The sequence below is a fragment of the Pristis pectinata genome, chromosome 4 (assembly GCF_009764475.1).
Source record: "Pristis pectinata isolate sPriPec2 chromosome 4, sPriPec2.1.pri, whole genome shotgun sequence".
Taxonomy (NCBI): Eukaryota; Metazoa; Chordata; class Chondrichthyes; order Rhinopristiformes; family Pristidae; genus Pristis; species Pristis pectinata.
This window is the reverse complement of record NC_067408.1, coordinates 70821028-70881975: the sequence shown is the minus strand read 5'-3', so window position 1 is coordinate 70881975 and position 60948 is coordinate 70821028. Positions and strand designations below refer to the sequence as shown.

Genomic DNA, 60948 nt, shown 5'->3' with positions numbered 1-60948 from the left:
AAAAAGAATATGGAAGTAAACTGGAGAGGAATGTAGAAATGGACGGTAAGAGCTTCTAATGATTTATAAAAAGGAAAAGACTGTTGAGATCAAATGTGGGTCCCCTACAGGCAGAGACAGAAGAATATATAACGGGGAAAAAAGAAATGGTAAGGAAATTAAGTAAGTACTTTATGTCCATCTTCAGGGAAGGAAGTGCAGTTACTAGAAAACCGAGTAAAAATAAGGAATTAAAGGATATTAGCATTAGTTAAAAGTAAAGTACTAGGGAAGTGGAGAACAAATAGATATTGTGGACCCAATGACCTACATCCCAGAGTTTTGTAAGTGTTGGCTATGGAGATAGTGGATGCTCTGGTGAGCTTCTTCCAAAGTTCTATAGATTCTGGAATCGTTCCCATGGGTTGGAGGGTAGCAAACATGATTCCCTCAAGCTTAAATTGGGCCTCATTATAACAATGCCAGAGGCCACAGCAGAAAGATTGCAGTGGGAATGGGATGGAGAATTAACATGGCAGCCAACAGGGAGCTCAGAGTCACCCTTACAGACCGAACACAGGTGCACCATAAAGTGATCACTCAATCTGTGTTTGGTTTCTCACCAGTGTGGAGAAGCCCATGTTATGAACACTGAATGCAGTATGCTAGACAGGAAGGAGTGCAAGTGACTTTTTGCTTCACCTGGAGAGACTGTTTAGATCCCGGGATGGAGGGAAGGGAAGAGGTGAAAGGACAGGTGTTGTGTTTCCTGTGGTGGCATAGGAAAGTTCCATTAGTTGGGGAGTGGGGTTGTTGGGGTCAGAAGAGAGGACCAGTTGTGAAAGGAGAGGGGAGGGGAATTTGTGCCAGGTGTTGGAATCTTCTTGACACTGACAGAAATGGCAGAGGGTGACCTGTTGAATGCAGAAGCTGGTGGGATGGAAGATGGCCGGGGAAATCTGTCCTCGCTTTGTCCAGGGAGGGAGGGGCTAAGAGCTGAGATGCAGGCAATAGATGAGATGAATCAAGAACTCTGTCAGCTAAGGTAGAGGATAAGCTACTGTCCAGGAAGAAGAAAAACATCTCAAAGGCACCTGTGTGGATTGTCTAAACATTGGAGTAAATGCGGCAGAGACAGAGGAACTGCAAACTTGGAACAGAGCCATACAGGAGGCAAGGTGGGCTGGAGTATAAGCTGAGATAGCTGAGAGCATCTGTGGACTTGTAATGGATGTTTAGATTTGCAAGGCACATCCTCAGAATAAAGGGATGTCCCTTTAAAACTGAGATGAGGAGGAATTTCTTCAGCCAGAGGGTGGTGAATCTGTGGAATTCATTGCCATGGAGGGCTGTGGAGGCTGAGCCATTGGGTGTATTTAAGGCAGAGATTGACAGGTTCTTGCTTGGTAAGGGGATTAAGGGTTGTGGCAAGAAAGCGAGAGAATGGGGGTGAAAAAAATCAGTCATGATTGAATGATGGAGCAGACTCAATGGGCCGAATGGCCTAATTCTACTCCTATGTCCCGTGGTCTTTGTCATCTATCTATCTATCTATCTATCTATCTATCTATCTATCTATCTATCTATCTGTCTGTCTGTCTGTCTGTCTGTCTGTCTGTCTGTCTGTCTGTCTGTCTGTCTGTCTGTCTGTCTGTCTGTCTATCTAAAATTTGCAGCAATTAGCACTAGAACACTGACACCATAGAAGAAACTGTACCAGGAGTAAAGCAACTAGAAAATTAGCTGCAAAAGTGATATTTCTTTTACTTCGGTAAAGTACGTGGAGAATACAGTCGTCGACGTCTAGAACGTCAAGTCCTCTCTCACTCTTCCAAATTCCAGCGGATGCACACCTACTCTGCTCAGACTTTGCCCATCGCAGATATCAGTCCAGTAAGACTTCTCTGAACTGTATCTAACGATTTAACTTCCTTCATTCAACCGGGAATCCAATACCGTAACACAGGCTTCCAGATGTGGTCTCACTAATGCCGCGTGTAACCGAAGCATCGCCTCCTTAGAGCAATAAACGGTGACGTTCTGTTAGTTTGCTCATCACTAGCGATGCTGACTTGCCAAATAGTGTTTTCATTTTAGAATTAAGTCAGAGATTGGAAGATGTGTAAAAAAAGAAACATTGAGGATACAGAAATTCAAAAACAAAAGCAAGAGACAAAAGAGATTGCAGATGTTGGAAATCTGGAGAAAGATATTGGAGGAACTCAGCTAGTCAGGCAGCATCTATGGAGAGGAATGGACAGTGGATGTTTTGGGCCGAGACCCTTAATCTGGACTGAAAGATGGAGGGGAGATATCCCTGTGCATTTCCCTCCATAAACGCTGTGCGTTGATTCAAAACAAAACTACAAGATGCTGGAAATGTGAAATAATGAATGAAGCTCCTTCTGATGACGGGCCCTCCACCTGAAACATGAGCTCTGCGTCTTCTTCCTCCCGGCACTGCCTGAGCCGCTGTGCGTTTCCAGCATTGCCGTGCCTTTGGGTTTCCTCGACTGTGCTCACTGTCCGGTTGCAGTGAGTGAGTGAGTGAGTGAGTGAGTGGGAGAGGGGGGGAGGATTTCTCCAGCAGGTGGCTGTGTTCCGTGTGTCAGCGGTAGCTGGTGCTGTAAGACCAGCCCACTCGTGGATCCACGGTGCAAGTGACGCCAAGTGCCGGACTCACGCTGAGAGCTCGCACTTTAAATCTTGCCGCGGCGGCGGCTGGTCGCTCAGCAGAAGGGGAGGCAGTGGGACAACGGGACTCGGAAAGGGTGGGGAAGGAGCAGGGAAGGGGGGTGGGGGAGGAGCCTGCTTTAAAGCACAGAGCCACCCCACAGAGGTAAGGAGTGGTGGTCAAACGCTCAAGCCCAGGCCACAATGAGTGCGGGGGACTTTTCCCAATTGGACTGGGCGTTGTTGGAGTTGAACCAGTCCCTGAACGAGAGCGGGCAGGCGGCCGATCCCGGTGCCCAAGGCTTCCCGTTCCTGTACGCCATCCCGGCCATCTACGGGCTCATCATCCTGGTGGGACTGGTCGGCAATGTGACCCTCATCAAGATCTTCTGCACTGTGAAGTCCATGAGGAACGTGCCCAATATCTTCATCACCAGCTTGGCGCTGGGCGACCTGCTGCTGCTATTGACCTGCGCTCCGGTCGACGCCAGCAAGTACATCACCACCGAGTGGCTTTTCGGCCGGGTCGGCTGCAAGCTCATCGCCTTCATCCAGCTGACCTCGGTCGGGGTGTCGGTCTTCACGCTGACGGCGCTCAGTGCGGACAGGTGAGTGTCGGCGGGATATCCGCCTGCTCCTTCCCAATGTAGAATGCCGCCCTTGGAAGGGACAAGCCAGCCCCGAGAGGGTCATCTGCTAATGCACTACAGATCTGTGTGGACGGTGTTTGATCTGTATGGACAGTATTTGATCTGTATGGACAGCATGCGAGACCAGTTTTTCACTGTACCTTGGTACATGTGACAATAATAAACCAAGTTACCAGGCGAGGTAGAATAACGTAGCATAGGAACAGGCCCTTCAAATTAAACGAAATCTCTTCTGCCTCTACATGATCCATATCCTTCCATTCCCTGCATACTCATGTGCCTGTTTAACAGCCTTGTAAACGCCACTGTTGTATCTGCTTCCACCACTACCCTGGCAGGCCGTTCCAGGCACCCCCTACTCTGTGTAACTTGCCCTGCACATCTCCTTTAAACTCCCGCCCCCCCCACCCTAAATGCACGCTCTCAAGTATTTATCATTTCTACCCTGGGGGGGGGGGGGGGAGATTCTACCCTAAGTACTCCTCTCATAATTTTATAAACTTCTGTCAGGTTTCCCTTCAGCTTCGGACGCTCCTGAGAAAACAACCCAAGTTTGTCCAACCGCTCCTTGTCACCTATCCCCTGCCTGCGTGTGCTCCCCCCTCTCCCCCCCCCCCTTCTTATTCTGGCTTCTGCCCTCTTCCTTTCCAGTCCTGATGAAGGGTCTCGGCCCGAAATGTCGGCTGTTTATTTCCCTCCATGGATGCTGCCTGACCTGCTGAGTTCCTCCAGCACTTATTGTGTTTTGCTCCAGATTTCCAGCATCTGCAGAATTTCTTGTGGCTCCTTATAGTTCATACCCTCTTATCCAGGCAGCATCCTGGTAAACCTCGTCTCTCTCCAAAACCTGCACATCCTTCTGCCGGAGTAGCCGGTTCCTTGCGCGGCTCAGACCCGCGTTCAGTTCCTACAGCAGATCAGCCCCTCTGCTTTGTACGTTTCATAAGCTCCAATATGTGTGTAGTGTTTTAAATATATATGTTGCTAAACTACTCCTCCCATTCTGGTGTAAGGGAGAAGTGGCTGAGAAATTTTCCGGGAAAATCAAAGTCGATCAAATCTTCTAGGGAGCCTCGGCGGAGCCGTGGTAGCGTGTGTGATGAAAGGAGGGGTAGCTTTTGAAGGGGAGATGTGCTCCAAAGATCGCAGCGAGACCACTGACAGCCCTCAGTGACAGAGCCCACAGGAGAGGGAGGGAGCGGACAACAGCCATTCGAATCGTACATTCACCTCGCTTTTTATTACAGCCCAGTGTCACGGCGCAGTGGGTGCTCAGATATCAGAAGCGGATCGGAGACGCCGTTAAGAATTTAATTGAGTTTTAGCGTTACTCCGATGGCACAGTCTCTCCCGTGGTGGCTTCAGGCTGCTTTAGCCCAGAGCCATTTCTTTGCCCACTCCCATAATGAATGTCTTTTTAAGGAATCGTGCACTCCCCGCCTGCAGCCCAGAATAGGCACCGAGCGAAGTGCAATAGATGAAGCACGTAGCAATTTGTTGCATTGATGTGGGGGGGGGGGGGGTGCTGAGGGGGGGGGGGGGGGGGGAACAACACCGGCCGGTCCTCCTGTCTGCTTTATTTAACATTAGCTCGTTCTCAGGACCCTCTGCCGCTAACAAAAAGCACCCACGGTCTGCCGGACTCCTCGAATTCACAGTCTTAATTCGATCAATCCGGATCTGACCGTTTGAAATGTCAAGCACATCCTAACCCCGGAATGCGGATTATGTTTTAGAGTGAGATTTGTGAAAATGTTTGTGTGATTACTTTGTGACCGCACGGAACAGAATCCTGCAGCTCCAAATAATGTTTTGATTCTGTCACTGAACCTTGCAGTGCAAGGGTTACCAGAGAATCCCATCTGTTACCCATCTGCCAACATGGAGAAAGGGCCCTTCGTCAGTATGGTAAGGTGTAGGCTTCTGCAAGGGTTCCTGTTGTGACACTGGTGGCGCGGGAAATAGGTGTAGGAATTTGTTGGTGGGAAACACTGTGGTGCTGGAGGAACTCAGCAGGCCAGGCAGCATCCGTGGAGAAAAACAGGTGGTCAACGTGTCGGGTCAGGACCCTTCTTCAGGACTGAAGATAGGAAAAGGGGAAGCCCAATATATAGGAGGGGAAAGCAGAGCAGTGATAGGTGGACAAAAGAAGGCAGGACACACAAGGTGGTGATAGGTAGATGCAGGGAAGAGATAGTGATAGGCAGGTGTGGGGGAGGTGGGGAGAGCAGACCCACCGGGGGATGGGTCAAAGGTGAGGAGAGAAAAAAAGAGCTGGAGAAAAGAGAGATAGGCTAAGAAAGGGAAGAAAAGAAGAGGCGGGGTTGGAGGTGGGTGTGGGGGAAGGGGTGTGGGGATTACTTAAAGTGGGAGAACTCAATGTTCATGTCCTTAGGCTGCAAGGTTACAAGACGGGAAATGAGGTGCAGTTCCTCCAGTTTGCGCTTGGAGTTCTCCTGGCAGTGGAAGCCGAGGACCGTCATATCTGTGATTGTGTGTGTGTGTGTGTGTGTGGGGGGGGGGGGGGGGGACTTGAAGTGACTGGCAACGGGGAGATGCAACTAGGAAGTCAGTTTCCCCAGGAATGTGTTGGTGTTGGGCTGTCTGTGAGACCCAGTTAAGATATAGTAGGGGTACATGAATTCTGATGTTGGACATTCTGTACAATAGAAGATGCCAGTGGAAGCTGTGCAGCGGGCCTTCACTGTGATCTTCTCCAGCTATTAAGCGCCCTGAAAACGATGAGGGGAAACCTGCTAAAAGTGGCGGTTAATGAATATGGTGCGATTGGCCGGAGGGATGTTGGAAGAACTCACAAATTTCAAACACAGCAGCAAGACCTTTTTGAACTGCGGGAAGAGTTCTCTGTCATCAAATGTTGTTGATGTCGATCTCAATAGAAATTAAAGTGGGGCAGGTGTGAAACTGATCACAGTCTGTTTTACACCATTGCTCAAAGGCAAGATTTACACCTGGTGTCTTGTGTGGAAAAGAAAGCACGCACTGGGCATCCTGTTCCCGTGCTATAACGCGCCGTGTTGGTTTTTATTTACACATTTGTTAGTTTGTTCGTTTTCATGCCCTAACAATCCGAAGCTATCCATGTTGACGTGCGAGAGCTTACAGAGGACAGGCAAGGTTCTTCTCTAGCTGGCTGCATTTAGGAAGGTGGGTGGGTTTGACAGAATACCTGCGAAATTTGTCCTACACAGTTGCCAAATCCGCAACTTCAAATTAAATTTTGCAAAAACAAAACACAGAATCTTTGCTCAAAGAAATAAAAGACAGCAACAGTAAAGCATCACTCATCTTCACTCTCCGTCATGATTATTATTCCCGCTTTGATGCGGTGATTAAAGCTTAAACCATGCACTTCTAATGTCACATCACATAATAAAGTCATTATCTAAATACATGTCCCCGCGCTGGCTCAAACATCAGGCAGAGACACGGCCACACACCAATGAAAAGGGGTTTCAGATGTGTGTGAAGTGCTAATGCAACTCAGGCTGATTCCCCTAAGAGAGGGGCACACACCTCACTTTAAGCCACTTGTTAACAGGCATGAAAGTAATAAATTTACTTTCAATGTTCTTGCTACTGGAAAAGGGGTCACTGCCATCTGTGGTCTTATGTTAACGCTGAAAGAAACCCGCTATGTGTCTCGACACTGACTTGCAATAGGCTCCCTGTCATACGCTCAGTCCGAGATGCAGTGAGTTGAAAACTGTGTTCTGAGACCAACATCACCTTTTTCCGAAATACAAACAGAAAAGGCTGGAAGGGTTCAGCGGATTAGGATCCATCAGAAAGCCCGAACTACAATTTCAGATGTCCAATATTTAAAGTACTTTGAAGTTAAAGTTGTTTTAACTTGCTTTAGTTGAGCTTATGATTTCACTTCATTGGTTGTTTGGACCAAATGGCAGAATTGTGCGACAATGGAATTATTATGCTGAGCATGTTTATTGATCGGGAATGCAGGATGTTTAAAACAGAATCACGTTGAAACTGCATCGCATGCAAGACGCTGATCTTTGTGCTCGCTCAGACGCTCAGCAGACGTAAGCAACAGATGTGCAATTACCCTGTGCTGGCTGATCTGATACTACTCGGAGTATGAACTGACAGCAATATAACCCCAGTACACTGGACATCTCGCAAACTAGTTTTTTAGTGCTTAAACCAATCTTACGTAAGAAAAAGAATCAGTTCCTCGAGAGGCATTATGCAACTCAGCAGGACAATTTGGTTTAGCTGACTGAGCAACACCCTTTTCAGAGTAGCATATTCCTCATGGTTTAGGAGATTCTAACCTGGCCCTTTTGTGTTCTTTTTTCTGAAAGTGAAATACAATTGATAGCTAGATCAGGGCAAATTTTTAGATTCATATGCCCTTCACGTCAGACAGCAGCCCTTTTAAACACATTGCACAATCCTGGGATATTTTCCATATGTCAGTTATCTTATTTATTAAGCTTATTGTGGAGATACTCAGGGCCAAAGTTTATCGTCCATTATAAAGACTAATGTTAGCTCATGTCTTGAATAACCCGCACCGCTCGCTCCTGCATAATAATCTGAGCAAACCAATTCCAAACAAACATGTACAGAGGAAGTTAACTCCTGCTGCGCATCATACATACATTTGAGAGGCATCTATACAAAGAGACATCCTTGTGGAGCTAAACCTCTGATAAAGATATTGTGATTTTCCTTTGTTTGGAATCCCAGAGCACTTTTAATAGAGAGGGAGTTCAGTGTCATAAAGTTACATCCTTAATCCCATCTGTTGTTCTGGATTCGAGACTGTGGTGGAATGGAGATTGTTAGTTGTAGCTCTTCAGCTTCATTGTAATGTCTTTTAGAGGTTAGATTATATTAAATTCACATCTCTGTTAAATGTAGAAGCTCCCTTGGCAACTTGCACTGACGCTTCCTGTTTTGAAGAAGAGCAGAGAGTCATAGAGCCATAGAACATTGAAACAGGCTGTTTGGCCCACCGAGTCCATGCCCATCATCAAACACCGATTTTACTAAACCACATTAATCCCATATTTTCTTTTTCCCATATTTTCATCAACTCCCCCTCTACATCCTACCACTTACCTACACTAGAGACAGCTTACAATGGCCAATTAACCTACCAACCTGCACATTTCTGCGATGTAAGAGGAAACTGGAACCCATGAGGAAACCCACACAGTCATAGAAATAATGTGCAAACTCCACACCAACAGCACAGACGTCAAGATTGAACCTGGACCCCTGGCACTGTGACGGAGCGGCTCTACCAGCTTTTATCCCAGTCCTGACTGAGATTTATCCCTGAACTAAAATTGAAAACAAAGTACCTGATCATTTAGCAGGAACTGTTGGGGGGACCTTGCTGTGTAAAGTTGGCTACTGAATTTACCACATTACCACCGTGAAAAGACATTAAAGATTTACCATTCACCATTGAATGCTTTGGGACATCCTGAAGTTATGAAAGGCAGTACTACGTAAATGCGGAATATAGAACATGGCCAATCGCCTCCTACTAGCTTAAGAACTATTCGGTAGAACTTAATCCTGTAAACTTTCAGACTATTTAACTTCTGAACTTACTCTGCTTCCTGGGGATATGCATAGGCCCCTCTTCAAGCTGAGTCACTTTGTTTTAATAAAATATTCAAATCACTAAGATGCTGCCATAATGGGTAGGCATATTGGAAGTCCATTCTCATTCCCACTAAGAATTCCCAGATAAATCTGATAGTTAGCAACATGCCTCCCAAAAGATTTCCCCTACCAGAGGACCTGAATTATCTGAGGCACGTGGCAGATTTTACATAGTAACTATGTCAGGCATCTCTTCTTCAAAAAAAACACCTGTTGCAAAGCATCCCATGTGATGTACAGCTCCAGAACCCCATGTCCTGTGACTTATCCATTAAAGACTGCAGTTACACTGCATCCACTAATTTCAGACCACTGTGGGTGTGCAGCCAGCTTACAGTTACACAGCTGACTGTATCTTCTTCACAGGTACCTACAGCAAACAATGCCTTCCGCTTCTGGGACGGATGGGGGCTTTAATGTCCAAAGCTGTTTCCCAGGAGTGAAATCAACCTACAACTGAGATCAAGCCAAAATGATATAATGGGATGGGTGAATATGACTTGTTCAAAATATGGGTTTAAAGGAGGGCTCTAATGGACAAGAATGAGGTGAGAAAATTTAGGAACGGAATTCCAGAGTTTATGACCTGGTAGATTGAGAGCATCACTGACAGTGTGGATGGACAGGTGGCTCTTTGAAGTCTGCAGGGCTGCAGAAGGTTGCAGAGACAGGGAGGTCTAGGCCATGAAGTAAACTGGAGGCTGAGAACCTTAAACTGGAAATATCAGGTAATGGGGGAACCAACGTACATCAGCAGGTGAATGATGGCTGATTATGGCTGAGCGCATGCCAGATTAGGGGCTGCAGCCGTGGACTAAGCATGAATATTGGAATGAATTCCAGAGGGAAGGTGGGAGCGACAGCCCTTGGCATCAATTTAGCTTGACATCAATTGTAGAAGCACTTATAACATTGAAGACAATGGGAGTCAGCAGGAAATGTCTTCAGTGATTGAAAGTTGATTATGGTTGTTGGGCAGCACGATGGCCCAGCTTATAGAGCTGCTGCCTCACAGCTTCAGTGACCTGGGTTCAATCCTGACCTCCAGTGCTGGGTGTGTGGGGTTTGCACATTTTACCTGTGACCCTTTTCCCTGGGTCGAAATGTCTGATACTACAGGGCATGCATTTAAGGTGAGGTGGGTAAGTTCAAAGGAGATCTGCAGGACAAGTTTGTTACACAGAAAGTGGTAGGTGCCTGGAATGTGTTGCCAGGGGTGGTAGTGGAGGCAGACACAACAGAAGCGTTTAAGAGGTTCCTGGATAGGCACATGAATGTGCAGAGAATGGATGGATATGGACATTGTGTGGACAGAAGGGATTAGTTTAGTTAGACATTTAGTTACTAGTCTAGTTTAGTTCGGCACAACATCATGGGCCGAAGGGCATGTTCCTGTGCTGTACTGCTCTATGACCTTGTGGTGTCCTTCCGGCTATCTGGTCTCCTGCCACATCCCAAAAATATCTTGGTTAAATTGCCCCGAGCATGAGTGGTAGAATATGGGGGGAGTTAGTGGGAGTATGGGCAGAATAAAAATGGGATTAGTGTAAATGGGTGCTTGATGGTCAGCATGGACTCAGTGGGCTGAAGGGCCTGTTTCCCTATATAACCTCTATCTCAACGGCAGGGCGCAGCTACAGGAGTTCCTCAGGGGAGTGGCCCCTTCCCAGCTTTCTTCAGCTATTTTATTACTGAACTTCCTTCCTTCTGTCAGAAAAACACAACTAGTAACTTAATCATAGTGTTATCTCGCCCTTCTTTATATAGTTGGGCCATGGAATAGTCAATCAACATATGCCTTGCCAACAACCCTTATATCCCGAGAATGGATAAAGAGTGACAAATGGCATTAGTTGACATTTTGCACCATACCATTAGAATGTTAAGTATACTTTCCATCAAATGGAGCTTTTATCATGACTAATCCTTGATCAAAGAGTAAGCATGACAATAAATTAGATAAATTGTCTCCTCCAAGTACTTTGAGGAAATTCAGTTGAACACACTTCAGAGAGCAGATCTCACTGACTCAGTCTATAATGCTGGCACAATTTGCTTCTGGCATAATTGCAACATGACAACATTTATAACCTACAAAAATAGGTGTGAGTTGAAGGTAACAATTTATTCACTTGTTTTAGATAATATTGATATATTGTCCGGGTTTTTTATTCTCCATGACATGAGCCTTTGACTGAAAAATAATGTGCTTTCTCATTCCCAGCAGTTGATAGGTCCGCAGGGATCACTTATATTTATGAAAAGATAAAGTTGCCAAATGATAATTCAAAGGTTGTACATCATTACACTCACTCTGAAGTTTGTAAAATGATGGCTGTGACCATCAACTGTCTTAACTTCCTCAGTACTGTGCAAAAGACCTATTTGCTCTCAATATTTGTCATCTACCTGTTTTGAATGGAATTATAACATTACACAGCATATAGTGGGAGGAAAATTGATTATGTCAAAACAACCACCGTTGGAATGATGCATGCAGCTCCTGCTTACATTGATGCTTACTTTATTTATTGTGTTAATAGGGAAAGAAATGTAATATAGTTGTGTGCTAATATTGCACAGTGTGATCCCAAGACTCGAAGTATTTGCTGAGGAAAAACACCCATCACCATGAGGGAAAGGAAGCACGGATGAGAATAAATGTTAATTTTACTTTCCAGTGTTTCCAGTATTTTCTATTTTTATTTCAGATTTCTATCATCTACATTTTTTTGATTTTCACTATAAAGATCTTGCTTGGTAAATCTAAAAGTTCACAATGGAGATACCTAAGATGTGAAAGGGAAAAATCTACTGATGTACATGGACCTTTAGAAATCTGTTTATGCTGTGGGGCCTTAACAGGGTGGATACAAAAATGATATTTCCTCACGTGGGAGAATCTAGAACCAGGGGTTACTGTTTAAGAATAAGGTATTGTCCATTTAAGTACTGGGGGCAGTTTTGGGCTCCTTATTTAAGAAAGGATGTGCTGACGTTGGAGAGGTTTCAACGAAGATTCACAAGAATGATTCCAGGAATGAGAGGGTTAACATATGAGGAATGTTTGATGGCTCTTGGGCTGTACTCCTTGGAGCTCAGAAGAATGAGGGGGGACCTCATAGAAACATTTTGAATGTTAAAAGGCCTAGAGAGAGTAGGACAGGCAAAGTTGTTTCCCATGGGAGGGGAGTCTCGTACAAGAGGGCACGACTTCAGGATTGAAGGGTGCCCATTCAGAACAGAGATGCGGAGAAATTTCTTTAGCCAGAGAGTGGTGAATCTGTGGAATTTGTTGCCACAGGCGGCTGTGGAGGCAAAGTCATTGGGTGTATTTAAGGCAGAGATTGATAGGTATCTGAGTAGCCAGGGCATCAAAGGTTATGGTGAGAAGGCAGGGTAGTGAGGTGAAATGGGAGAATGGATCAGCTCATGATAGAATGGCAGAGCAGACTCAATGGGCCGAATGGCTGACTTCTGCTCCTTTGTCTTATGGTCTTATGGTTTTAAGACATAGATGAGGCTATTGGTAGAGATTGAAGTAGAAACATTGTGGTGTTTAAGCATAAGTGTTGAAATATTTAATACTTTTGATTCATTATGGTCTACTTCAATTCACTTAGCAGAAAGTAATCTCACAAAATGTTCAACATGTCAATGGAATACAGCAGGAGTTATTTTTAACGAGCTGCATAATTTTGTTGTTGAATATCAAAAAAAATCTGCTGAGGCTTGAAATCCAAAACAAAGCAGAAAATGCTGGAAACACTCAGCAGGTCAGGCTGCATCACTGAGAAGAGAAACAGAGTCAAAGTTTCTGGTCAAAAACCCTTCGTTAAAAAGGAAAAGGAGACAAAAGGAGTTTGTAAAGCTGCAGGGAGGGTGGGGGAGGGGGCTGTCTCTGATAGGGTACAGCCAGGATGACCATGGGGATAAACTGTAAACAAGGTTAACTGGTCATTGAGTGAATGGGAGCAGCTAGAGAGTGAGGACATAGACAAAAGAATGTAGGAGTTGTAAAACGCAGAAAAGGAGGACAAGCCCAGAGGGGCAGGCTGGATATGTCCTCCTCTCCCAGAGAGAAAGGGAAGGGAAAAAAGAACCTGAGCTAATATCGCAGATGGATGACTGATACAGACTGAGAAATCAAGTTACCTGAAGTTGTAGTATTCGATAATGGGTCCAGTAGGCTGCAGTGTGCCCAAACAAAAGATGAGGAGCTGTTTCTCAAGCTTGTGTTGGGTCTCACTGTGACAGTACAAGAGGACAAAGATTGATGGGTCAGAGTGGGAATGGGATGGAGAATTAAAGTGGCAAGCAGCGGGAAGCTCAGGGTTGCCCCTGCAAGCTGAATGCAGGTGTTCACAAAGCGATCACCCAATCTGTATTTGGTTTCTCCAATGTGGTCTCCTGTACATTTCAGTTCTGCTGAAGGGTCTCCAACCTGAAACATGGACTCGGTTTCTCTTCCCACAGTTGTGGCCTGACCTGCTGACTGTTTCCAGCATTCTCTATTGTGATTTTGTTGTTTATTGCCTTCAATCTTGCCTTCTCAAAAGATCCAAGTCTTAAAGTGAAAGTAATGAATTGATTGTACATTTAATAGACTCTGTGGCATATAACACCAATATGGTTAATAATTGCAAAATAATGTTTTATGTTAATAATATTTTACTGAGAATATTGTCATGATTTAAATATTTGTTTTATAATGTCTTTGCATTATACTAATGGCCAGTCCTGAATTGGTGAATCATATGTATCGGCATAATTCATTTTAAGATATGGAATGCAAATGATTTTCCATTCTGACTCTCTAGTGTTTTGGGCCTCTGGTAGTTCTGATGGAGTGGATGGGTAACAGACTATGTACAGTACGATATTTTCACATTTATCTTCAGGAGCAGTGATTAGTCATGAGCAACTTTCTCTCCAACAGATTAGTTACAAAAGTTGAAGCTTTATTAAGCTTTTCCACTTTAAAACAAATCAATATGAGCATAATAGACTCATACTGCAGAGAGCTTTCTTGCAATCAGTACTCCTATTGATTGTTTTTTCCTAAAGTATTAAAGAAAAAAACAAAATAATTCTATATTTGTCCCATGTACAACCTGAGTATTAATGACAAGTATTTGTGTTTTATAGTAACTCATGCATTTGTTTTATTGTCTCTTTAATATGGCCTCCTTTTTTAAATTGGTGCGGTCAACAGTTGTGGTTCCAGCATAGATCCCTCAGAATATTTGTTGGACTTGCAATCACAGAATCACATAACACCAAAGCAAGCTATTTAACCCAATCTACCTGTGTTGATTCATTAAATGTAACAATGGCTGACGTTTAGGCTGATCAAAGCAAATAAGCATTAATGCTGTGGAAGATGAATTTCTGGAATATGTATGGGATAGATTTTTCACTGGTATGTTGAGGAGCATTGGAGAATTGATTATACCAGATCAAATACTGTGTAATGGGAGAGGTTAGTTAATAAATTTGTTACTTGCGGTTCTATAAGAAAGAGTGATTGTAACATGATAGAATTCTTCATTGAGAAGTGAAGCAGATCAATCCAAGACTATGGTCAACAATCTTAACAAAGGAAATTATGAAGGGATGATGATGAGTGAGTTGGCTCTGTTGGATTGGGTAACATCATTGAAAGGTATGACAGTGATTAGGCAATGGCTAACGTTTAAGGAACAAATGCAGGAAAAGCAACAGTTGTGCAATCTTTTCTGGTGCAAAAATACAAAAGAAAAAAATAATCTAGCAAAAGGATTTAAACATAGCATTAAATCAAAGAGGAGCCACACAAAGATCTCAGAAAAATTAGCAGATTTAAGGATTGGGAGCAGTTTAGAATTCAGCAAAACATGGGCCATGAGATTGATTAAGAGAGCAGAAATAAAGTATAGGAGTAAACTTGCAAGGAACATAAGAGCAGACCGCAGAAGTTTCTACAAGTATGTAAAGTAAGAAACAAGATTAGTGAATACAAATGTAGGTCTCTTACAGTCAGAAACAGAAATAGTCTAACGTTGAACAAAGACATGGCAGAACAATTAAACAAATACCTTGGTACCACCTTCCTGAAAGAGGACACAAATAACTAACCAGAAATGCTGGACAACCAAAGATCTAATGAAATGAAGGAATCAAAGGAAATTGGTTATTAATAAAAAAGTGTTGAAGAAATTAATAGGATTATGATAAATCCCCAGGGGCTGATAATCTGCATTGCAGGCAGTAAAAGAGGTAGACATGGAAATAGTGGATGCACTGGTTGTCACCTTCCAAAATTCTATCGATTATGGCTGGGTTTCCAGAAGAAGGGGTTGCTGTCTTAGGGTATGGAGAAAGACACTTAGAACTGAGATGAGGTGAAATTTCTTCCCTCGGAGGGTGACGACCCTGTGGAATTCTTTACATAGAATGTTGTGAGTGCCAAGTTGCTGGATGTGTTGAAGGAGATAGAAAGTGGGAGAGAGTGGGAATATGAACTAGCTAGAGATAAAGGACAATCCTTGATTGTGTTTATTCCTGCTCCTATTTTATTATGTTTCTGTGCTTCTATCACAAGAACTATTCAATTATCCAGCTCCCTTGTACTATCTCTTCAACGTTTTCTCCTTCAGGTCTTTAATCTAATGATCTTTTGATGATCAGTATTCTGTACGTTTCTCCCATTCTTTCTGGCAGTGTGCTCCAGGTCATAACATCTCATGATACAAAGGAAGGTCTGTTCTCTTCCTATCTGCTTCTGGAACAAATTACCTCAGATCTGTGCTCTATGGCTATCAAGACTCCTGCCAGTGGAAACAGATTCTTCCTATATACTTCATCAAAATCCCATATAAACTTTAACCTCCCCTTAATCATCTCTCCTCTGAGAACAATTCCAGTTTCTCTCTAATCTGTCACATGTGGGTTCCTAATTACAGAGCTTATGTGATACATAATAACAATTGGTACGAGAGCCACATAGGATTGTAACAGCAGCCGAAGCAGCCCTGGAGCCAGCAACACTGCATCTTCTGTGCAGACAATAGCATGAAGGCAACATCCAAAGCCAAACTGGCAGGTGGCCTGGAGGAGAAGAGACAGTGATGTGTGGCTTCAGAGATTACATAGCATGGAAAGCTAGTCTAAGCAGTAGCTCATGCAGTGGGCTGAGTTTTAGCTGGGATCAGTGAATCAGGAGGCTCGCCGTCAGTCGAAAGTCTGCTACATGTACAGCCTGCAGGATCCAGCCTGCTATCTACTTGTGTGGCAAAACAACACACAGTTTGTGCCATCTACAGGATGCATGGCAGCAACTCACCAGAAAGCACCTCTCAAACCCACGACCTCTACCAGCCGGAAGGCCAAGGGCAGCACCACCACCTGGGAGTTGCCCTCCAAGCCACACACTTGGAAATAAATAGCCGCTATTTCACCGCCGCTGGGTCAAAATCCTGGAACTCCCTCCCTGACATCATTGTGGGTACACCCACACCTCAAGGACTGCAGTGATTCAAGAAGGCAGCTCACCACCACCTTCTCAATGGCAATTAAGCAATGGCAAATTAAATGCTGGCTCAGCCTGCAAAGCCTACATCCCTTGAATGGCGAAAATATCATCCGTTACCAGACAGCCCTTCTTAAAGTCATTAACAAGAGACATCTCTGGGGGCAGCTGCTCTATTTGCACTGATACCAGACCTCCCAAAGTGATCACAGATCCATTGTCAGGCAAATGGACAATGAACCGATGAAAATATTGGGGGTGGGGTGAGGTGGGATGGGTGGAGAGGCAAAGGGATTTAGATAGGGAATTCCAGGAGACTGGAGATGAAGCCATGCAGATATAACACTGAATTAAAGGGATTGCCTCAGTTTCTGTGGAAAAACATCCATAATTTAGCATTATGCTCGGAAGCTTTCTTTGCTTCCTTACAGTTGTGTTAAACCATCTGCAGCAACTTGCTGGAATTCTGCAGTAAAATAAGCTTTTTGGTCTTCCAGAGCAGTCAGATTTATCCACCATTCACGTTAATTCCAATTAGCCAATGCTTCACAAGTGGGTCAGTGTAATTATTAGCCATGTTTCAATAGGTTAATCAGTCTTTTGGCAACATAAGTTCTCCAGAGATCAAAAGATTACATTCTTTCAAAAGTGTGATAAAACCATACTGCATTAACACAAACTTTTTGTGCAAATATTACGCTGTTCTGATTATGTTAGTTAACTGATGTTTCAATAGTAACATCAGAGCGTTAATACTGTTGCAGAGAACCTCTTATCACATTGGTATCAGCAACACATCAATGCCAAAGCACAGCAGGCCCTTTTATGAGGCTGTCTTCGTAAGATGCAGAAAATATGTTCCTGTAGATGTTTGATTCGCCCTCACCATGTGCCTATGAGCCATAAGATCATGAATCATAGATGACAGGTCTTACAACTAAACTTGCTGTGCATTAAAAAGGTAAACTTCAGGTCAGTGCTTGTGGCGATTGCACTTTTCCTCGGTGCTTTTCCCCTCAGTCCACTTCCTCTGTACTTTTTTTTATTGTTGGGATCCCCCGGATTTAAATGAGCAGCTGACGGAATGATGGCAAAATACTGGAGGCACTGAATGAGTTTGGAAGGAATCCCATTGGCATCAGGTAAATTGATCACTTCATATGCTTTCCATGATTTCTCCCTGGAATAATATGTGTTATAATTTGCTTCTAATTCAGATGAGGGATGTGGGAATAGCCAGCAATTATTGCCCTCCCATTGAGAAGCTGGAGAGGTTCCCTTTTCTTCAACTGATTAACCTAGTGAAACATGGGTAATAATTACACTGACCACTTGTGAATTGGGTGCATTGTGACCTATTTCCCTGTAATCATTATGATTTTACCTGCACCATCTTGAATATTGTTACATGTTGTTCATTTCTTTCTTTTGCAGATATAAAGCTATAGTCAGACCGATGGATATCCAAACCACCAATGCTCTGATGAAAATCTGCGTGAAAGCTGCATTCATCTGGGTGTTTTCAATGCTGCTGGCTGTCCCCGATGCTGTGTATTCCGACCTGCATTCTTTCAATAACTCCGACATCAATAAAACTTTTAAGGCATGTGCCCCGTACCCGCATGGCAATGAATTGCATCCTAAAATCCACTCCATGGCGTCCTTCCTGATTTTCTACGTCATCCCACTCTTCATCATCTCCGTGTACTATTTCCACATTGCCAAGAACTTGATCAGGAGTGCTTACAATATTCCAGCAGAGGGCAATCAGCACATATTGAGACAGGTAAGCCCACAGATTTCAGGTTGCTCAGCTTCAGAGTTGATGCCATTGTATCATTGCATAACGAAGGCCATTTTCAGTCGGCACTGACAACGCGGAAATCTGCTTGAAATCAGTCAGTTTACTTGGACAAATCAATTTCCATTCTCTCTAAAGATCACAGTAAGTACAGATCCTGCTTACAATTAACACTTTGCACTGTACTTATGGGCCTGGATCCTTTGTGCGACCTTTAAGAGCTCTCATTCTCCTGGTAATGTCTTTAATGTTCTCTACTATTCATTCAGTTCTGTACAGCTGGATATGATTGTCAGTATCTTTATTCACGGCTGTTAAGGGGAGATGCCTGGTAGCAGCACACCACTGCCCACAGCTGTAGAGACTGCTGGGTGCGTGAAAAAGGGCATGAGTCCATGTTCTTAGAAAGCTGCTCCTGGGGAGTTCATGGCACTGCTCGTAAACCTGGCAAGGTCATATCCTCACTTGCCTATCGACTAATAGTGACTGTTGTCTGATAGATCGGGGTTATAGGCAAGATCTCTTTTGAATGAAGTGAGGCTATGAAAGATCTAACAATGGGAATTCTCATTAGCTACCTTAACCCAACAAGGTCTGCAAGCCATTGACAGTGGCTTCACTCATCTAGGTAGTAATAGCCCAGATTTAACATAAGAAATAGAAGCAGGAGTAGGCTATTTGACCCCATGTATAATAAAATCATTGCTGATCTTTTACTTCAGTGCCACTTTCCTGAACATATCCTTTGATTCCTTCATATTCTCGGACCCTGTGGGAAGCTAGAGAAGGAATTGTGGAGGCCCTTGCTGAGATTTTTGTTTCATCTCTAGCCACAAGTGAGGTTCTGGAGGACTGGAGAGTGGCTAATGTGGTACCATTGTTTAAAAAGGGTAGCAAAAACAAGCCAGGAAGCTACATGTCAGTGAGTCTGATATTGGTGGTGGGTAAATTGCTGGAGGGGATTCTAAGGGACAGGGTCTACCAAAATTTGGAGAGACAGGGTCAGATTCAGAACAGTCAGCATGGCTTTGTGTGTGGGAAGTCATGTCTGACAAATCTCTTGGAGTTCTTCGAGGAGGTAACCAAGAGGGTAGATGAGGGTAGGGCAGTGGATGTTGTCTGTATGAACTTCAGTAAGGCCTTTGACAAGATCCCTCATGGCAGGCTGGTCTGGAAGGTTGGATCACATGGGATACAGGGTGAAATAGCGGATTGGATTCATAACTGGCTCAGTGGCAGGAAGCAGGTGGTGATGGTTGAGGGTTGCTTCTCAGACTGGAGGCCTGTGTCTAGTGGTGTGCCACAGGGGTCGGTGCTGGGACCTTTGTTGTTTGTAATTTATATAAACAATTTGGATGTGAATGTACAAGGCATGGTGAGTAAGTTTGTGGATGATACTAAAATAGGTGGTGTTGTAGATAGTGTAGAAGGTTATGAAAAATTACAGGGGGATCTTGATCAGCTCAATCTGTGGGCTGTGGATTAGCAAGTGGATCCAAATAAATGTGAGGTATTGCATTTTGGGAGATCAAACCCAGGTAGGACTTGTACAGTGAATGGTAGGGCCCTGGGGAGTGTCATGGAACAGAGGGACCTAGGAGTGCAGGTGCATAGTTCACTGAAAGCGGTATAGATAGGGTGGTGAAGAAGGCATTTGGCACGCTGGCCTTCAACAGTCAGGGCACTAAGTATAGGAGTTTGGGAAGTTATGTTGCATTTATATGAGACATTGGTGATGCCACATTTGGAGTGTTGTGTACAGTTCTGGTCACCCTGTTATAGGAAAGATGTTATTAAACTAGCAAGAGTGCAGAAAAGATTTACCAGGATGTTGCCTGGACTTGGGGGCTTGAGTTACAAGAAGAGGTTGCGTAGACTAGGACTTTATTCCCTGGAACGTAAGAGATTGAGGGGTGACCTGATAGAGGGAGATAAGATCATGAGGGAAATAGACAGGGTGAAAGCACATAGTCTTTTGCCCAGGGAGAGGGTGCTAAAAACAAGAGGGCATAGTTTTAAGATTAGAGGTGAGAAATTTAAAAGGGACAGCAGGGGCAGCTTCTTCACACAAAGGGTGGTGCATGTTTGGAATGAGCTGCCAGAAATGGTGGTTGAGGCGGGCACGTTAGCAACATTTAAAAGCCATCTATATAAGTACATAGATAGGAGAGGTATAGATGGCTATGGGCCAAACACGGGTAGATGGAACTAGCTAGCTGGGCAACACAGCTGGCATGGACAAGCTGGGCCTGTTTCCGTGCTGTATTACTCTATGACTATGTACCTAAAAATCTATCAATTTCTGTCTTGAATATGGTCAGTGACTGAGCCTCTGCTATCTTCTTGGGGAAGGAATTTCAAAGACTTACACCCTCTGGGTGAAGAAGTTTCTTCTCGTTTCATTCCAAAAGAGCCGGCCCTGGATTCTGAGACTGTGACTCCTGTTTCTAGATGCCCCAGCAAGGGGAAATTTCATTTACCCTTTTAAACCCTGTAAGAATTTCGTATATGACAATAAGATCACCTCTAACTTTGCTAAACTCAAGAGTGTACAGGCCTAATCTGCTTAACCTCTTCTCATGTGACAAACTTGCCATGAGTCAATCTGGTGAATCTTTGCTGTAGTCCTTCCAGTTTGCAGGGAAGTATTGTACTGCACAAGCTGTCTCCTAAGTGATGCTATTCACAGGAAGGCCATCTCCTCTCGCGAGACGGAGCCAGCTCCTCGAATCAAGCTCCCCCTGGGTAACTGCACAAAGTAGGTGTGATTGCCCAGTGATGATCAGCGGTGAGAGAAGATGGCTCACTGCTGACCGCAAATTCTGGACAAATACAACACAGAACCATTGATCTGTCAGTGAAGGTTGGAATTCTTTTCACTTGGATCTGGATAACCCTAATGTCAGATCCCTCACACACAGGGAGATGTGGGAATCTTTTTGCTGGTGTGATTGGGGCATTTTGGAGAATTTTGCCATTGTTAAAGTCATAGTCTGGTTCATGAACACTGTTGGGACAATTCTGACTCAGGGCAATAGGTTTGGAAATATAGGGCAAACCTATAAACCAATATAAGTTTAGTAGGTTTACTCACTTCCTAAACATCATTCTTGTTAACTTGCATTGAAGTCACTGAAAATGAATATCAGGAGAGAGTATAATGGATGCCTGAAACAATATCACCCATTTTGCATTAATACCCACAGTTAACCCATAGCTTCCCCAGAGTGTACTATGAAAATTAGATCACATTGTACCATGTTTTGGTGCACTTTGAAATTAATTTTCATTGATAAACAATCACAAGAGAAAAAGTTGCACTAAGTCCATGGCTTCCATTCCAGTTTCTCCATGCACTGGATGTGTTAATGCATGGAGCATCCCAGATAACTGTAGCAGCAATTAGACTGCATGAACAAATATCCCAGATGCAAAGGCCACAGGTGACATTCCTACAGAAGCAAGCTTTCATGATGTTTATGAGACCTGCTGTAAAGGGGAGCTGTCTAAGATGTTTGGCTCTGGGATCACACCCCATGGGTGATTCTTTTCAAGTAATCTAACTACCTCGCTCTCCCAAAGGACCATCCCCTCTCTACCAATATCTCTGCACAACCCACAGCCTCCTTGCTCATCACCCTGCCCTCAGCAAACTAAATGACAACCAATCATCCAGTATCCCTCCACTCCCCCTGCTATCACCAACTAACTTACCTGCCAAATTACCTGAACCCCTACTGACTTCAAAACTCAACCCCTCTACCATATCTTTTCCCAGTCCCAACAAGTCTGCTTCCAGTCCCAGCTTGATGATCACTCTTGCCATCCCACTCTGATGCCCTCCCCTTCTGATCTATGACCACCACTCACATGCCCCACCAACCCCAGGCATCTCTCCCCCCCACCCTTCTACATAGGTTAGAAAGCATTAAATTGATTCTGTTACAGTAATTCAGAAATGGAGACTGTTTGCAAGCTCCTGGCATTAATAAGCACTAAAGTCACTGACATAAAGATATTTATTAGCTCGTTACCAGAACCCAAAGTAAATAGTCAAGTTGAAACTAAATCCCAAGGATGACCATTGTAGGAACCTCCTTATGAAATGCAGGCACATTAATGTGTTTATATGGAAGTCTTTTGCTTGTTGTTGAAAATAAAACTTTGCTTTGTTTATAACAGTTGGGGTCATGCTGTTGTTAAAATAGCCCACAAAGAAACTTTGCAGGCTTTTTAATATTTCTGAGTCATACCCAATGTACTCTTAAACCCCACGTTTCTTTAAAAATCACTTTTGAGAAAGTAATATTAAATAACAGCCAAGTTTCAATGAATCTTTCTTCTTCTGTATAAATGGGAAAAAAAATCCAAGCACTTTCAGAGCATTCCTGGTTCCAAGCCGATAACTGGGATATGTCATTGAAAGTGAAGAGTTCAACAATAAACTTTAAGTGGATTCTTATTGTGACGCCACAGCCTTTGGGCCCAGCTAGTTAGAATAGTCAGGAGTTATGTTCAGCCACACGGCATAAGCTGGGGTAGTACAAATGTATTTAATGTAGCTGATGGTGACATGAAGACTTGTTTATAGTGGGCAATAAAACAAATCAAATATTCTTACATTTTTTCTCTGAGTCAAGAATATAATACTTGAGCTGTATATTTCTAAAATGTCACAATGCAGCAATTACCCTAATTCTTAGCATGCCTGAGCCATGGCGAATTATAAGAACTGTTAAAAATGTCCAATATTGTTGGATCACATGAGCAGTGTACTGTTTAGGCTAATTACCTCAGGAAATATCTTTAATGAGCCTAGTTGCTGTGTTAGGAATCTCAGTGCACTGAGAATTGCAACAATCCCCAAACCAGTGTTCAAATGGGCAGGGAACTAATGAATTTAGGGACTTGTCATTTTCTAAGCAGCCGTATAGACCTGCACTGTCCCCGGCCCCACCCACCACTCCACCCATCCATTTATAGGAGCAAGTTCAGCAGCAGAAATTTCAAGATTAGAGAAGGAGACAATTATTACCTAAGGTTAAAATTACACTGGAGAATGATGTGAAGTCTAGACCTTGCAGTGAACAAATAGCTTGAGCACTTTGATTGTCAGTGGTCAGTTACTGAGATTCTTGAGATGACTGCAAAGAGCAATGCAAAGAAGAAAGCCTGAAAATTTGTAAAAGTAACAAACAATCTACTCGAGGATCTCATCAGGTCGAGCAGCATCTGTGGAAGGAAAGGAATTGTTGACATTTCAGATCAAAACTCTGCATCAATACCATCTGGCACAAACAAATAAATAAACAAACAAACAAACAAACAAATAAACAAATAAATGGGTGAATGAACGAATAAATGGATGGATGGATGGATGGATGGATGGATGGATGGATGGATGGATGGATGGATGGATGGATGGCTAGATAGATAGATAAATAAATAAATAGCTAGATAAAGCAGCCAGCATAATCAAAGACCCCACTCACCCCAGATATTCTCTCTTCTCCCCTTTCCCATTGGGCAGAAGATACAAAAGCCTGAAAGCACGTACCACCAGGCTCAAGGATAGCTGTTATAAAACTATTGAACGGTTCCCTTATACGATAAGATGGACTCTTGACCTCACAATCTACCTTGATATGACCTTGCACCCTATTGTCTACCTGCACTGACTGGTAACTGCTTCAAATCTCCTGCACCCCCATGCTCTTACAAACCAGTCAGCTAAGGGTTGCCTAAGGATAGATGGACTTAGATCCAATGTTAACTGACTCACCTGATAGGAAAAGTGTCAGTGAGCTGTTCAAGCCACAACATTCGACTTCCTGTGCTGCTCCCAATGGAAACCACTGACCACAATTTTAACCCTAGAAGAAATTCTGACTGGCAAGATATCGATGAGAACGAGATCTTAAATGGGAGCCAATGATGTCAGTCAGACCCCAATACAATTTGACTTGGGAGTCAGAAGTCCCCTACCGCTGCTTATCCACAATGTAAAACCTGGCAGTATTAGCTACATGAAGTGAGTGAGGTGATTGGCAGTTTGGTATTGGTATTAGTTTATTATTGTCACTTGTACTGAGGTACAGTGAAAAACTTGTCTTGCATACCGATCGTACAGGTCAATTCATTGCACAGTGCAGTTACATTGAGTTAGTACAGTGTGCATTGAGGTAGTACAGGTAAAAACAATAACAGTACAAAGTGAAGTGTCACAGCTACAGAGAAAGTGCAATGCAATAAGGTGCAAGGTCACAACGAGGTAGATCGTGAGGTCATAGTCCATCTCATTGTATAAGGGAACCGTTCAATAGTCTTATCACAGTGGGGTAGAAGCTGTCCTTAAGTCTGGTGGTACGTGCCCTCAGACTCCTGTATCTTTTTCCCGATGGAAGAGGAGAGAAGGGAGAATGTCCCGGGTGGGTGGGGTCTTTGATTATGCTGGCTGTTTCACCAAGACAACGAAAGGTAAAGACAGAGTCCAAGGAGGGGAGGCTGGTGTCCGTGATGCGCAGGGCTGTGTCCACAACTCTCTGCAGTTTCTTGCGGTCCTGGGCAGATCAGTTGCCGTACCAAGCCATGATGCATCCAGATAGGATGCTGTCTATAGTGCATTGATAAAAGGTGGTGAGAGTCAAAGGGGACAAACCAAATTTCTTTAGCCTCCTGAGGAAGTAGAAGCGCTGGTGATTTGACCAGGACAGGCTATCGGTGATGTTCACCCCCAGGAACTTGAAGCTCTTGTTTCACAGGAGCACTGAACTTGCTGACACACAGGTCCTCAGGAGGATCTGCCATTGTGAGTGGTCCAGTTCCAACCCATCACCTCTAAGTCCTATGGTTCTGGTTTCACTTTACGCTCCAGCATGCTGCTGAGAGAGTGCTGCACTGTCAGAAGTGCCTATCAAGTGGGGCCTTTAACTGGGGTCTCATCTGCCCTCTCTGGTGGACAAAATGTCAGCACCAGGCCAACCCCTCGGCCCCTCACAATTTTATATACTGCAGTTAAATCTCCCTTCAGCCTCTTCTTTTTCAAAGAAAACAGCCCCAGCTTATCCAATCTTCCTTAGGCACAATTTTCTAGCTGTGGCAACATCCTCATAAATTGTCTCTCCAGTCTCAGACCACACAGTGGTGCAATGAGTAAAACCTCTGCCTCACAGCTCCGACGACCCGGATTCAGTCCTGACCTCGGGTGCTGTCTGTGTGGAGATTTGCACGTTCTCCCTGTAACTGTGTGGGTTTCCCCAGCATGCTCCAGTTCCCTTCCTCATCCCAAGGATGTGCAGGGTTATAAAGTTGATTGGCCACCTTGAATTGCTCCTAGTGTATGGGTAAGTGGTAGGATTTGTAGGGAGTTTATGGGAATAAGGGTAAAGTAAAATTGGATTAGACTAGGATTCTTATGAGTGGGTGCTTGATGGTCAGTGCAGACTTGATGGGCCGAAGGGCCTGTTCTCATTCTGTGTAACTTTATGATTCAATTCAATCACATCTTTCCTATATTGTGGTGACCAGAAGTATATATACATAGCTCTGGTGCACTTAGTGTTTATCAGTACTCCCTCAGTGGGAAGAGAACTCACCTGGCTTTCTTTCAGAACAGAAAACCCTCCATCTCCCCCGGTTCGTTCCAGAGGGGCATCATTGAGCTCTTGGGTTTGCCTGGTGTTCATCTCGATGCTGTTGAATCCATCTCTCTTCTGCTGTAGTTTAAATGGATGGCTGGTCAGAAGTCACACCCTGACGGTGGATAGGTTTAATGGTGCTTCACCGAAACCTGCAGGTGGCACAACGCTGCAGCAGGTAGTGCTGCTGTCTCACGGCTCCCGCGACTCAGGTCCGATCCTAATCTCCCGTGTGGAGCTCAATGTTCTCCCTGTGACTGTGTGCTATTCCTCTGGTCCGCTGCCTCATCCCAAAAATGTGCGGGTTAGTATGTTAACCCAGTGTATATTGGCACCCCCCCCCCACCCCCTTTGAAGAGGAGTGGTGGAAGAGTCAGGGCGGAATGAACAGGCATGTGGGAGAATGGGATCGATGATATTGCTCTGAGACCAGGCATAGACTCGATGGGCCACATGGCCTTCCTCTATGTCATAATATGAGGATATAAAGGAATCCTAATGAGGTCTGGGAGTTACAATACTCCAGGCCTGTTTCCTGCAGTAACAAATGGGTTTCAAGTTGTTCTGTAGACCACCCTCCTAAAACCCGCTCGAGTTAAAATCACGCTGCTGTGTGACAAAGCTGGTCAAATTGAGGGAGCTCAAATGAACAGAAATATCTTTGGCAGCACGAGTGAAAAATCATGCAGTGGAAAGCTGATCTCATGATCTGAAACATTGTTCTGCCCTTCATTTCTGCTCACGCCTGCTTTCTGCGTGAGCCGGAACAGTTTACAGCAGACCCATTCAATGGATCGCTTCACGGCAGCAGAGCGCTTTGATTTGAACCTGGGAAAAAGCTGCCTGTGTGACTCCAGGTCGACCCAGAGGAACACACCTCCTGGTGGCGAATCAGAGCACACCACTAACACCCAGCACGGAAACAGGCCCTTCGGCCCACAGAGTCTGTGCTAGCAATCAACCACCCATTTGCACTGATCCTATATTAATCTTACATCAGTCCAGATTAAGAGACTTGACACAGATGCTGCCAGACCTGCTTAGTTCCTCCAGCAGTTTGGTTTTTGCTACATTTTTTAAATTCTCCCCCTATTCACATCAACTCTCCCCAGAGTCTACCACTCGTCTGTACACATTTACAATGGCCAGTTAATCTACCAACCCACACATCTTTGGGATGCATCAGGAAACTGAAGCCCCCAGAAGAAACCCATGCGGTCACAGGGAGAACATGCACTACAGACAGTCGATTCCTCTGCCTTAAGGGGGAAAGGCTGAACTCTGCCCTCAGCAGTCAGAGCGCAGAAACTATTCAGCGAGTTTACTCAATTTACACTTGATCATGTGTTGATGAACAGCTAGTATGCTGTAACCTTTACATTAAAATGTTATTAAAAAGTGCCAAGGTTAAGGTTATCATTGTAAAAACATTGAAAGGTATTTACTCTAGAATGAAGGTTGGATATTATAAATGCAGACAGATTTAACTGCAATGCAATGCTTCTGCGGAAAACAGCTGGAAAATCAGTAGCTAGGAGGGGAAACCCAGTATTCGCAATGTTAAATACAAACAAAAAATGATAGAATAACTCAGCAAGCCATCAGGTTACCAACATTATTTCAGACTTCCAGTATCTGCAGTTTTTGCTTTGATTTCCGTTCCCAAGGTTAAGCTGCACTTGAAGGGTGATGACGTTATCAGTAGTTTCTGAACCCCTTATTTCAGATCAAGGACACAAACATGGGAGCACTGAATTCGCCGTCAATGCTCCAAGACTGGAGATCAAAGGGAATCTGCAGAACTCCTCCTGCCTTTAATGGGTTTAAGAGATAAGATATCTTTATTTAGTCACATGTACATCGAAACACATAGTAAAATACATCTTTTTTGCATAGTGTTCTGGGGCGCAGCCCGCAAGTGTCGCCACACTTCTGGTGCCAACATAGCATGCCCACAACTTCCTAACCTGTACGTCTTTGGAACGTGGGAGGAAATCGGAGCACCTGGAGGAAACCCACGCAGACATAAGGAGAACATACAAACTTCTTACAGACAGTGGCCGGATTTGAACCCAGGTGCCTGGCACTGTAAAGCGTTATGCAAACTGCTACACTCACCTTTCACTGCACCCGCCCATTCCTGCATACCCTTTTCAGATGCAAAGAACTGAGCAGGCCGACCCTCCCCACCCAACAGGTGAAGTGGAGTGATCTCCGAGTGGTGAGGGGGTATATCCTGAGACCTGACTTGGAATACCCTGACACTTCACTGTCTGTCGAAGGCTTCCGAACTGTTTTTAAAGCTCTCTGCTAATCACGGGCATTTAACAGTGATTTAAATCATGAGGAAAATCCAATTTATTTTTTAAAAAGTTAACAATGCATTCAAATACTAACACATAATTCAGAACATTAAAGTGAAATAGATCAAACACCTTTTCCCACAGAATTGTTTATATTCCGGCCAGCCCTCTCAGCATCCAAACCCTCTCCTCCACCACTAGCTCAATAATGTGTCCAGCCTCGGAGCAGATGGTCAGGCAGTTCCTTGGAAGCCATCACCTATCAGACAGCATAATTATGGCAAATATTTAAACCCATGGTGAGGCTACTTGATCATTGACTTTGGAAAGAGTGGACTCACTGGCCTAAGTGGCTTAATTTTGTTCTGTTCTGTTTTGTTTTCACATCATGTTACTTACACTGTGCAACAACAATATTTGCTTGGCAGCAGCAAGATCTCCTTTCCTCAATTAACTTAGCTTTTCTTTGTTTCTTGATCACTGATGTGCTGTGGAATGTAATCCATGGATGTCTTGTCACATGTAAGGGTCTGATGTGTAATCCAGAAGGTCTTATCAATTGCAAAGTTCTGGAGTATAACCTATAGATGCATTTTAACATGTGCAAGCCTCAATACTAAACGTTGGCAGAATGTTTCATACTCTGGGATTCGCTGCACAGATGTTCTAGTTTAGTTTAGGAGGGAGAATGATTTTTGAATGATCAGTAAGGATCCGATTGCTGCTTTAATTGCCTTCTGGTGCTCATTGAAGAAGTTGCACAACATTTAGATCAAGTGGTGCAGCTAGTAGAGCCGCTGTCTCACAATGACAGAGACTCGGGTACAATCTTGACCTCAGGTTCAGTCTGCGCAGAGTTTCCATGTTCTCACTGTGACCATGTGGGCTTCCTCCAGGTACTCTGGTTTCCTTCCACATCCCAAAGGCATGTAGGTGAATTGGCCACTTTAAATTGCCCCTAATGTGTGGGTGAGTGGTAGAATCTGGGGGAGCTGTTGGGAATGTGGGGAGAATAATATGGGATTAAAGTAGGATTGGTGTAAATGGGTGGTTGATGGTTGGCATGGACTCAGTGGGCCGAAGAGCCCATTTCCATGCCGTGTCACTCTATAACTGTGATTCTGTAATACTTGCTCCAACCCCCTCCCCGAACAACAAATTGTTGCTGAAGATTTCGACTGCTACTTAAACCTCTATCACCCTTTTTGTTCAATTCCTGCTGGAAGCTTGAAGGGAACTTTTGAAATAAATTGGCATACTTTCTGGGGTTCAATGCCAAGATCCGAATATCCTTTCAACATTTATTCCAGAAATTGTCTGAAAATGTCAGTAACGAGTACAAGTGCTGTTCCACTCTACGTTACGTTATTGAATATAACCATAAAATGCTGGAATCAAGCAACTGGGGTCAGGCAGAATCTGTGGAAAGGGAAACAGAGTTAATGTCTCAGGTCCAGGATCCTTCATCAGAGGTGGGAAAGACAGAAAACAAGTTAGTTATAGGTATCAGAGAAGTTGGGGAAGGTGGGTGGGGAGAACAAAGTGAATATCTCTGATAAGGTGAGACCAGATGACCTAACATAGCAGTTGAGCACTTAAAGTTAGATTAAGTTTCTTTGCGTGTAATGTGTAGCTAATGGTGAGGCTGTGAAACATGCCCAGCAGGCCTTACTATAGAAGAAATAACTAATTAAACAATAATGGGCACCAGGAGAAAGGGAATGTTTGACAAGGGGCATCCTGCTAGTAACATCCGTCTGGTCTGAATAAGGAATGCAAAGAGGGAATGAAGCTCAGTAGAACAGCAACAACTATAGCTGGAAAATAGACAAGAGAGCAAGATAGGTTCCTTCTCTTCCTCACTGGACTTCCTCCACCAGGATCTCAGTGCCATCTCTGAGGACCTGTTTACTTTCTTACTTGGTCCATGAGCTACCCTGAGCGATACACTCTACGCCTAAAATAGAGGTGAATGTGTGGAACACAGAGATTGTGTTGAATCGTCATTTGAGTACTAAACCTGTGGGTGTCCATATTTGCACCTCTGGCCAAGCTCATCTTATTAGGACAATACCCTTTCAGCATCTGATTAGACCATTTCAGGCAAATATTCATTTCCCCGTTCCCCCATAAACTTTCCTATAAAAAGATGTTTGAGCTACAATATCACTTCTACACAGAGTAAAGTGTGAAAATGCCCCTTGGTATGTATTTACAGATTTGTACACCATTAGGAAGCAGAAAAAAATTCCAGGATTTTCTCCCATTCCTTGATCAGTGACCCTGAGGGTTTTTGCGAGACCCTACCACCACTATGGCTAAAGTCAGCTGACAAGAGGTGCCTTGCTCGGTATTTCAGTGGATTTGAATTATCCATTCACATATTAGAGTTTCAGTAGCATTTATCTCCCTTCCCTATTTTTCATTTGTCACATGAAAAGAAAGGCTTACATTTACATAGTGTCGTTCATGAACACAGTGCCTTACAACCAATTAAGCATTTTTTTAAAAATGCATCTGCAGTGTAATGAGGAAACATAAAAGTAAATTTTCATGCAGCATGCTCTTACAAATAATAATATTAATATGACCAGATAATTGTTTCTTTTTTGGTGACATTGTTTGAAAGGAAAATTCTGTATTTCTTTGAAATAATGCTATAGATTCTTTAACATCTGCTTGCATTGCTTTAATGTTTTGTCTAATAGTTGGGTTTAAATGCCTTGCATTTATTCAATGGAACTTGCAGAACTTAATGGACTGTCTAGTTACAATATTCTAATGACTCCCTTTTAATTTTGTCTATGTTGTTTTATGCCAAGAGAATGCAAGTTTGTGATTAGTTGTAGTGCATTGATTATTCACACCAAATTTATTGAGTCATAGAAGACCAAAATCTGGAATTTTGACACATCAGTGTGATTTGAAAGTAAATATGTCAGCAGTGTATGCTAGAGATGGCTGGGAGACGGGCAGAAAGAGATGGAAAACAAATAATAGGTTTGTGTGTTCACACTATCACCTTTTCAAGGCATTTCTACCTCTCTGAAATAGTCAGGGCCAGCAATATGTAAACCCTGCCTTTGAAATTCATATTGACATGATGCATATGGGTACTTTGAAATAAAAATGATTGTTGAAAGCCTGGAAGTCCACATTCAACATAAGGTTTAAGGATTTGATGTTCACTGGGGCATGTGGGGTTCAAGAAATGCCAAATGTGAGGCAAAAACAAGGAAGAAAGATGAGAATTAAATGAGAAAAGGCTGGAGATTGTCAACAGGTCAAGCACTACCCAGATAGGTCATTGATCTGTAAGATTAACTCTCTGTCTCTCTCCACAGGTACTTCCTGACCTGCTGAGTATTTCCAGCATTTTCTGGTTTCATTTCAGAGGGTCCAGCATCTGCAATTTTTTGTTTGGTTTTCAAGGAAAGACAGGGTAGTTTAAACTAGCAGCCCAAAGGCAAAGCTCCAGTAATCTGCCCAGGGTTGACTGAAACAATTGAAATAAGTTTTGTCAGGAAAGATAGAGAATAACAAACATTCAGTGCTGGTAATGTGAATATAAAATTGAATCATCCGATCGCTTAATGAAACCAAATGCATTGATCAAAGGCTAAAAGTGCACATGGATTTACAGCAGGGGAAGGGCTCCTTTAATGGGTGTTATTTGCAGGTACAGGGAATCACATTAAAGCTGAAAAATATATTGTGATATTTCTTACAGAATTGGTCACCAGCAGGTAAGGATGAAATTCACATTTAGCAAATAGCTGTGGAAAATGTTGATATCTACATAAAATAAGTTTTGAAATAGGAACGGAAAATGTTGGAAACACACACCAGGTCAGGCAACACCTGTAGAGAGAGAAATAGTTAACCTTTCATGTCCAGGGCCCTTCAACAGAACTGGTTCCCAGAGCTGAAATGTTAACTGCTTCTTTTTCCACAGATGCTGCCTGACCTGTTGATTCTTATTTTTATTTCAGATTTCCGTCGGCTGCAGGTTTTCGATTTTGATTCTAAAACATTTTGCTTTTGTTGATTATGTTTTGACTATGCTCAATTTGCATGTCTTAGGAGTGGTTTCCTATTCATGGAATGGGCAAGCAGATGGCAGGTATAATTTATTGTAGTGGAGTCTGTTGTGATGGATTTTGTGAGGAGCAGCATGCAGAATGATTGTTATTTTATTATTATTTTATTTTATTTTATCAACATTTTATTGGTCGGAGCATAAATGCAGATACCAGAAATCCAAAATAAAAGCAGAGTAGCACTCAACAGGTCAGACAGCTTCTGTGGGGAGAGAAACAGAGTCAAGGTGAAGCATCCTTCATCAAGCATGCTTGTCTTCACACAGTTCCAATTCTGATGGCAGGCTCTTGACCCAAAACATCAACTTTGTTCCCTTCCCCACGAATGCTGTCTGACCTGCTGAGTGTTTCCAGAATTTGCCACTGTTCTTTGGTTGGGTGATGGTGGGATACAGCAATGGGGGCAGAGTGTTAGAACCACAGAAATCTTAACAGGTGGTAGGGCAGCTGATAAAGTGATGAAGTAAGTCTGGCTTTCTAAAGAGGGGATTTTCATACAACACAAGGAAGTAATGATACAAATCCATAACATGCTGGTGAGGCCTCCCCTGGGCGCCTGGCTTTCAGAAAGATGTTGTGGCCTTGGACAGGGTACAGAGATATCTATGAGGATGTTAGGAGTGATGCAGGTGTTTGTTTTCTATCTGCAGAGATTGGGGGAGCTCTGTGACTGACAATAATGTTTAAAAAATCATAGAGCAAGGGCTCAGGGACATTTGAAAAGGAACAAGAGGAACTGAAGCATAAACCATAGATTACCTAGAAGTTATCTCATTGCTGCTTGTCATGCTGTCTGCCATTTGATGACTGTGTTTCCTTCATTACAACCATATCTGCAATTTATTTAATTAATTTCATTGACTACAGTATGCTTTTGGAATGTGCTTAGTTATGAAATGTGCTAAGGGCACTCATGTTCTTTCATTATATAAAAAAAAATGATTAGAAGTATGTATAATGGACTGTTGTGTGTGTGATTATCTTATCTGTAGTTGTCATGGCCTGTTATGTAGAGCTTTTAGATATATTCTTCAATATGACATGCTTGTGTAAATTTTCTGAGTCAGTATTTATGGCATACAGCTGTGAATTCAGAAAATGTATCCGACTGCATTTAATGCTGGGTGCTGGGGCCAGGTAAAATATCAGCGGTAGCTACAAGTTTATTTTCTATTCTCACGGGATCTGAGCGTTGTTGGCATAGCCAACATATACTTCCCTTCTCTAATTGCCCTTGAGAAGATGGTGGTGAGTGGCCTTCTTGAAACACTGCAGTCTATAGTTAGGTAGGGAGTACCAGGCTTTTGACTGTCACATTGAAGAAAACAGGCATATTTCCAAGTCAGACTCACGCAGGATTTGGATGACAACTGCTAAGTAAAAGTAATCCCTTGCATTTACTGTCCTTACTCTTCCGAGCAGTTGAAGTTCCAGGTTTATTGACTGCTGTCAAAGAAATCTTGGCAAATTGCTGCAGTGAATTTTGTAGACGGTACACAAAACTGATGTGCTGGTAGTGGAAGAAGTGAATGTTTTAGCTGCTGCATGGAATGGCAATCAAGTGGACTGCTTTGCCATGGATAATGTAAAGTTGTTTGAGTAAAATTTACTTTGCTGCTTCTGTGCCAAATTTTGATTTAAGCCAGCACATTATTACAACTGACCCTGTCTGTCAAGCTTAACTTTGTAAAACTGTGCCAAGAGGATTAGAGAGAATTGTTAGCAACTGAAACTCCTATCCCCAGTCAGTAGCACTAACTGCACTGTACAGAAGCAACAGTGCACTCTATTCAGTCGCATAGCCCAGTCCATTGGCTTCAGTTGAAGGCAACCTTTGATGAGGGTATACATGTTTCAGAGAGGTAGGAGACGGTGAAGCAATGAATGAAACATTCTCAGCAAGGCAGGGTATGACAGATAATGTTCCTCAAGTATCTGCATTGGGTCTTTAGTTTTTCGTCTCTTTGTATGGATGAGTTCCATGTCTAAATCTGCACAGTGAAATCATTTAGACTGTGTCAATAGGCCAGGGGAGTTTCAAAAGACAATAGGAAGATTAATTGAGTGGGTAGATGGAGTTAAGTATGGGAAATCATGAACCCATTCACTTTGAGTGAAAGAATATTTACTTCAGTGATGAGAGACCAGAAACTATGGGAAAACAAAGTGAGTTAGATGTCCATACATACAAATCAATAGTGCCCAGTGCAAAAATAACAAAGATTAATGGACTGTTAGATATTATCTCCAAGGAGTCAGAATTCATTGCCAGTATCCAATGGAGTATTGCATTCAGTTCCAGGCAATGAATCTTGTGATAAAGGGAGAGTACAGATCCCCGTGAATGAAAATAGGGCTTCAATTTATGGCCAGGTTGTTTAAACCCAAGCACAAAGGATGATGTGTGATCTAACGGAGATGATTAAAATAAGCAAGGGCTTCAATAGCACAGAAAAAGAGAAACTATTTCCAGTGGTATAATCTTAAAATCAGACTTAAACCATGAAGGCCTGTTATGGTAGAGCAGTTTTAGTCACACTAAGGATGACGAGAATCTGAAAGTTGCTCCCTGGGGCACTGAAACACTTGTTATTATCCAGACTAAGATTGATAAATTTGCTTTTGCTTATGGGTCGGAAGGGAATTAGGGTATAACCAGGTAAGTGGAACTGGCTAACACTGATTGAGCTGAATGGTGAAACATGAACAAGGGATTGAATGTCCAGGTGCTGATCTTAAGTTCCCATGTTCCCATCTTCCTTAACTCGCAGACTGAATTGACTTCTAAATTTCTGTACCATTCCTCAAACAGTCCAACTGACAGCCCACAGGAAAAGTGGAAACATACAAGAAATAAAAAAAAATGCATTAATGTGCAACTGAAATGTGTACGGCTAAGAATGACAGTCTGTTGTAGGTATCAGGGAATAAGAGCAAAGGCAAGTTCAAGGACTTGGTGAATAGATTGACCGTGATTGAACTAAATAATAGAATGAGCTTGATGATCCTCCCCTGCCCCTCTGTTACCTATTGAATCAGTACCTGATGTAGGTCGAGGTAATCTTACTGATGAGCCACTGCAGATTAACTTTTTAAGTATCAAAATGCAATACATACGTATTGCAAAATTCTGCACTGCCAAGTGCAGGTCAGTATTACCAATCCTGGAAGATATACTGTTATGCATGTCATTAAAGAATTTGAAAACTATATAAAATATCATTCTTCTCCATAGACTCAATACAACTATTACATATTTGCATCTCAAACCACTAAATATTCTAACAAATCTTCTGCATAGATAGACTTGGGCTTTACTCTGGACAATGAAGAAAGTTCTCTAAAATTACAATGGCATCTTGATCAACTGGGCCAGTGGGCCAAGGAAAGGCAGATGGAGTTTAGTTCAGATAAATGTGAGGTGTTGCATTTTGTTGAGACCAACCAGGGCAGGAATTACACAGTAAATGGTAGGGTCATGGGAAGCGTTGTAGAACAGAGAGACCTAGGGGTGCAGGTACAAAGTTCCTTGGAAGTGGTGACACAGGTATACAGGGTGGTGAAGAAGGCGTTTGGCACGTTCGCCTTCATCGGTCAGAATATTGAGTACATGTGTTGGGACATCATGTTGCAGCTGTACAAGAGGTTATAAGGTCACATGTTCTGTTATAAGGTCACATGTTATAAGGTTCTGGTCACCCTGCTATAGGAAGGATGTCATTAAACTGGGAGGGTGCAAAAAAAGACTTACGAGGATGTTACTGGAACCGGAGGGCTTGGGTTATAAGGAGACACTGGCTCAGAGTTTTATTCCCTGGAGCACAGGAGGCTGAGGGGTGACTTTATAGAGGGGTATAAAATCATGAGGAGCAAAGGTGAGGTGAACAGCCAAAGTCTTTTCCCCAGGGTAGTGGAGTCCAATACTAGAGGTCATAGGTTTAACATGAGAGGGGAAGATTTAATGGAGACCTGAGAGGCAAATTTTTCACACAGAGGGTGGTGAGTGCGTGGAACGAGCTGCCAGAAGAAGTGGTAGAGGCAGGTACAATTACAACATTTAAGAGACAGTTACATGGATAGGAAAGGTTTAAAGGGATATGGGCCAAACGCAAGCAAATTGGACTAGCTCACTTAGGCATCCTGGTTGACATGGATGAGTTGGACGAAGGGGCCTGTTCCCATGCTGTATAACTCTATGATGATAAAAAAAGAAAAAAATAATAAGGAATGTAATGACCTAGGCTTTTCTTGCTCTTGCCCTGCTGGCTGGGCTTACATTTATCTTTTCTGCTGCACACCCTCAGTGAAGGTGGCTCCAGCTTAGCTGGCAAAGTCCTGCACAGCACATGGCCTTGCAGGTACAAATGGCGTCACCTGGTGGAGCTTGTATAGCCCACAGAAATGATTTGACAGCTGGCTAAACCAGCCATCTCTGTCAATGCTTTGATTGTTTCTGAATGTCATTGACTCAAAAACATTAAAACCCGTTAATAATTAATTAAAGTAATAAAAAAAATTAAACCTCCTTAAAATGTAAAACACTATTAGCTCAACTCATTTGGTAAATTGTTAATTATGCAGGGGATCATTCCCTGAGCAGTCATGCTTTCCATTGAATTGAATGGAGTTACTGCATCCGTACCGTGGTATAGGTTCATTGAGCAAATTTCCCAGTGAGGAATTGCAGGAAGGTGGGGCTCCATGAGAATGCAGTCCTGGAGAACTGTCGCGAGATTGGCGGTTAATATCTCCCAGAAAACTCATGACTTCTATTTTTGCGCACATGTGCACGGAAATGCCGAGATTGCAGACATTTACAGAGGGAAGTGCTGGCAGTCCCATGTGGTGTTTCTCAGGGAGAAAGAGGAATCTGACAAAATATTGAAATGGCAGAGTCCCTGATGGACACTTTTGATGGAAGGCCATCTGGTTGTGGGATTGTTTCAGTGGACCACAGATCTTCTTGTAGCTTAAACAAAAGGAAAAGGTGTCCATGATGCCTGGACTTGTTTTAGAGTCATAGAGTTGTACAGTACTGAAACAGGCCCTTCAGCCCACCACGTCCATACTGACCTTTTCGACCGTCTATACTAATCCCATTTGCCTGCATTAGGACCATATCCTTCTCCAGGTCTGCTACCTTCCATTGCCAGTACCTGCTTTACTGAGTCAGCCAGAAAGTCATTGTATGACAGCATCACCTACAGTAACTTCTGACCTTTATCCCCTTAAGGCTGTGCTAAAGTAATCTCTGGTGTCTCTTGACCCTGCCATTTATAGTTCATTTACTTGCTGCCCTGTCAATCCAGCCTTCTGTTGCAGTAGTTTCCAGTGATACCATCACATAAACTTGTAATTATACAGGGCTTTGGTAAGATCACACCTGGACACTGTGAACAACTTTGGTTTCCTTACCGAGAAATAATATACATGCCCTCATGCAAGTGCCACAAAGATTCACCAGACTGTTTCTGGGATGGAGGGTCTGTCAGATTGAATGGCCAAGACCTCGCCTCTGGAGTTTAGAAGAATGAAAGATGATCTCATTGAAACGTACAAAATTGCTTGAGGCTCAACTGGGTAGATGCAACAACTAGTCTAACGTAAAATTATTTTATTGTGTGGCGACTCACCGTCTAGTTGGGCGAACCGGCTCGGCAGTCGGGTCGCGCGACGTCGGAGCGACGAGGCCCAAGATGGCGGCAGGCCTCGTCTTTCCGAGTGACGGGGAGAACCCGCGCGCGGGAAAGTCCTGATGACGTAGGACTTACGCCATTGCAGGTTGTTTTGGGTGGGAACATTCTCCCTTAAAGGGCCCGCGCAAGGTGGGAAAATAAACCAGTTCTGTTTAGCAATCCTCCGAGTAGAGTCTTGTTTTATTCCGCGGTAGCAACCGCTACAATTGAATATTTATATTTTGGTATACAAAAGAATATAAGAACCTGAAAAGGTAATTCAACACATTGAAGCTAAATCCTTGATCTTGGAGGTTGCTGTCTCAAAGGGGTAGGCCATTTAGATCTTAAATAACAAGGAATGTCTTCTTTCAAAGGATGGTGAATCTTTGAAATCTTTATCCTGGAGGATTGTGGAGGCTGAGTCACTGATTACATTCAAAACTGAAATTGATCTGTTTCTGGATATTGGAAGAATGAAAGGGAAAGGTGTTGATGTGGAAGATCAAGCAGGATCTTGTTGAACAAGAGAGAAAGCTCAAGGGGCAGAATGGTTTACCTCTGCTCCTATTGCTTACGTTCTTCATTTGTAATAACCTGTAGAGCAAATGTGTACAGAAGATTGCTCTGGTGTTGGGAATTAAACTTTCAGGTTTCCTGATGCAAATGGAAACTTAACCTACAGCAATTCCACAGTCAACTAATATCCCTCGATCTCTTCATTTTTTGGGGGGTGTGGTCTTGCAGTTATTCCTCTTGGGGATTCTTTGGATGAAAATCTTGTTTCATAATCATTCCTGCAGAGCACCTGGGGATGTAACAATGCAATAATCAACCCATATAAGATCTCTTTATTAGTCACATGTGTATCGAAACACACAGTGAAATGCATCTTTTACGTAGAGTGTTCTGGGGGCAGCCCACAAGTGCCGCCACACTCCTGGCGCCAAAATAGTACGCCCACAACTTCCTAACCTGTACGTCTTTGGAATGTGGGAGGAAACCAAGAGCACCCGGAGGAAACCCACGTAGACACACGGGGAGAACATACAAACTCCTTACAGACAGTGGCCGGAATTGAACCCAGGTCGCTGGCACTGTAATAGCGTTACGCTAACCACTGCACTACCATGCCTGTCCATATCCAAGTTTTTGTTTTTGCTCAAAGAGCGGATTTTTATACTGCCCATGAGTTGTCCTGGAAATAATCTACTTTCCTCTGGCAATGGCATCATGTATTCCAAGGTTGGTTCATAGGGTTAAATTCAACCTAAAGCCTTTCCTGTCCTATTCTAAATGTTCACCTTCATCCTGAGTTAAGAACGTGCTCATTAGGTCATAGTTTCATTTCCCAAAGAAGCTATTCCTGCCTTTTTGAGTCAATTAGCCCAATTGGTGCAATTAGTATGAAATTGTAAGCATTTTTAAGTCACGGAGTCAAGTCCACACCCAATTGTGCCCTGATTGCCTGAGCTCAATCCATGCAGAACACCTAACAGTGAAATTTGTAACCGTCAGGTCTGGGCTGCATTTTAACCTGGGTCTCAAACACAAGCTCCCTACCCGCAGCCTTCCCCACCCCTATGAGAACAGCCTTCTCATTGACCATCTCATGTGAAAGACAACCAATTCTGGTAAGATACCATAAGAAAGTACAACGTGTTTCTACTCTCACTTGTACTGTTGAAGCTGGGTCACAAACAGCTCTCATGGACCTGGGGATTAACAACCTTCTCCCTGGAGCTTTTACCCAGGAGATTAAGTGGGCAAAGTATAGTGAAGGTGAAGCATATGATGAGTGCTTTGTAGGCATTTTGATCTGGCTTACTCTTCTGGACCATATGCTGACTAACAGAGTCAGAAAGTTAATTTGACAAAGCTCTCTGGAGTTCATTACTTCACAACACAGATGTCATTTTGGGTCCACTCTAATCTAAAATTGACTGATGGGAGATAAAGTTCCACAGCTGCACTGGTAAGAGTTATTAGTAAACCTTGGCTTAGTTGATACCTTAAGAATTAGTATTCCTGTCACAGATTTTTGTATGACAGCAGCATCTTTTGGGAATTTGAATAAAAAGATCAGTGTATCTGATTCACAGCCAACCTTATTTTTTCATCTATTCATTTTAATGAGAACAATGTGTGCACTGTGATTGAATGTGCTGAGCAAGGGCACAGCTACAAGCCTCTCAACCCCGTGAGCTAATTCCACTGTTCACTTAAATCAGTTCACCAATAATTCAGCTTCATTTACCCACCTTCGGTCCATGTTCCTCAGTGTTAAAGTTCTCAGTGTTGAAATTCCAAATTCTTGCTGCAGTCAGTTTTTGGTGGAGAGAGTTAAACATCTTGTGTGAAAAATTGTTTCCTGAATCCACCACTAAATAGGCTAATGTTCTCACTTTAATTATCTCGTATCTCATTCCTAACTGTCTCAGTGGAGGGAAATATATTTCTCATAACTTACCCTACTGAATCCCTGTAATGTGTTAAAAACCTAGAACTGATCACGCCTTACTTTTCTATACTTAAAGGGACAACAATCTGAGTTTATGCAGACTATTTATCCATCCGAGAGCCCGTTTCATATGGATGAATTAACATGGGACACCAACTGAGACTAGTAAGATATAGTGTTCCTGGCACAGGGGTTTAGTTTGCCAGCAGCAGTCATTGAGAGTCCTTGGGTCTTTTTTTATATTCATTTTCAGGATCTGCGCAACACCAACAAGGCCAGCATTTATTGCCATTCCATTCCTACCGCACTTCATGCCCAAAACTACCAGGGTAATCCAGACTGGATCACAGCAAGGCTCTACACAACTGAAGGGTAACCTCCTCCTTTGAACATGTTGAGATAGGGACCAACATGCCTTTGGTGTCTCCCTACCATGGCTCTGATATTTTTCTCCCCTTATCCAATGTCTTTCCATTTCTTCTACCCTGTTCTTCCTTCCAATTTTCCATTTTTATTCTCCCAACTATTGCATTACCACCAGGAACATCTGATCTCTCTCCACCACCAGGACGGCTTGAGGACCCTATTTTCCTTCAGTGAATGGCTCCCCTTCATCACCACCCTCTGCTACCTGGCGAAACTTCTTCTCACATTCAACAGCTTCTTTGACTCTAGTCATAACCTTCAGACAAGGGATGTTGCACTGAGAACTTGCATGTCTTTCTGTTTATGTACCACATAGAAGATTCCTTGCTTCAGTCCTACTCACATATCCCCTCCCACCTCCTTATCCAGTACATTGGTTTGGTGCCACATCCTGCTCTCACCCTACAATGGGAAGCTTCATCAACGTTGCTGCTAATTTCCAGCCTGCTTTCACTGGAACGTGGTCCATCTCTCGATCTTCCCTCCCCTTCTTCAACTTCTGTATCTCTATTGCAGGGGATAGGCTGGTGGCCGGTCTCATTTATCTTAATTACACATCCTCCCAATCTGTTCCATGCAAGAGCCTTATTCTCCTCCCAGTTTCTATCATACCTATTCAGACCATGGCACCTTCACACTAGTACTTCCAGTTCTTACTTTTTGCTCAGCCATATTGACAGGCCTCTCGACCATGTCTGTTCCATTTCAGCCAACTTTGCTCTCACCCTGTCCCCCTCCCACTCAGAACCACAGTAAGATTCCATGTCCTCAGTTTCCATCCCACCACTTTGAAATGATTGCCCTTCCTGCATTTCCAACACATGGTCTCACCACCAAACACACCTTTCTCTCCCATCACATCAGAACTGTTTATTCTCAGGCACCCTCCACCATCACCATCAACACACCTCCCGTAAGTGCAAACACAGGAGATGCAATGTCTGGCAATCCTTACTCCTCTCCTCCTGCCAGCCAGGGCCCCATATGGACCTCCCATCTGAGGCAAGGATTACTTCCAATTCAGTATCCCACGATGACTGCTCAGGTTGCAATTTCCCCATGCTGGGAAAATCAAATGCAGATCGGCTGACTGCCTTGTGGAGCACTTCCACCTTGAACTTGCAGTTGTGTGTTACTTTGGTTCTCCAGTCCACTCCCACTCTTTCTTTGGCCTCGGACGCCAGTCCATGGGAGGTCAATGCAAGCTCAAGCATTAGCACCTCATCTTCTGACTAGACATATTACAGATACACAAGAGACTGCAGATGCTAGAATCTGAAACAACACACAAAATGCTGGAGGAACTCAGCAGGTCATGCAGCACCTAAAGAGTGAAATGGACAGTTGATGTTTCAGGTTGACACCCTTCACCTGGTTCAGTCCAGACGAAGGATCTTGATCCGAAATGTCAACTGTCCATTTCCCTTGACATATTACTGCCTGTAGATTAAATTTCACTAATTTCAATACTGCTATTTCCAATTGGAGGCCCTTCTACACTAATTAACAATGGAAATTAAAAGAAAAACTGCACTGCTAGAAATCTGAAATAGAAACAGAAAATGTTTGAAACATGCAGGAGGGCCAGACAGAACCCATGGAAAGAGAAATAGTTAATGCTTCAGGTCCAGGACAGGGAGAGAACAAGGTAGTTTTAGGTAGCAGAGAAGGTGGGGAGGGATGGGTATGACAAAGGGAGTATCTCTGATAGGGTGAGACCAAATGACTTACTGTGGCAGTTAGGTAGCAGTTTAAGGTTCATTGTCTGTGAAATGTGTTGCTAAAGGTGAGATTGTGGGACATCTCAGAAGGCCAGAGTACACAAAAAGAAACAGAGCCAAAATGATGACAGGCAGAAATGACAGAAAGAAAGAGTAGAGGCACAAGAGACGGGTCAGGCATCATCTGTGGGTGGGGAGGGGGGGAATGGACAGTCAACATTTCAGGTCGAGACTCTTCATCTGAGTGAGTTTCCTAAAATTGGATGACTTGAAGGCTGCAATGTGCCCAGCTTATTTGTCTCTTTTACTCTTTTACCTTGCAGTTTCACCCCCTTTTATTCTCTTCTGTATTACAGGCCTTAAGAGAAATTCCTTTTCACACTGACCTTTCCTTCAATACTCTCTCCATTTAAAACTTTTCCATCTCCCATTTTTTCCAACTCCAAAAAGGCTCATTGACCCGGAACGTTAACTCTGTTCCTCTCTGCGTAAAGCTGTCTGGCCTGCTGAGTATCTCCAGCATTTTTCTGCTTTAATTTATGATATCCAACAAACTGTGAATTTGATTTTTTAATTAACTTGCAACTTATCCGTTAAATACGCAATTGATCAAGGGCGAATAAGTTAAAATGTAACAACAAAGATCTGAGAAACCAGCAGAAAGCTGAAGTTCAGCTTCTACATGAAGTTTCTGCTAAAAGTAAATATTTGTTCATACCAGGTTGCCTGTAACTACTGACAATAACAGCAGGTGCTACAGAGTGCCGCAGCAGCTGGTTAAGGGGGAACAGTAGCCAGTTGTATGCCTTCCTTTTCAAGCAATCTTTGTATTTCTTTTAAAAAGTACAATTAAATCTTAAGCGACGGCCTCTGATATTCTCTTCTTTTTGTGTGTGGCTGCCCTGGAGCATGTGAGAGTACGTTCAGCAATTTTTCTTACACCCCAGTAATGGGATATTATTTAAAACCTACCATATCATCTTGAAGAAGCACGGCGTTTCAATTACAGAGTAAATACTATATCTGTCTGCTGTGTACAGGCCTTATAATAAATAATAATCAACCCAAACATGGATTAAAATATTACCAAAGTTGTGAGGAAATGTTTTTTGTTCAGTCACAATAAGCCTTTTTTTACATCATGGAGTCTGACGTCTTCCTTCTATGTCTGAGGAAGAATTAAAGACCTTGTAAGCTGGTTCTGTCAAAATATACCTACAGAGGTGTAATGCTGGTTTGTATGTGTATAGTTCAATATATACAGTATATAGCATAACAAGTTGACCAATAAATTTCAATGGACTAATAAATTGAAGCATTAATTCAATTAATTCAAAATTTACATTTCTTTTGCTAGTGATTTACTCAGAGCTCGTACACTATAGGGGCAAATAGATCCTGCAGTACTTTACAGGAATCTTAAATAACACCAAGGGATTTGAGCAGAGGAAGTGCAACACAGAATGCAAATTCTGACATCCACCCAAGATATGAGAATGTGAACAATGACACTCAGCCAGAATATGGACGTGGGAATGGAAATTGTGATATGGCCCCAGGATGTGGGAATGGAAATGGTGTTATTGACACAGGAAAGGGGAATGGGAATCGTGACATTGCCTGGAATGTGGAAATGGGAACTGTGACGGACAGTTTTAATCACCAAGTATTAATCGTCATTCAGTATTAATCATCAGGCTTCTAAACCTGGGCCTCTGTACCTCCCTCTGCAACTGGATCCTCAACTTCCTCACTGGGAGACCACAGTCAGTGCGGATCGGTAATAACATCTCCTCCTCGCTGACAATCAACACAGGCGCACCTCAAAGATGTGTGTTTAGCCCGCTGCTCTACTCTCTCTACACTCATGACTGTGTGGCTAAGCACAGCTCAAATGCCATTTATAAATTCGCAGATGACACCACTGTGGTTGCTAAAATCTCAGATGGCAATGAGGAGGCATACAAGTGAGATAGATCGGCTGGTTGAGTGGTGTCGCAACAACAACCTCGCACTCAACGTCAGCAAGACCAAGGAATTAATTGTGGACTTCCGGAAGGGGAAGTCAGGAGAACATTCACCAGTCCTCATTGAGAGGTCAGCAGTGGAAAGGGTGAGCAGCTTCAAATTACTGGATGTCAACATCTCGGAGGATCTGTCCTGGGCCCAACACATTGATGCAATCACGAAGAAAGCATGCAAGCGGCTCTACTTTGCTAGGAGTTTAAGGAGATTTGGTATGTCACCAAAGACTCATGCAAATTTCTATAGATGTACAGTGGAGAGCATTCTGACTGGTTGCATCACAACCTGGTATGGAGGCTCCAATACACAGGATCGTAAGAGGCTGCAGAGGGTTGTAGACTCAGCCAGCTCCATCACGGGCACAACCCTCCCCACCATCAAGGACATCTTCAAGAGATGGTGCCTCAAGAAGGCGGCATCCATCATTAAGGACACTCACTATCCGGGACATGCCCTTTTCTTGTCACTACAATCAGGGAGGAGGTAAAGGAACCTGAGGACCCACATTCAATGTTTCAGGAGCAGCTTCTTCCCCTATGTTATCAGATTTCTGAATGGTCCATGAAACCATGAACACTACCTCATTATTCCTTTCTTTTTGCACTATTTATTTATTTTGTAATTTTATAGATTTTTTTATGTCTTTGCACTGTACTGCTGCCACAAAACAACAAATTTCACATCATATAAGACAGTGATAATAAACCTGATTCTGATTCTGATTCTGATTCTGATTGGAATAGAGGAACAGGAATCATGGTGCCTTTTCTGATGTTTGAAGCTGTATATTTGAATTAGAACAGAAATAAGGAGACACCTTCTGTGAGCACTGAGGCACAAGGTGGTTGGAAGTGAACAGAAAGTGTTACAGCAGGTCCCAGACTAGAAACACAAGAGGAGAAAGAATGACCAGAATTTATGCAACACCTGTCACGTCCTCAAGATGTCCTTATCTGACTTAGAGCCAGTGAAGTACTTTTGAAGTGTGTTGATTTTGTGCAGCCTATAGATTAATGTGTAGGGTGACTGATATCACTGCATTGTGTCAGCAAGTAAGTGTTGCTTCCCACTTTGAAAATACTTTCTACAAATGTCACTCTGTATGAGAACAGCTGGGAGCAGTGGTTGGACACCATTTCCATCTCCCATTGAACATATCTATAAATCAGAAACCAACAGTCAGGCCTAGAGCAGCAAGTTGCTGTCCCTTGCTCTCCTCTGGAACATCACACACTGTGTTAACTGTTCAATATGAGACACTTAGACTTATTCATTAAAATGGAGTGTAACTTAATTACATTATTTATCAAGAAGTTACGAGCAATGGGATTTCACATTGACAATGTCTTGGTTTCGCTGCCAGGTGCCTGCATTCTTCATGCTGGGAGTAATTGATGCAATAACCCTGTTTTCAGTTGATGAAACAGTAATTCATCAGTCACTTTGACAATTTTCTCCTAGGTTTAAAGTCATCTCCCGAACCGCTGCTGTCTGCCCAGAGTCCTTGCCAGTGACAGACTGCACTGAAAAAACAAACTGCTGGAGGATCTCAGCTGGTCAAGCAGCATCTGTCGAGGCAAAAGGATCATCAATGTTTCAGGTCGAGACCATGCGTCAGTCCTGATGCAGGATCTCGGCTCAAAACGTCATCCATCCCTTTGCCTCCACAGATGCCGCTTGACCCACTGAGTTCTTCCAGCAGTTTGGTTTTATTTCGCTCCAGTTCCAACAACTGCAGTTTCTTGGGTCTCCTGTCTGTACTCACCACTGACCTGCTAAAGAAGTTTCTGCTAAAGAAGTAGTCAGGATCCTTGGCAATGTGCCCTATATAATGACAGCCTTTCCATTACCTAAGTACCAGGGAAGTTTGGATAAGCCCCTCTCACAAAACAGCAGAAAAAGACATTGACAGCTGGTGAATTCATGCCTTTCTCTTAGCCAGCTGTCAACGATGTTAAGAAGTTTGAATATTTCAGCCCCGGCAAGCTCCAGAGAAATGTAAAACTAATAGAAACAAACCATAAACAGTCAAGAGGGTGAGAAGTGGAAGACTTTCCTAATTTGACCACAAAGACTCAACATCAAACACCCACATACAGCAGCTAAGAATAAAACTCTTGCTACATTCCTTCAAGCTACATTGTAATTACCCTGTTACATTTCCCGTACCACGTGACTGTTCTCCTTGGTGTCTGGTTAATATCTAACACTGAAGAATGGATTTTCCATTTTCTTTGATTGCTGTTTGTAGGAACTTGTGGTGGACAGAATCAGAATCAGGCTTATTATCACTGTCTTATATAATGTGAAATTTGTTGTTTGCGGCAGCAGGTGCAGTGCCAGGACATAAAATTACTATAAATTACAAAATAAATAAATAGTGCAAAGAAAGGAACAACGAGGTAGTGTTCTTGGGTTCATGAACCATTCAGAAATCTGATGGCAGAGGGGAAGAAGCTGCTCCTGAATTATTGAGTGTGGGTCTTCAGGCTCCTGTACCTCCTCCCTGATGGTAGTAACAAGAAGAGGGCACGTCCCGGATGGTGAGGGTCCTTAATGATGGATGTTGCCTTCTTGAGGCACCGCCCCTTGAAGATGTCCTCAATGGTGGGGAGGGTTGTACCCGTGATGGAGCTGGCTGAGTCTATAACCCTCTGCAGCCTCTTACGATCCTGTACATTGGAGCCTCCATACCAGGCTGTGATGCAACTAGTCAGAATGCTCTCCACTGTACATCTATAGAAATTTGCATGAGTCTTTGGTGACTTACAAAGTCTCCTTAAACTCCTAGCAAAGTAGAGCCGCTTACATGCTTTCTTCGTGATTGCATCAGTGTGTTGGGCTCAGGACAGATCCTTCGAGATGTTGACATCCAGTAATTTGAAGCTGCTCACCCTTTCCACTGCTGACCTCTCAATGAGGACTGGTGAATGTTCTCTTGACTTCCCCTTCCTGAAGTCCACAATTAATTCCTTGGTCTTGCTGACGTTGAGTGCCAGGTTGTTGTTGCGACACCACTCAACCAGCCGATCTATCTCACTTGTATGCCTCCTCATTGCCATCTGAGATTTTAGCAACCACAGTGGTGTCATCTGTGAATTTATAAATGGCATTTGAGCTGTGCTTAGCCACACAGTCATGAGTGTAGAGAGAGTAGAGCAGCGGGCTAAGCACGCATCCTTGAGGTGCGCCTGTGTTGATTGTCAGCGAGGAGGAGATGTTATTAACGACCTGAACTGACTGTGATCTCCCGATGAGGAAGTCGAGGATCCAGTTACAGAGGGAGGTACAGAGGCCCAGATTTAGAAGCTTGTTGCTTAGTACTGAGGAGATGATGTTTTTGAACGCCAAGCTGTAATCAATAAACAGCAGCCTGACACATGTTTTGCTGTTGTCTAGGTGCTCCAAAGCCGAGTGGGGAGCCAGTGAGATTACGTCCGCTATAGACCTGTTGTGGGGGTAGGTGAATTGCAGCGGGTGCAGGTCCTTGCTCAGTCAGGAGTTAATTCCAGACATAACTAGCTTCTTGAAGCACTTCAATATAAATTGGCTGATTGGCTGATGTGTTTCCTACATTACCTTTAAGGGTTATAAGTTGTAAAAACTGCCTGGTTTCAATAAAAAAAACATATTGTGAAAGAAAAAGTAACGTCAACATTGAGGCATTTCCTGTAGATATCAGTAAGTTATTTAGTGCGAATTAAAGCTGAGCACTTTGGGGATCTCCATTTTGTCTAACTGGATTGTTGAGTAGCAATTGAACCACTGATTCCATTACTGTATGTCTGAAGTTAGTCTTAATTATATGTAAAAACTCATGGTAATTGAAATATCTTCACTAGAAGATAGGAGAGTGTCTTATTTTGCATATATTTTCCATTTCATGGATTAGTACAGCACCAAAGAGGCCATTTCTCATTCCCGCTGTTATAAGCCAGGTTATAAACTATCCTTGAGCCTAATGGTACCTCTTCATAAAATGGACTCTTGACCTCACAATCTACCTCGTTGTGGCCTTGCACCTTATTGTCTGCCTGCACTGCACTTTCTCTGTAACTGTAACACCATATTTTGCATTCTGTTATTGCTTTTCCCTAGTATTACCCCAATGCACTGATGTGGTGAAATGTGGTGAAATGATCTGTATAGTGGCATCCAAAACAATGTTTTTCACTGTAGCTTACTAAATCATATGACAATACTAAATCAATTTACCAATTTACCATTCACCCCAATGAGTTTGCATTGGCTTTATCAAAGAGCAATCCAGTTATTCCCATTCCCCTGCTCTTCCCACATCTCCTTACAACCTTTATTCTTCAACCATTTATCCAATTCTCTTTTCTGGGCTTCTAATTGTATGTGTACACTCAATCTCATGAAGCAGTGCATTCCAAATCTTAAAAGTAGATCCTAAAAATATTTCTCCTCACATCTCCATTTTGTTTTACCAGTCACCTTAAATATGTGGTTATTAACCATTCCACCACTGAAGGCAGTTTCTCATTAAAACCCATTATGATTTCATTCAAATCTCTCCAGTATTTCCCTGCTCAGTGTAGATCAACCCCAGCTTCCACACTCCATCCTTGTAACCATAAACTCTCATCCCCAGCTTGTGATGCATGAACAATTATTCTTTTAATGATTGCACAGTTTTTTTTTGCATTCTCATCTTTAATTTAGTATTGGTGTCTGCTTAAATATTTCAATTTGAGCAATGAGAGCCAAAGTTTGGTTCTTTAGGGCTCGGCTCACCTTGCCTCTCTGTTGCAGCAGATGACTGATAGTTTGTTGCACTGAAAACTGCTGCTCAGGCAGCTGATTTTTTTTTCCCTTTCTCTGCTGAATCATTTGCTTCAGGTCTGTGTTTAAAGGAGAGTTTTACTCAAAGGGACTCCTCAATTTGGAACATAGTTCCAGTCTGGATGAGAAGCAAGTTGAGATATAAAAATTCAGGGCTAGACTCTGCATATACGGTTGGCCAATATTCAACATTATTGGGGTGATCAAAAGCTGATTGTCCAACTCCTTGTTCTTCCAGTCCAGAGGAAGGGATCTCAACCCAAAACATTGACTGTCCATTTCCCTCCACAGACGCTGCCTGAACCACTGAGTTCCTCCAGCATTTTGTCTGTTTCCCCCTGTTCTACACACTGCTCAAAGGAAAATTATAGAGTCATAAGCAGAAAAGGAGGACCTTCAGCTCACCAAGTCTGCGCTGACCATCAAGCATCGATATACACTGATCTAACACAAATCCTGTTCTATTCTCCCCACTTTCCCATGATTTGCCCTCAGCTTCAATCAGTCACCTACAAAATTTACCACAGCCAATTAACTGACCAACCTGCATGTCTTTGGGATGTTGGAGGAAACCCATACGGTCACAGGGAGAACTTGTCAGCGCCACGCAGACAGCATCAGAGATCAGGTTGTATAATGGATGAACAAACCACTACTGCCAATTTCTTTATACTGTTAAAAGACCTGTCAGAAACTGTCCCATGAGAATTTAATCCTCTCAATTATAATTTATAGGTCTGCTGAAGGATTGTGCTTGACCTGTTATGTCTCTTTAGTTTCTTCCCTGTATGCTGTTCCTTATTTACCTTTCTTATGCAACTCAAATCAATGGAATCATGTTAAGTGTTCATTACAGCCTTAAACTTTGCACAAATTGCTATAACTTTAGATAGTTTCAGTCTTTCTGTTTCATTTTATTCACAGATGGAATCCAGGAAAAGACTTGCAAAGACTGTGCTGGTGTTTGTGGGGTTCTTTGCTATAAGCTGGCTCCCCAGTCACATCATCTACCTGTACCGCTCCTACCATTACAGGCAGGTGGACACCTCCTTGGCGCACTTGGTTGGCAGCATTTGTGCCAGGATTCTGGCCTTCAGCAACTCCTGCATCAATCCCTTTGCTCTCTACCTGCTGAGCAAGACCTTCAGAAAACAATTCAACAACAATCTACTCTGCTGCAGGAGCCATCTGCTCATACGATCAGCCAGCATGAGCAAGAGCACCACAGCTTCACGGATGACATCCCTCAAGAGCACCAACCACTCAGTGGGAAGTTTCAGCCTAATCAATGGGAACTTTGCTCATCAAGAAGGTTATGTATAGGGGTGCCAGGCAGCACCATTAGACGATGTACGTTCTGCACTTTCAATCATAGTCATGCGCAGTGAGTGCCAGTGCCAGTGAAGAGAATACATCTTTAGGTCGGGGGAGAATGTGGAGACTTGGTACAAAAGGTTTCAGTTGAGTTTTTGACAAAATAGAGGACGTAATTCAGATTAAAACAGTTTATTTTGAAATGCTAGGAATAGACTTGATATGCAGTGGGGCCTCCCTGTTAACAGGGAAGCCATCAGGGAGCTAATGGTGTACCAAAGATATGCCACAAAATTAGTGGTTTGCCAGACTCTCTCTCAGGGCAAGTTGCAGGAGGCAATAAGTAACATTGTTACCTTGTTAAAGAAGGACCATTTTGGTATTCCATCAAAGCATGGACTAGGCAAGGTATTTGTCAATATGTTAGATGGATACATAATATCTAACGCCATGGTATATCGAGCATGTATATTATATTGAAAGGTACAATGGGTATGGGATGTGTACCAACACAGAGTTCCTAATTTGAACTGTGTAGAAGCCAGGTAGAAATGTGTTCTCATTGAAAGTGCATTGTAGTACTTATACTCTGTTTCAGAAATTCCATCGACATCAATAGAACAACATTTCACAAATGGAGTGCAACCTGACTATATCGTGCTTTTAGTGCACAAGACTAAGGACAGATTTCTATCCATAAGTGTTGTCCTAAACAAGCAAAAGAAAGGAGGAGTGCATCTGGTTGTGGTGAACTGTGTTGATGGTTTCCCGAGAACTGGAAGAGTGAAAATAACTTCACCAAGTGTGATTTTGTGTGTTCAGTTTAAAAAGCAATTTAAACATGTGGCTGTAATGTAGGAAGCATCTGATCAGCATCCAGCTACCTACGTGGGAAAGTGACCTTGCATGGACCCCGACTAAGGAAAGGACTCAATCATGATGGCCCCATAGTCAAAACCACACTGACTCTCAGAGGTTAGGTTCACCTGTGAAGGATGGGCAGTGGTTGGGGTATCAGCTGGGTAGCAGCCATATAACGTTATCAAACAAGATTTTTGGATTTCAAGAGAGAAGTAGTGAAAAAAACTGGAAGGAAAGAGAATGGATCGTGGTCATTCAAAGACCTGTTTTTTTCAGTTCAAGGTTTGGTACTTCAGAGAGGTGTGCAGTCATGAGGGTTAGTAAGTAACATGTTGTCTTTCACTGAGGAGCTCCTGTAGTGTGTCTCCATGGTAACGAATTTATAACAAGGACTCTTTTAAAGTAGATTGAATTTTAGTTGTGGTTCTACATCCAGTAATGAGCAAGCAAGGTATACTTTTCGATATTAGAGAAGGAATTGCCTTTTTGAGTCTGGAGGAACACCAAGTTGTTAAGGCTATGGACAGGTATATTAAGAAAACATATCCTTAAATGAAACAGCTGTATCTTACCACTGGCAGTAAATAGAAAATGTAAATAGTTATTGACGCAGGTACATTTCACTTCCGGTATGAAACCATACTTCAGGATAATTATATATTCTATCAATGTTAATGCACTGTTTCCTATGGCAGAGAGAAGTATTCCGCCAAAGCAGGAATATGAAATCACTAAATCATAAATAATTTTTAACATAAATATCATGAGGATAACATTTCAGAGATGCCTATTTGGGGCTATGTTATTAATTGAGTATCTTTGTCAGTTCAGCAAAAGACAATGCTGTTTCTGCCATATCACCCTGTGGATAATAACTGCAGGACCAGACCAGACATAAATCTATCCTGCTCTGTCCATCTGAACACAAGTGCAACCATGTTTTCATATGGAGGATGCTGTCAGTATCAAGAAAAACTCACTGTAGTGAAATCAAGGACCCGATTGGATTCTCACTGCCGAAGGAAATTCCAATGGATCATTGCCAGAATTTGGGACCCCTGTTGATTTCAGTGCAATCTATTGAAATATCATATTTAAAACCTGGAGATTATCCTCACTTACTTTAAACAGGTAACTGCTCCACAACATTACCAGAATATGTAATTAACTTCTGCCTGCTACTTTCCCACAGCAGGCTTGCAGAGACGATGAGCTCCACCAGCAAACTAATGTTCACATCCGCTCACATTGCTGCTCACTCCTTTCAGTGTTGCTTGCAAATATTTGAATTTTCCCACAGTTCAAATAAAGTCATCTTAATTTAAATTTGGTTTAACTGGTGATCTGACTGAAGTCAACTTGATTTAGAATAAATAGATGGTAATATTAGCAGAATAAGTGAATGGAACCCAGAGTGAACTTTATACTCAATTTGGCAATTTTTTTCATTGATAAGGTGTATATCAAATTGTGTAGGGGCATGTCTTTTTAAAATAAGATTTATTCTGCAGGGTATGTGTGGTTGTTTCATTCCCTGCTATTTGCTGAGTTTTCATCAATGCTAAGCATGTGTTTTTTTTTAAAAAAGTCAGGACAATCTTAGCTGGGCAAAGTATGTTAAACAATTAGTAAGCACCTCTCTTAAATATGGACAGATCAAAAAGACATACATGGCTTTTCCTCCATGATAAGGTTTTCAGGTAACTCTGACAGATGCCAAATATAGAGCCGGAAGTGACATTGATTCGGGCAGTTATTGAAATCACTGGAAAGAAACTGGAAATTAAAGATGATCAACCTTTCCCAAGCATTTATTGGAGGAAAGTCTGGAAGATATAAATCTGGGCGTCATGTCACTCCTTGTAAACTTTACATTGTCATGAATTTATAAGCTCCAAAACCAAGCCTACAAAACACCCAGTGCTGAACCATACATGCTTTCTTAATAACTTGGCTGTTATAAATGCACAATGCAAGCATGTTATGCTTGAGTGATAGCATGAGAACCAAACCTAGTTTCCACTCCATTTCTGTGAATCCAGAATTTTCAAAGGCTTTCTGCCAAGTCAGTGCACTAGTGTTGTAATACTCATAGAGGCTCAATAATGGATTATTATCCTGTAACATGTAATAGAGGCAATCACAGACCTTTAATATTAAACCACCTACCTACATTTAAGCCATTCAGATAAATAGTCACATTGAAAACCTATTTTGGAAGTCCTGTGGTTTTAGATCTTAGAAATAATTTACCACTGGGGACTCATGAAATGTGAGAGGCACCTCACACAGCATAATAATGAGCTTCAAAGCTGCAATGCTCATTCAACATTTAAAACACTGAAACAGGTGTTCCATGTCTCACTTCTGATATTTTGCATAAGGGCAATATGCAATTGAAAGAATTTTAGTGCCTTTGTTAATCCCTTTGTGAAGAAGCCCTTCATAACTTTCTTGTGCCTTTGTGCCTTGTGAGTTCTGGAGCTTCTCCCATCACTTTGGGAAATAAAATATAAATTCCTCTATTCCTCAATTTGATATTTGGATGATTTTGCATTGGCAAAAAAATCCATTCTTGTTCACAATTTCGGTATTTAGCAAATCAATTCATGTTTAATCTGATACTTTGTGCTTTTGACAAAATATTATTGATGGAATACAACATTTTAATTCTGATTTTCAAATCTGAGCCTGATCAAGTGCATTGCCCCTGTATGAAAGTCTCACCTGTGTGCAAGGAAAAGGATCAGCATGTTCAGTTTTCAACAATATGCTTCTCTAAACACTAATTTGTTAGCCAATAAGTAATGACAATCTATGTGTTTGTTGCATATGACTAATGTGGTAATTGTAAATAAATTGTGTGTACTTGACTGAAATACGTTTTAGGAAATGATGCATTAATGAAGTTTGTGATGTCAATGTTTGTACATTTGATTTTGCTGGACCTAGCAACCACTAGCAACCAAACAAAATGCTGTCCTTTTCTACTTGAATCTCTGAACTTTATAGAAAGGTGCCATAGTGAAGGGAACTGTGAGCCTTATTATTCCCCATAGGTCTAAAGAATGCATGTCCTGCAAGTATCATGACATTGAAAATGCAAACCATGCTTGTAAATTAAGCACCTTTTTCAGAAGTAAATCAGGAGGTGTGGATGATACAATCTATTGTGCATTCCTCCCTCTGAATGATGAGATAAAGTGTTCCTGTTATAACCACGGGTCCTTAATGAAATAGGTTGAGTCAGTCTTAATCCCTAGTAGCCCCAAGTCCAGTCCTTAGATTCATTTGTCCTCCATGCATATCTCTGACTCCATCCAATTTGCAAGTCATCTTTGCCACCACAGGACTTGACTTTAACATTTGCTTATATTTGTTTCATCAGTCCTTCCCGTATCCTCAGTTTACAACTGGAATTAAATTTTTTTAAAATTTTACTTACAGCATGGTAACAGGCCCTTCCGACCCAACGAGTCCGTGCTGCCCATTTTAAACCCAAATTAACCTACCCGTATGTCTTTGCAATGTGGGAGGAAACCGGAGCACCCAGAGGAAAGCCACGCAGACACGGGAGGACGTACAAACTCCTTACAGACAGCGACGGGAATCGAACCCCAATCGCTGGCGCTGTAATAGCATCGTGCTAACTGCTACGCTACCGTGCTGCCCTAATACATATCTATTCTAATCTTTACTCGGCCTGGGTAATATCAATTTCCACCAGATCCATTTGCAAGCATGTTTTGAGTGCCACTTCACCTCATTATCTCCATCTCCAATTATTCTTCCTCTTCTTTAATCACCTTTGGCTCTTCTCTCCCATCTCGTCCCCTTCTTGTTACCCAATCACATTCTCATATTCCCCTGTCAGGTAATTTGTCTCCCCAAATCCCTACCCTAACTTTTCAATGTGAGCCAATAAAGCATAGAATGGATTACTTTCTACAAGGTGAGAAGTAGGAAACAGTAGAGCTCTGAAGAGATTTGGTGGTTGAGGATACGTATTAAAAGTAACCACAAATGCTAGTGAAATGCTAGCCTTCAAACCTAGAAGACTGGAGTACAAGTCATGCCATACCTTTTACAAAACCTTAGTCCGTTGAGAAGTTTCTGAACATCACACTTATGAAGGATATATTGACCTTGAATGTAGATTTATCGGAATGATAAATGAATTCCAAGGATTAAGTGGCAGACAGTTTCCTGAACTAGAGGGGTTCTTGATTGAAGTTTCCGTGATATTGAGGGGAGATGATTGGGCAGATAGAAAGAACGAGCATTTTGCTGCCTGGTGGGTTTAAAACAAGGGGCCCAGGCTTTCAGTGGTGTAGGCAGGAACCAACTGCACACTCAGAGGACAGTAGAAAAAGTTCAAACTCTTTTCAATAAATGGCCAATGGTCAATTGCTAATAGAGATTGATAGGTTATTTTCAACCAAGATATTAATGCGTATGGAGCAACAGTAGATATATGAAGTTAGGTCACAGATCAACCATGATCTCACTAAACAGGTTCAAGGGCTAAATAACCAACCTCATTTCCTATGGTGCCATGTTCCTAACTTCCTGCTCTTCTACTGCCAACCCAACTTTGACTCTATCTTGGCCAAGGCCTTAGCTTTCTCATTTTGCCTTCCAATTTGCTCTGAACCAATTCGTTGTCATACTCACCAACTTCTCTTATGAGGCATTTAACCTTCCCATGATATACTAATAATCCCTGTCATTCATTAACCTCTCTACAACATGGTTGAGCAAGCCATCTTCTTCCAATTCATTTTGTCCAGGCGAATGACCTTTGCTATGAACTCATTCGTTGACAATCTCAGTCACAGGCTTCTCCTTTCATCCAAAGGAGTAGATCCCCCCAATGATTTCTCCGTGACCTCATCACTTTTCCCACCCAAGGACATGATGCTTTCCATGTATTTGCTTCATCAGAAGTAAAAGAAAAATTGGGAGATTTAACTAGTTTGAGATACAAGAAAAGGGGAAAGTGGAGGAAAGAACAAAAAGGGAGCTATCTTGAGTGGGAGGCAGGAGAGATGAAATGAAATAAGGGATAAAGTAGCTTGTAACAGGACCACTAAAGAAACAAAATATCACTCTGTGGAAGAGTTGAGGACTGACATGGTCAAGGGCAATGTCAACTGCCGTTGAGAGGAATCTGTGGTTTGACAGGAAGGGCAGCATTGTTGTGGAAATTGGCATCATAGGACAGACTTAAAGAAGGCAGGAGAATGGAACTGAATCCTCACAAAAGATGGGTGGGAGGCAGTGTAATCAGGTGGGCTCATTGTAGACATTGACGTATCCCCTGAAATGGAGATAGAGAGGGTGAGGAAGGGAAGAATGGGCTGGGTGAAAGTGAGGGAAGGGTGGAAACCAGAAGCAAAGTTGATGGCATTTACCAGTTCAGACTACAAACAGGAAGGACTACTAACACATTCATCAGATTCAGCTACTGTGGCCCTCTGTATGCAGCCACTAACTCCGGCTTAGCCATACTGTTTGCAACTTGTTATGTTTTATGCACCCAAGCCGAGCTTCTGAGGTATATCATCTTCATTGTAAAGATGCCTACATGCACCTCCATCACCTCTGACACCCCCTTAGTCTATTTGCTACTGAAACCCACACTTAGAAAGCAGAACATAGCACAAAGGACAGTACAGCACAGGAACAGACCCTTTGGCTCACAAAGTTGTGCTGAACCAATTAAGCTAATGACACCTAATCCCTTCTGCCTGGTCCATATCTCCCCATTCTCTGAATATTCATATGCCTATCTAAACGCCACTATCATATCTGCCTCCACCACGACCCCTGGCAGCGCCTTCCAGGCACCCACCACTCTGTGTAAAAAAACTTGCCCTGCTCATCTCCTTTGAACTTACCCCCTCTCACTTCAAATGCATACCCTCTTGTATTAGACATTTCAACTCTGGGGAGAAAGATACTGGCTGTCTACTCTATCTATGCCTCTTATAACCGTATAAACTTCTCTCAGATCTACATGGTTCTCTCTAAAGGTCTACATGTTTCCTCCACACCATCTATTCCAATACTCCCCTCACCTTCCTTCCATCTTCCAACCTTCATGATCCTCAGTTCATCCAAGGCTTGATGTTTTAAGCTCCCACAACAGGTTCCCAATCCCCCACTGGCCTCCCCTTTCCTATTTCCGTAACTTCCTCCAGCCCATGATTCTATAGAACTGAGTTCCTCCGTCCTTTTCTCATTCCCCTCCAACCTTCACCCACTATTGACAGCAGTGCCTGCAGCTATGAAATTGCTCACTAAGTCTCTCCACCTCTCCATCTTTTTCTCCTTCTTTAAGTGCGACATTCACGAAGCATTTAGTAACCTCCCTGAATGCATTCTTCTTTGGCCCAGTATCAATTACTGGGTGTTGGATTTTTTAAATTTAAAACAGTGCATACATGCAAGTCATGTGGGTTACAGTTGTTGTTACAAGACTGTCTACTATTCAACATTAATTGACATGAAATTTTGTAGCTTCACTAAAAACCCAACTAGTTGTCTTAAAGAGAAACTGAATGTGTTTAACTGATACAATAGATGCATAGCTGTCACCCAGATCACCACTGCAGCAGTTTGAAGGCAGCTTTGCAATGCCTGTCCCTGAAATGGGTATGTATTTGTATTGACCAAATCTGAAATGTTTCCATTCTCCAGAACAGCACTCGCCTTCCCATCCCCCCTCCCCCCAACTCCACATGCAAGTCCATTTGCAAAGACCCCTCTTCCAAAACTGCCTGACTTAACTGAGCCTGCTTATAATATAGTGCAAGTTTAGCAACAAATACACAAGTGTTTCATTGGATAGTGAACACTGCATAACCAATATTGCCTGAGCACAATCCTGATAACATTTCATGTTATGAGTAAAATTCCTGCTTTAAAGAAGAATGGGACATGGGCTACTTTTCCCCACTGTTAAATGGTATGCCTGCTGACTTGCAGTAATATGTAGCATTGCAGGGTTCAATATATGAAAAAGGTCATCAACTGCAAAGCAAAGAGCTGTTCTTCAACAGAAATGCCATCCTCCCCTACCTTAATCTCCACAAGATGAGCAGCTTCATAAAATGAAGCAATAGCTTATATCCCAATATATTTTGCACAAACTAGGCTCCAGGTCAAAAAAGGACCGATAAAAATGACAATTGTTACTCATAATCACAGGGAGGCAAATCCTCATTCATAAACCACAAACTATTTTTTTTCTCATTATTTGTTCCAAAGGCTTTCTTACCAGAGTTGGATGACTGTGACAAAGGCATTCAGTTATATTTTGTGTAAACAGCTAGTTTTATTCTACAGTGAAGTTCTAAGGAGCAGAGGATGCTGTTTTAGGAAGTGAAGTAGTATAATTCTGGTCTGGGATTTAAGGGATGTTGCAGATGGGTTTAGTGAGTAGTACAGTGCTTCCTCACGGCTTCAGTGACATGGGCCGTGTGGTGCTTGGATATTCTCACTGTGACCCATGCTCTAACCTCCTCCCGCATCCCAACACACGCTGGTTGGTCAGTTAACTGGCTATTCTAGGTTATTGTTAATGTGGGTGGATGGTAAGAGGATCAGGGGGGAGTTAATGAGGATGTGATTGAGAACAGCTACAGGGAAATAAGTGGTGAATTGGATCAATGGGATTGCTCTGAGAGCCGGCCTAAACTTGATGGGCCAAATTATCTCCTTCAATGTCATAAAGGAATTTGAAATTTCTTATTCTGCACTTGTGGAGCTTACAATTATAGCTAATGTTCAAACAATTGTAGGTGACAGATGAAGTACTTTACCCCAAATCTCCTGGTTGCTCACAGGACATTTATTAACTTTCCATCCAGTTTTTATTTTAAGCCTTAATCAAATACATATTTCCAATAACCTTCCTGTCCTATCTGGCACATGCATCTACTGATTCCAATTTCAGTTTATAGAGCAATGCTGTGGAAGCAGCAAAGCTCCAGTCACAAACTGAGCTCTCAACAATGCTAGCCATCTTTTGATCATAATACCATACAAAAAGGATTAAAATCATGGCAAAATAATTGGGTTGCACTTTACGGTAAAGCCATCAGGATATAAAATGTCAAATTAATGCAATAGTAAAATATGAACGTCAAGTTTGTGGTGATGCATTGCTCTTGAGCTGTGTGGACACATGCAACTCAAATGGACATCGTCTGTGATTCATGACTTGCTACAGTGTCTGCTTTACCTCTTATTCTTTGTGTTTTAACACAAAGATCAATGCTAAAGATGCTGTGATTGTCCAATTGTCAAGTGGCATGATATTGATGGCAGCCTTGCAGAGCTAAAGCTACCATCATAAGCCCTTTCCCTTTATTGCATTTTCCTTCCCAAAGAAGTAAGCTTGTAGTGCGCTAGAGATATTTATTTTTTTCACCAATATCAAAAATATATTGAGAGACAGATTACCACTAAACAATTTTATTATTTAGAAAATAATGGAAAATTATTTATTGTTTTGTACGTTCGTGTACATCTTGTAAGTGAGGTGGCTATTGTCATACAACAGTGAATCAGTGACACTGCATCTAATGTGTGCTTATTATTTTAGAACTGTTTGCACTGAAGTGATGCAGAATGCTTTGTATGCTTTCTTGTTTACATTGTGCCTGCTGCTCTGTTTTTACAATAAAACAAATGTCACGTGAAGTAGCACTCGTGAGTCATTTTTGTTCCTCTTACCTCTACTGTTGGAAAATGCCAGCAATCCTATTTTGTCCCCAGTCTTTTCTTCTGGTTATACATTATCCTGAACTTACCAATGGAAGCAGATATTACAGAATTATGGCCTTGGTGATGCATGTGCATTCAGTTAATGCAACCCTGATGAAGTGTGCCTCTGAACCCTTATACTGTTCACAATTGCACTGCAATAACTGCTCACCAAACCCAAACAACTCAGTGAGCTTTTGTTTAGGTGCTAAAATAATGACTTGATATTGCGAACCCAACCAGACAAATGGCAGCAGTGGGATTATTTCTGTAGGGATGTAAGACATAATTCTCTATCAAAAATTGAAGAGAATAATGCCCTGAAATTTCCCCAGGGATTCTAGCATTAAATGGGTGTCACTCCTCAATGGAAAGTTAGATCAAGCAGCTGCTGGGGCCGGCATCAAACTTCCACTGGTATTTTAACAGGAGTCAGGAAATGGCTTGATAGAAACCGGAAACTTTAGCACAGCACTGTCCCACCATGCTTGTCTGTCCCCAGCCTTTCTGTTTCTCCCATCGCAAAATCATTAATCTTATTCTTGTTACTATGAAGGGGTGGCCCTTTGG

At 42.6% G+C, this 60948-nt stretch overlaps 1 protein-coding gene across 1 annotated transcript; it reads left to right on the top strand.

Annotated features, from left to right (window-relative positions):
* Window positions 1–2856: 2856 nt before the first annotated feature.
* Window positions 2857–50754, top strand: grpr (gastrin-releasing peptide receptor). Its single transcript, XM_052014448.1, has 3 exons — window positions 2857–3260; window positions 17911–18262; window positions 50356–50754. The coding sequence occupies exons 1-3, from the start codon at window positions 2857–2859 to the stop codon at window positions 50752–50754; spliced, it is 1155 nt and encodes a 384-aa protein (XP_051870408.1).
* The last annotated feature ends 10194 nt before the right edge of the window (window positions 50755–60948 follow it).

Excerpts from the sequence above, each read along its gene's own strand:
- grpr (XM_052014448.1), top strand. The coding sequence starts at position 2,857 with ATGAGTGCGGGGGACTTTTCCCAATTGGACTGGGCGTTGTTGGAGTTG. Across the intron at positions 3,261-17,910 it reads ACGGCGCTCAGTGCGGACAG|ATATAAAGCTATAGTCAGAC; the intron begins GTGAGTGTCGGC and ends TTTCTTTTGCAG. Across the intron at positions 18,263-50,355 it reads ATCAGCACATATTGAGACAG|ATGGAATCCAGGAAAAGACT; the intron begins GTAAGCCCACAG and ends TTTTATTCACAG.